This window comes from Hordeum vulgare, chromosome 1H (assembly GCF_904849725.1).
Source record: "Hordeum vulgare subsp. vulgare chromosome 1H, MorexV3_pseudomolecules_assembly, whole genome shotgun sequence".
NCBI lineage: Eukaryota > Viridiplantae > Streptophyta > Magnoliopsida > Poales > Poaceae > Hordeum > Hordeum vulgare.
The window spans coordinates 466,553,377-466,625,465 of record NC_058518.1 but is presented as its reverse complement, the minus strand read 5'-3'; the positions used below and the strand labels follow the sequence as shown (position 1 = coordinate 466,625,465).

The 72,089-nt window shown below is 42.4% G+C and overlaps 4 pseudogenes; all 4 read right to left on the bottom strand.

The window, feature by feature from the left end:
* Nucleotides 1-14,704: 14,704 nt before the first annotated feature.
* LOC123400928 lies at nt 14,705-16,710 on the bottom strand (annotated as a pseudogene).
* A 1,800-nt stretch (nt 16,711-18,510) lies between these two features.
* LOC123400912 lies at nt 18,511-35,624 on the bottom strand (annotated as a pseudogene).
* A 2,387-nt stretch (nt 35,625-38,011) lies between these two features.
* On the bottom strand, nt 38,012-39,493 carry LOC123400896 (annotated as a pseudogene).
* A 2,897-nt stretch (nt 39,494-42,390) lies between these two features.
* Nucleotides 42,391-43,866, bottom strand: LOC123400880 (annotated as a pseudogene).
* Between the last annotated feature and the right edge of the window lie 28,223 nt (nt 43,867-72,089).

Genomic DNA, 72,089 nt, shown 5'->3' with positions numbered 1-72,089 from the left:
GGCCGTCGACATGGCCGGCCATTAGGGCCTAATCGCCCTCCTCTGAGTCGCTGACAGAGGGCCCCACGCCTGGTCAAACCCCAATTAGGGGCTGGTCAGCGCGGGATTAGTCCCAGAGAGGCTGACCAGTGGGGCCCCCCTGTCAGGTTTGACCTGCACAGGTCGTCTGACCTGCTGACGTCAGCCTGATGCAATAAATGGAATTTCCAGTATAAAAATAATTCAGGAAATTGCTAAAAATTGCAAAAATCATAGAAATTAATCTGTAACTGCAATGAAAATAATTTATATATGAAAAAATATCAGAAAAATTCAAGGTTTCTGATTATGCTATTTTCAGCTATGTTTGAAAAAGTTACAGAACCCTAAATTGTGAAATAAGGACTAATTCAATTCTTTAATCACTTTATAAATGGAATTTGCAAAGATATCCAAATTTCATTATAAATGCAATGATCACACACTGCCCTAGATATAAACCAGTACCATAACATGACATTTCATGCATGTTAACATTAGGTTGATCTGAGCATCAGGTCGAATCAATTAAACCGTATCCGAAAATACCCGTTTGAATTGCTATTTGAATGTGATTCAAATCAACTCTAAACCTAAAACATCTTGATTATAATAACTTATCACTTTGCATTCTCATGCCATGCTCATGCATCATTTTGATTGCATATGATTGTTATTGAATGTTGCCGTTCATTTCGATAGGCTCCGCACCCCCGGATTCCACCGAATATCCGTCCGACGGATATCGTTCCTCCTCTGAGCAACAAGGCAAGCACCCCTTTTGATCATCCCGATAACACCTATGTTCTTGCTCCTGCACCTATTTAATGCATTAGGATCAAATGCTTCAACTGCTTTTGCCATGATAGTTGGACCCACTTCCTTTGCATGACTTAACCTTGTCACAGTAAATAGCCGAACCTTGCAACCTAGCATACCTGGTAGTTGCTTGAGCTATGATGTGCCTTATCCTGCTATGCATGCTATGCTTAGAGTTGTGTATGGTCTGTCATCTGGGAGATGAACAGAAATGTGGAATGTGTTTGGTAAGCAAAGGTCGTGTGTTGAACTTTATTTGGTAAAGGTACCGGTGAAAGGCTGTGTAGGAGTACATGGCGGGTTGTTTCATTGGAACCGTCTTTAGGAACTGAGTTCCGTGTATGTAATCCAAGACTAGATGCTACCACATGCTGGGCCCTGAAATATGACCCCGCTCGGCCTATTAATCGCGTAGTACTCGGTCCAGGAGTTGCAAGTAGTTTCTGGTGTTTATAGTAATGCTGGAGGCCGTGCATGGTGCTGACCTGAGAGGTGGGCCGTGATGCGGTAGGCAGTGGCACGGTGTACCAAGTGGCACCCGGATGGTGGGCTTGGGAACCCCGCGCACATCGTTTGAGGCCGTGGCGGAAATCTCGGCCGGACTTCCGTACGGGTTACTCTCAGATAGGCGATAAACCTGGACTAGGTACTAATGTGGTTAACGGTCGTGGCCAACTCCCTCGCTGGGCTTCCGCTTGAAGGTTGCCGAGGTGCATGCCGTGCACATGGCGATAAGTGGCGGGAGCGTGTGTGACGAAGTACACCCCTGCAGGGTTATGATCCATTCGAATAGCCGCGTCCGCGGATATGGACTACTTGGAGACATATGTTGTTCATAGATAACTTCAACGGCTACTCATAAAATTGTCAAGATAAGCGTGAGTGTCGTGGACGGCATTTCCGTATGGAGACGGAATGATTCCACGATAGGGTATTGTTGTGGTGTTAGTGGACTCGTGTGCGAGAAATCGAATTGTCAAAACTAATTTCAAAAAGCAAGTTGTCTAGCCACGAGTCAAATGCTGGCTTTCTGCATGAAACCCCACAATACCTTCTTGATACCTTGCATGAGTAGTTAGCCATCCTAAAGTCTTGCTGAGTACCTTCGTACTCATGTTTGCTTAATAATGTTGCAGAGGTTGCTAATGACCCTAATGGAGGGTTCTTCGTAGACATCGACGACGACGAGTAGCTGGTGTCCCAGCTACGATCTGGCCCTACGTCGGCTCTGTAGTATAGTCAGGCCATGTGTCTTATAGTTGCTCTGTCTGTACCCAGACAGTTTATAATTCTTCCGCTGGCTTGTATTGTATGACTGCTATTATGGGTCGCGAGACCCTTGATGTGTAATATTATGTGTGTGGCTCTTCCGAGCCTCCTAAATAAAGTTTGTATGTTTATGGTTATGTTGTGATGCCATCGATGTATCTATACATATCGGTATGCCATGCGTACGTGTGTCTTACTTGATATGTATGGGGTTCGAATCCCTAGTCGTGAACTTTAGTAGCACTCCCTACAAGGAAATGCCCCGTTGTGATCCAGCGAGCCTTGGTAGTTCGCTACTGCTCCGAACACATTGGTTGACCGGCATGTGTCCTTCTTAGCTGCTGTGTCTGTCCCCTTTGGGGAAATGTCACGCGACGTAATGGAGTCCTTGTAGCTTGCTACGACTCGTCTACGTTCGTTGATGACCGACACCTGCTTTGTTGGGTCATGTATGCCTGTCCTTGTGCGGAACCGCCACTTTGGCTTATGACTAGACATGTCGATCCGGGTTCTTTGACATTGGAATGCTAGCGACACTATCGCATACGTGAGTCAAAAGACGCAAACGGTCCCGGCTAAGGCAAGGCTGCAGCCGTGGAGTTAACCGTGCGTGAGACCACAAAGGGATGAGATGTGTTACAGGCTGGATTCCTATGGCTTAGGATCGGGGTCCCGACAGCGTTGGTATCAGAGCCTGACTGACTGTAGGATTACTAAGCCAAACTAGTCGAAGTTGAGTCTAGAATTGCTTTAGTTATATATAAGGGAATTGTTTGTGGAAGGGAACGTAACACTCTTGTTCTCTTCTCAAGGTATTCTATTCTGGTCATCCTCGTCTTTTCTGCGGGAATTAAGGACTAGGTTACTCATCTTCTCCTAGGCTCGGATTTTTGATCGGTAGATTATAGGACTACGGGTCGAGAGATATTGGTTTTCTTTTATTCCTAGGAAGCAGGAAGTAAGTTTGATGATCAGAGAGTTGAACTTGATAGTTGAGTGGTGACGCTATTTCATTTTTGGGTTGTCTCAAAATTTGTTTTTGAGCATTTACAGCCGTTATGCTGCCCAATTTTGCATTCAGAGCTCTAATGCTTTCTACATTACTCTCTATTTACAGATGCCTGGCCGTCCTTCTCGTCAGGTGTTACGTCTGACCAGGTGCATTGATGTACCGGGTCATACGGCCATGCTGGTCAGGATGATGTCGGTGTGCGGTTACCGCTGGTACCCCGAGTACACAGTGGAGGAACAGTACCGAGACTTCAACCACAGCCAGTACATCTGCACTGTTAGGGTATTTCCAGACTACCCTGGAGCGGAGAAGCCAATCCATTGGTCCTATGGGTTGGGAGTCACTGTTGACATGGCAGTACAAGATGCTGCCTATTCAATGCTGACTATTATGAGAGCGAGACATGCACTGCTGCAGAATTGAGAGTTGTGCTATGTTCCGGCCTCTCAGTCTGGCGAAGAGGGATACCTCAGTGGAGTCTACTTTGATTCATCTATGGAGGATCCACTTCTGCAGACCACTGTTGAGATGCTAGAGAACAGAGACAGGGATGCTCGTGCTCTCCGCATGGAGCTTTACGCTACCCGTGCCCGCCTGTGGACAGCTTTGACGCAGCTGGCACCGGTAGTCCAGACAGGGTATGGAGAGATGGAGATGCTGAACCCTGTTAGGACCCATCTTCCGGCCCATGTTGACTGGCCAGCTATAGGAGGAGTCACACCTCTTCGGGGACCCCTCTTACCACCAGTCAGGGGACCAAGGCCACATCCGTGTCCTTATGGATCCCAGGGATCTCAGGCTAGAGTGTTTCCTGATCCGCAGGTTGAGCTTCCAGGTCATGGAGGTAATCTCTATGAGATGTTCTATGCGGATGCCTGAGCTGTGAGCGGAAGGATAGTATGGTAGTAGCCGTACGTTCACAGTCCTGTGTGACTTGTGGAGTATGGTAGTAATGTGAAACGAATTCCGGAGGCCTAGATAAATAATGTATAGGAAGCTTGTAAGCCTCTGATGAGTAGTTCCACCATTTCAGTAGTTGGCTCTTCGAGTAAGTTTGTACTGAACTATGTAAGGGTGTGTATGAACCATGGTGTATATATAGCAGTTGCTTGTTACCATGTTGTTCGGATATTCATTTTGCATTCCGTGTGTTCAGTACATTCTTAATCCATAGCTAGTAATGATATGATATTGGTCTAAGCTATGAGTTTGTTTGTCAGGATGGTGTTCACCAGGTTGAACCGTGCCCCAGCTCATGAGCAAGGTGAGGGTAGTCAAGCGTCGCAGGAAGACCTGCCTCACCCACCTTCTCTGGTAGAAGTGATGCTTGAGGCAGAAAGAAACAAAAGGGAGTCCAACCGACTGTTAGAGCGTATTGAGCAGAATACGGCTCGACAGCCTAGGAATGCTGCAGTATCCCTCAATGACTTTGTGAAGCTGAATCCTCCAAAGTTTCATCATTCCGTCGATCCCCTCGACGCTGATGACTGGCTATGCAGCATCTCACGCAAGATTCGCTCGGCAAATGTATCTGAAGCCGACAAGGTGACCTTCGCGACGTATTTCCTGGAGGGACCCGCCAATCTGTGGTGGGAGAATTTTGAAGCTATGCGTCCCGCTGAACCAGTGGCCAGATGGGCAGACTTCAGTGCAGCTTTTCGTCTGCACCACATCCCAGGGGGTCTGATGGACAGAAAGAGAGAGGAGTTCTGTGCCTTCACTTAGGGCAAGTTGTCTGTGGATGCCTATAGCCGCGAGTTCGGTAACCTCGCCCGCTATGCAACAGAGGAGGTGTCTACTGACGCCAAGAAGCAAGCAAGATTCCGTAAGGGTCTGAGCCCTGAGCTCCGTTGAGATCTGCGCCTCCATGAGTGTGCAAGCTTTCAAGCCCTGGTCAACAAAGCGATCAGTGCGGAGACTGGTCATACTGACTTCGAAGCCACAAGGAAGCACTCCCGTGACTTTGGCTCGTCTTCTGGTTCCGCGTTTCCAAAACGGAGGCTGTGGGTTCCAAACAGTTCTCTGCCGCCAAGATACACTCCGAGGCCATCCTATGTGGCGCCTCAGACGAATCAGGCCAACCCTCCAGCAAAAGCTTATGGTGGTCCAGCTGGCAATGCTGCACCACGTGCCAACCAGGTGATATGCTACAAGTGTGGAGAACCAGGGCATTATTCCCGTGAGTGTCCTCAGAATGTGGGTGCCAAGCAACCCGGAAAGTCCGTCGGGCAGGCCAAGTCGGGCAAAGCGTTTTATGTGAAGCCAACTCCTGCACGTGGCCGTGTGAACTATGTGTCAGCAGAAGAAGCTGCAGAGGATCCCGACGTCATGCTGGGTACGCTTCTTGTTAATCATCACCCAGCGTCCGTTCTCTTTGACACTGGGTCTTCTCATTCCTTCATTTCAGAAAGTTATGCACAGTTGCATAACATGTCATTTTGTGATATGCCAATCCCATTGGTTGTCCAAACCCCTGGTAGTAAATGGCAAACCTCTAGGATAACCTATGACAATGAAATTCTAGTAGACAGGCTAGTTTTTCTAGCCTCATTGATAGCATTGAAATCTTCGGATATTAATATCATCTTGGGCATGGACTGGATGTCAGCTCACTATGCCAAGATTGATACTCACTCTAGAAATGTCCAGCTTACCCATCCCTCGGGTGAGATAGTAAATGTCTCTACTCGAGTTGCCAAATGCCACCTCTATTCCCTAAATGCCAACCCTCTTCCGGAACTTGAAGACATTCCGGTAGTCCGTGACTTCCCGGATGTTTTTCCAGAGGAACTGCCAGGAATTCCACCTGACAGAGATGTAGAGTTTGCGATAGATCTTGTTCCGGGAACTGTCCCAATAGCCAGAAGACCTTATAAGATGGCACCCCTGGAGCTAGCCGAACTTAAGAAGCAATTAGATGAGGCCTTGAGCAAAGGTTTCATTCGTCCTAGCTCTTCTCCTTGGGCTTGTCCCGTCCTCTTCGTCAAGAAGAAAGACGGAACGGATCGGATGGTTGTAGATTACCGACCAGCTAACCTGGTCACCATAAAGAACAAGTATCCGCTCCCCAGGATCAACGATCTGTACGATCAGCTCGCTGGATCCTCAGTCTTCTCCAAAATGGATTTGAGGTTGGGATACCATCAAATCAAGATTAATAACGGGGACATTCCAAAAACGGCCTTTGTTACTCGTTATGGCCAATATGAGTACACCGTTATGTCCTTCGGTTTAACCAATGCCCCAGCCACCTTCTCTCGACTGATGAATTCAATCTTTATGGAGTATTTGGATAAATTCGTCGTAGTATACCTCGATGATATTCTCATCTACTCCAAGAATGAACAAGAACATGTCGAGCATCTAAGGCTGGTATTGATGAAACTTCGAGAGCATCGCCTTTATGCCAAATTTTCAAAATGTGAATTCTGGTTACCAGAAGTGACCTATCTAGGCCACGTAATCTCTGGTAAGGGTATTGCTGTCAATCCCGAGAGAGTTCAAGCTGTCCTTGATTGGACTCAACCTGAATCGGTTAAGCAAGTTAGGAGTTTTCTTGGTCTAGCGAGCTATTGTCGCCGCTTCGTCAAGAATTTCTCCAAGGTTGCAAAGCCTCTGACTGAACTCCTCAAGAAGGATAAAAAGTTCGAGTGGACACCACAGTGTGAGCATAGATTTCAGGAACTGAAAAGACGCCTGACTTCCGCACCTGTGTTGCTACCACCAGATTTTTCGAAGGACTTTGTTATCTATTGCGACGCCTCGCGACAGGGATTAGGTTGCATTCTCATGCAAGATCGTCATGTGATCGCATACGCATCTCGACAGTTGCGTCCACATGAGGATAATTATCCCACACATGACCTTGAGCTTGCAGCTGTGGTCCATGCACTAAAAACCTGGCGACATTACCTTTTGGGTAATCGTTGCGAAATATTCACTGATCACCAAAGTCTGAAATATATCTTCACCCAGCCGGATTTGAATCTCAGGCAAAGACGGTGGGTTGAGTTGATCTCGGATTACGACTTAGGGATAACTTACACCCCGGGGAAGGCCAATGTTATGGCCGATGCACTAAGTCGTAAATCTTATTGTAACAATTTGATGCTACAACAAGGTCAACCACTTCTCCATGAGGACTTTCGGAAGTTGAATCTTCATATCGTTCCTCAAGGATTCCTTTCTACCCTGGTGGCGAAGCCTACTCTTAAGGATCAAATTATAGCTGGCCAAAAGCGTGACAAGGGTATATCACGGATCAAGGAGAATATTTTTAGCGGAAACGCTAAAGAATTTTCCATGAATGATCAAGGTGTGGTGTTCTTCCAGAATCGTTTAGTGGTTCCTAAGAACCCACATCTAGGGCAGTTAATCCTTAAGGAGGCTCATGATTCTCCTCTCACCATTCATCCCGATAGTACTAAGATGTATCAGGATCTACGCCAGAGGTTCTGGTGGACTAGGATGAAGAGAGAAATTGCTGAGTTCGTTGCTAACTGCGACGTTTGTCGTCGAGTTAAGGCAGAACATCAAAGGCCTGCTGGCACCCTTCAACCTTTAGCTATTCCTGAATGGAAATGGGATAAAGTTAGCATGGATTTCATTACCGGATTTCCCAAGACCAAGAAAGGAAACAATGCTATCTTTGTGGTCATTGACCGTCTTTCCAAAGTGGCTCATTTTCTTCCTGTTCGTGAGAGTATAACAGCTAGCCAGCTAGCGGAGTTATATATCTCTCGAATAGTGTCTCTTCATGGTGTTCCCCTGGAAATTAACTCGGACCGTGGAAGTATCTTTACTTCTCGCTTCTGGGAAAGTTTTCAGAATGCCATGGGGACTCACTTATCTTTTAGCACTGCTTTCCATTCCCAGTCAAGTGGTCAAGTAGAAAGAGTGAATCAAATCCTAGAAGATATGCTCCGAGCTTGTGTTATTTCGTTCGGTATGAATTGGGAGAAGTGCCTTCCATTCGCCGAATTCGCTTATAACAATAGTTATCAATCAAGCTTGGGCAAAGCCCCTTTTGAAGTTCTCTATGGACGAAGATGTCGAACACCTCTTAATTGGTCAGAAACCGGAGAGAGGCAACTCTTTGGCCCGGACATGATCCAGGATGCAGAAGAGAAGGTTCGCATTATTCGTGAAAAGTTGAAAACAGCCCAGTCTCGTCAAAAGAGCCAATATGATCGTCATCATAAGGCTGTGACCTTCGAAGTTGACGAGAAGGCTTATCTTCGGGTTACACCTTTGAAGGGTACCCATCGTTTCGGTATCAAGGGCAAGTTGGCTCCTCGTTACATTGGACCTTTTCGCATTCTTGCCAAACGAGGAGAAGTTGCCTACCAGTTGGAACTTCCTCCGCATCTTTCCAAAGTTCATGATGTTTTCCACGTCTCGCAACTCAGGCGTTGCTTTTCAGATCCTATCCGTGAAGTGGACCACGAAACGCTTGATCTCCAAGATAACCTTTCTTACCGAGAATACCCCGTGCGTATTCTTGATCAAGCTGAGCGTACCACTCGACGTCGAAATCTCAAGTTTCTTAAAGTTCAATGGTCAAATCATTCCGAAAAGGAGGCAACTTGGGAAAGAGAGGATTGTCTCCGACTTGAATATCCTGCGTTATTCCCGACGACTTCTAAATCTCGGGACGAGATTCTTTTGAGTGGGGGTGAGTTGTCACATCCCTAAACCTTAAGCTAGATAGCATTGTGCTCATGTCTTCTTTGCATTTGCATCCAAGAAGTTCCAACAAAAACAACAAAGTGGCAAAGGAAGAACTCTAAACCCTAGCCACCATTTCAATTAAAGGAAAATTCAACTAGTTCAAAATCAATGAACCCAAAATGGCCTCAAGAAATGTTCAAACTTTCTGATAAATCATGAAAGTAAATGAGCATTAGAGAAAACTATTTTCTTGACACTTTAAGCATTTTAAATAAATGCAAAAGCCACTGGTTTCAAATTTAAAAATTTGAAATCAGAAACTATAATTTTCCAAAAATGTTGAAAGTCTTGGAAATGAGTGGGGATATTATAACAAATATTTCAGGAGGTCAAAATTAGTTTTTACTTTTTGTTTTGGAGCTGAAATAATTAGCAAAGCAATAAATAGCAAAACAGAAAAAACAAAAGCAGAAGAAAAAGGAAAAGACTTACCTGACGCCCAAGCCAGGCCCAGCCCATCTCGCCGCTCGTCCCCTTCCCCGCGCCAGTAGGCAGCAGGAGGTGGCCGCTGCCTCCTCCGGCGCGGCCACGCACCTGCGTGCCTGCCTGGCTGCCGGTTCGCGCTGGCGACGACGGGGATAAGCTCCCCAGAGCCTCCCCTATCCATTCCCCGCCTCGGTTCTTCCCCTCCGCCCTGATCTCCTCCCCCTCCCTGCTGTCGCCATTAGAGCCGAGCTCGAGCTCGAGCTGGCCGTGCCCCTGGCCATAGGATCTCCTCCGCGAGCACGCCATTAGCTCCGCCTCGTCGCCCTGGTCGTCTCTGCAGAAGCCGAAGTCCCCTCGAGCCCTGCAACGCCCGCAACGCCGTCGTCTTCTTCCTCCGGCCGCCGGACCTCTCCCGTCGATTCGTCGCCCCCAGGCCTTCCCCGAGCCGTCTGAGCTCTTCTCTGCACTCCCTGTGAGCATGCGGTGGTTTTCCCTAAGCTTTCCCCGTCGATCCCCTCCTCTAGCCCTAGTTTCACCGGAGCCCGACGAGCACCGCCGCTGCCGCTCGTCGCCGGTAGCCCTCCGATGTCCAGCTCGTCCTCCCGTGAGCACCAGAAGCTCCAGGACGACGCGTAGATGCCGTAGCAGCTAAGATCTAAGCGTGGATCCCTCTGATTCAAAGCCCCCGACGACGCCCGAGCTTCGGCCGCCGCTCCGGCTCGTCGCCGATGCCTCTTCCGGCGACCCTAGCCTCCCCAGTTAGTCCTGCCAGATCGGCCACTTCGCGAGCTTGCTTTAGCTGCCAACCGCGTGCGTTTTCGTGCGGTGCAGCGCCGTCTAGGTCGCCTCCGGCGAGCCCTCCGCCGCGGGTTTGGTCGCCGGCGACCACCCTCCGGTGGCCGTCGACGTGGCCGGCCATTAGGGCCTAATCGCCCTCCTGTGAGTCGCTGACAGAGGGCCCCACGCCTGGTCAAACCCCAATTAGGGGCTGGTCAGCGCGGGATTAGTCCCAGAGAGGCTGACCAGTGGGGCCCCCCTGTCAGGTTTGACCTGCACAGGTCGGCTTACCTGCTGACGTCAGCCTGATGCAATGAATGGAATTTCGAGTATAAAAATAATTCAGGAAATTGCTAAAAATTGCAAAAATCATAGAAATTAATCTGTAACTGCAATGAAAATAATTTATATATGAAAAAATATCAGAAAAATTCAAGGTTTCTGATTATGCTATTTTCAGCTATGTTTGAAAAAGTTACAGAACCCTAAATTGTGAAATAAGGACTAATTCAATTCTTTAATCACTTTATAAATGGAATTTGCAAAGATATCCAAATTTCATTATAAATGCAATGATCACACACTGCCCTAGATATAAACCAGTACCATAACATGACATTTCATGCATGTTAACATTAGGTTGATCTGAGCATCAGGTCGAATCAATTAAACCGGTATCCGAAAATACCCGTTTGAATTGCTATTTGAATGTGATTCAAATCAACTCTAAACCTAAAACATCTTGATTATAATAACTTATCACTTTGCATTCTCATGCCATGCTCATGCATCATTTTGATTGCATATGATTGTTATTGAATGTTGCTGTTCATGTCGGTAGGCTCCGCACCCCCGGATTCCACCGAATATCCGTCCGACGGATATCGTTCCTCCTCTGAGCAACAAGGCAAGCACCCCTTTTGATCATCCCGATAACACCTATGTTCTTGCTCCTGCACCTATTTAATGCATTAGGATCAAATGCTTCAACTGCTTTTGCCACCATAGTTGGACCCACTTCCTTTGCATGACTTAACCTTGTCACAGTAAATAGCCGAACCTTGCAACCTAGCATACCTGGTAGTTGCTTGAGCTATGATGTGCCTTATCCTGCTATGCATGCTATGCTTAGAGTTGTGTATGGTCTGTCATCTGGGAGATGAACAGAAATGTGGAATGTGTTCGGTAAGCAAAGGTCGTGTGTTGAACTTGATTTGGTAAATGTACCGGTGAAAGGCTGTGTAGGAGTACATGGCGGGTTGTTTCATTGGAACCGTCCTTAGGAACTGAGTTCCGTGGATGTAATCCAAGACTAGATGCTACCACATGCTGGGCCCTGAAATATGACCCCGCTCGGCCTATTAATCGCGTAGTACTCGGTCCAGGAGTTGCAAGTAGTTTCTGGTGTTTATAGTAATGCTGGAGGCTGTGCATGGTGCTGACCTGAGAGGTGGACCGTGATGCGGTAGGCAGTGGCACGGTGTACCAAGTGGCACCCGGATGGTGGGCTTGGGAACCCTGCGCACATCGTTTGAGGCCGTGGCGGAAACCTCGGCCGGACTTCCGTACGGGTTACTCTCAGATAGGCGATAAACCTGGACTAGGTACTAATGTGGTTAACGGTCGTGGCCGACTCCCTCGCTGGGCTTCCGCTTGAAGGTTGCCGAGGTGCATGACGTGCACATGGCGATAAGTGGCGGGAGCGTGTGTGACGAAGTACACCCCTGCAGGGTTATGATCCATTCGAATAGCCGCGTCCGCGGATATGGACTACTTGGAGACATATGTTGTTCATAGATAACTTCAACGGCTACTCATAAAATTGTTAAGATAAGCGTGAGTGTCGTGGACGGCATTTCTGTATGGAGACGGAATGATTCCACGATAGGGTATTGTTGTGGTGTTAGTGGACTCGTGTGCGAGAAATCGAATTGTCAAAACTAATTTCAAAAAGCAAGTTGTCTAGCCACGAGTCAAATGCTGGCTTTCTGCATGAAACCCCACAATACCTTCTTGATACCTTGCATGAGTAGTTAGCCACCTAAAGTCTTGCTGAGTACCTTCGTACTCATGTTTGCTTAATAATGTTGCAGAGGTTGCTAATGACCCTAATGGAGGGTTCTTCGTAGACATCGACGACGACGAGTAGCTAGTGTCCCAGCTACGATCTGGCCCTACGTCGGCTCTGTAGTATAGTCAGGCCATGTGTCTTATAGTTGCTCTGTCTGTACCCAGACAGTTTATAATTCTTCCGCTGGCTTGTATTGTATGACTGCTATTATGGGTCGCGAGACCCTTGATGTGTAATATTATGTGTGTGGCTCTTCCGAGCCTCCTAAATAAAGTTTGTATGTTTATGGTTACGTTGTGATGCCATCGATGTATCTATACATATCGGTATGCCATGCGTACGTGTGTCTTACTTGATATGTATGGGGTTCGAATCCCTAGTCGTGAACTTTAGTAGCACTCCCTACAAGGAAATGCCCCGTTGTGATCCAGCGAGCCTTGGTAGTTCGCTACTGCTCCGGACACATTGGTTGACCGGCATGTGTCCTTCTTAGCTGCTGTGTCTGTCCCCTTTGGGGAAATGTCACGCGACGTAATGGAGTCCTTGTAGCTTGCTACGACTCGTCTACGTTCGTTGATGACCGACACCTGCTTTGTTGGGTCATGTATGCCTGTCCTTGTGCGGAACCGCCACTTTGGCTTATGACTAGACATGTCGATCCGGGTTCTTTGACATTGGAATGCTAGCGACACTATCGCATACGTGAGTCAAAAGACGCAAACGGTCCCGGCTAAGGTAAGGCTGCAGCCGTGGAGTTAACCGTGCGTGAGACCACAAAGGGATGCGATGTGTTACAGGCTGGATTCCTATGGCTTAGGATCGGGGTCCCGACATCAGATAAGCTTCAAATCTCGGTCACTCTAAGTAGAAACCACCAATTGAGATATGTAGGAGTGGAGATAAAAATAGGAGAGCTATCTTTCTTACTTACTGGGCTCTAGCGCATAATTGTAAACCAAACCATTGATAGTTCAGTCTAGTTTGCTGACTTTTGAACTTGCCAATTTTTTAGCTCAAGCAAGTATTGAGGTAGGAAGTACATCTAGAGCTTCTTGTTTCAAAGTTCAACCAAGATGTTCCCACATTTGGCATACTTGATATAGCATCTAGCTGTAATATTTGCCAATATATAAATAGTTAGGGCATCTCAAATGCTAGCCCCTAAACGGACACTACCAATGTCCCTTTTTGCATGTATGTGGTCACACATGATGCCGGAGGAAGCCATCCAATCCTTAATCACAATAAATCCCTATTTGTTGGATTGAGAGGAGAGAGGTGAGAGGGCATTGCATGTGGTGGATATGTGTGTGTGGTGTGTGGTTGGGAGGAGAGAGAGAAAATAGAGGACCACGTGGGGTTTTTTCCTTGGTCAAGTGGATGTCCAAACACCCAAAAGCTCCACAAGTAGGTTCCGATTTGCGGAAAAAGGATGTCCGGATCGCTCCGCGGACCTATAAATTAAGGACCCCATTGCATTACAAAAGTTAACAAAATTGGTCCATACATTACAAACCAGGCATATACCTGAGTTTTGAGGGTGTCCTTTGGAGATGCTCTTAACAAACTACTAGCACTTGCGCACATAATCTATTTTTGCACTAAATGCCCATGCCCCAAAAATTTGGCCACAACATGCATTGGAAATAAAAAGAAGGCACATCCAATCCATTAACCCAACATGACATAATCTTGTAAATAGTTGGTAACAAAAGAAAGTCTTATTCGTATGAGTCAAGATTCTGAAAACCCATTAACTAAATATAATTGTGTCTACAAATAAGTAATCGTTTATATAGTTAGGTTAACACTTAGTGAAAAAAGCTTTATGTGTTTAGGCTCTAAATAAGTAAATATACATAACAAAAAATAATCTTGTTTTACTAAAGTTTGCGAATAAACAAATGCAAATATATACCTTGGCCCCTTTCTTGGTTTAAACAAGAGGTTCAATTGTCGTGCTCTTTCCCTTGTGCAACTTATCAAGCTAAGTTTTCTTTCTCTTTGAATTTTTGGACTGAACTTCCATTTTCTTCAGTTGGGAAGCTCCAACAAGTCATCTCTTTGCTGCACATTTAGTTCAGCATTTTCTTGGTCATGACTTGGTCCATTAATAACACTTGTAGATGCCTTGACCACCATATGCTACCCAAAACAGCCAAGCCTCCTCTCAACTTTTGAATATCATGCCAACTTGGGGTATCCCTTATCAGATTTTGTGTGTGCACACTAGCGAATTTGTCTGCCATTGCCAAGATATATAATTAGTTGACCAGATTGCATGCCACCAACTAGTATTGTAGATGCAAAGTTGAAAGAATTACCACTAGTGAAAAAATCACTACAACTTGCACAACTATGTATTGTACTTCTGAATATCTGATGTGTGATCTGAACAGCACAAGCATGTATTTAATTTGTTGAGTGTTATGTGAACTAGTGAAAGAATTACTACAACTTGCACTTGAAAGAATTATATATGTGTGATGTGAACTTGTGAATACTATAATATGTATGACACAACTGTGTTCCCAACTCTGTACTATATTTTGTACTCAACTGACAAAGCGCCTCATCCCTAATTATAAACATTTAGGTGTAGTCGATCGAGCAGTCATGTTTTTTGCAATTGTGATCTACACTTGATGATACTTCAATTTGCACGTTTCGTCTAAACAACCAATAAGAAAATGACCTTTCGAAACATGAATCTTACATCTAGTTCTTATGTCAGACAGCCTATTATCTTGACGGGCCTTAAGAATCATCAACATGTAAGTCTCTAAAGTTGGTTCATAACCATGCAGTAACATTTTCTTATGTTGTCTTTGTTTCGGCACTACCAATTTTCCCGAGAATAGTTCGTCGGCATTCCATCTAATTCATGCATGTCATATTTTCACATCAACTCAAATATCTCATCTCTTATTCCCAAAGTCGAAAGGAAAGAGGTAATTCCACTATTCATATACCATGGCCGGGCTTTGCTCCAATTCGTACCATTAAACATTGAGCTCTTAAATTTGAATTTCTTCATTCTAGGCCATCGAGAAAAGATTATTAACGGAATCAATTTCGACAAGAATAACTCCTTTGTAGCCACCATACCTTATTTGAAAAGCTGAAGGAGTTTTAGTACGGTCTAATCCAATTCGGTGAGTTTGGCAAATCTCTCAAATATCTTTGAAATACCATCCGACAATTAAGTATTTAGTGCCATCAGTTGTGACTTCAATATCTTGAATCTCTTCCACTTCTAGTGGTAGAATTTCAATTGTTTTCTGGAGGAGCTCAACAGCTGGCCCATTCTAGCCGCACACTTAGATATTGAACGTATTTCTTCAAAATAGCCCATCCACTTTCTTATATCCTTGGCCTTTAGGGAATTATTAGAAGCAAACATACAAGCAGAACTTCCACCAAGTTGACTTGCTAAAAAGGCCAGGAATTCATATTTGTTTGGGCCAATGGATGGATAAAATGCGATATTGTAGGCCAATTTTCAAGGGTTTGGTAAAGAACCCTCGTCCAGTTCTAGCCGAGTTGGTATATGGAAAAAGCTTACTACAGTCTTCATCAACGCAAGTAACTCTAGCAAAGTTAGAAGCATACTTTATATGATTCTTAACCACATAATTTGAAACTTCTTCTTCAGGTCCCAAGGAGTATATTTTATATGAACTGGTATTTTTTCAAGGGCTTTAAACAGATTAGGATTAACATGTTTGGCAACTATCTTCCCCATATGAAGAAGAGAATTGATGCTAAAAGTAACTTTAAAAAGCAGTAAGCGGGCACTAGGGAAGTCAACAAGGGGAACTAATGATGGGACAACAGATTCCATAAATGACATGACCAGTTCCCCCAATTCTCCTGACAAAGGTAAGTTGTCGACAATAAATGACACTGGTGCACCTTCATCAAGTATGAGGGCGAGAATTAAACACTTCCCGAAAGACTAGAACTCTCAGCTGATCCTTGCATGTTCCTCACCAGGTCAAGGAATGTTGGGCCCAGGGGTGTACCCCAGAATTGTAAATAGGGGGCACAACCCGGAAATGGGCATAGTTGCCGAGCTTTTTTCTTGTGGAACCGCCAATTTATCTCCACTACATTTGAATGCCAACTTTGTTGTGACGAAATGCCCAAAACCCAACTACCCACCATTTTGTTTCCTTCACATGCCAAGGATACAATCAAGTGGTACGTACACATAAAACCCAACAATGTACTTAACCTTGTTCAATGCATTACTCATATATGACTTAGCAATGTTTCACGACATAAGGTTGCGACATGCAGATAGATTTGCATGATGATCTATTTACGTGTCCAATTTTACTTGCGAGCATTTATGGGTAACAACATTAAATATTAGAAAAACAATACAATATCAAAATTTAGACATATCAATATGTTGTGAGAAAATTTGACTTGTATTTCCATGAGGCCATAAGCCAATATAGATACACGAACAAGTGTGGTAAATATACATAAACCCCTTATAAATCTAGGATATTATATGGATGATATATCAAAAGAATATACAAACAACCCTCCCCTTGAAACCATGGCGGACCACCGACATTGAGTTTATAGAGGTAAAAAAAACCGTGTTGTCCTCTAGCCTAGGCCTTCATGAAGGAATACACTAACTGTAGCTGGGAAGGCACATACTGTAGAGCAATGACCCGATCTTGCACATGGGACTACTTGAAGGAAGCATCGTTAACAATATGCTTGGTGTGCTCTCGCTTCGCAAGGTGTCATGCATTACTGATAGGACATGTGGTGCCTGATAAAATAGGAGTCAGTAGTGACAAATAGGAAAATTGTCAAACAACCACCATAGCTAAGTCATCTATGCTGTCAAAAGTGCCATAGCTCACAACTCGACCTCCGCATTCGAACGACAAGTTGATGTTTGTTTCTAAATATTCTAGGTTGTGGGAACTTCCAAGAAAAACAGAATAAGTAGAAACCCAAGTAGCATGTGAATATGCCTGAAGCTATAACAAGTTAGACCATGGAAAGAAAAATGGCTTAGAGATATAGACATGAGTGTGAAACACACATGGGTAAGAATGTGAACTTTGTAGGAGGTATCAGAGTGTCCGCTAGATAGACAAGACTTGTAACATCATGACAACAGAGAATCAAATCATAGTGGCTCACCGTCACAAGCTCGGATGGGGACGTTGAGCTCCATCAGAGTATCAATAGTGTGTTGATGAGCAAGATAAGCACAAACAAGATGATTGTCGATGTATGTACTTCTTTGAGGATTTGTGTGTGTTTTAGAGTATGTGAAGCATATCTCAACAAAGAGAGTGGAGTTGAGTGATCCAACTCCGGACTCCTATTTCCTACAAATACCATCAAAAAACGACAATGTCAACTCCATAATTTTTTGAAAGCCCTAGGAAGAGGAAATTTACTAGAACACCGAAATCTCCATCGATGGTGATGTTGTGGGATCTCCAGCCCTTGTCTCGGAAATCTCGTGTGCCTACAGTGTTGACGCGTAGCATAACTTCCCACTCATGGTCGTTGGGGTCTGCAACAATCTATAGGAGGCCAGTCTCATTGAAGAAAGGACACATTGAAGTGTTAAGGGTGTGAAGACTACATAGTTGCCTCTCTCCTGCAGTTCATGATATAACATCCCCATGCTACCCTTATGGACCTCCATTCCTCCCACCCTTCTTCAACACAACTCCGGTGACTCCCTCCTGATCTCTCCTTGACTCGATTGTGTGAAAATACACACCATGACCATCGAGCCATTTTATAGTGTGGGAGCATGGAAAGAGCAGCTCGAGGAGATGTGCCAGGGTTAATCCGAGGTTGCAACATGAACGAGTATGATTATTGCGAGGCTGGAGGTTATAGTTTGGGTGGCGCTAGGTTGTGTTCTTTGTGGTGGAGGCGTGTGGTCGTTCCATGCTAGCCTTGGATAGAGACAAATAAGAAAATGGGAGTTCGGAGGGGATTCTAGTGGTTTGGGAGAAGTACACCTCGGATGTTGACACAATGTCATCAATAGACCTTGAAAGTTATGTTAGCAATTGAGCTTTACAAGATGAACACATGGCTGCAGGGCCGATTGTTCAACAAGGCTGACACAAACCCACCTCTCATGGTACAACATGCACTGCTATCCCTGTTCATTGAGTGAAATACATCTAAGTTACTCAAACTTGTACTATGACCACACTTTTATCAATTTATGGCCACCAAGGACGTTCAAAGAGTCAACCTATGCCCGTTGTCGCTCGTATCATTTGTATTTTGCTAACATGCAAATAGTTCACCATTTGACTGCCCATGTAGGTATCTAGCATGACATATGCCATCAAGTTTAGGGTTTCTTTTGCAATATAACCTCTCAAATGTAACTAGGATAGAGACAAGGATTTTTGGATACTACAACTTTTCTAACAACAATTGATGTTTTCTCTTTTCCATTATTTGTATAAAAATATGGTTGGCCATTACCCTTCTCTTTCATGTTTTTTGTAATTCTGATGTACACTTGACCATATTTTAATTCACCTATTTCGTCCAAGCAACCAATAAGAACACGACCTTTAGGAACATGAATCTTACATCTAGTTGTCACTTGATAACGGGATCACATCATTAGGAGAATGATGTGATGGACAAGACCCAAACTATGAATGTAGCATGTGATCATGTTATTTCATTGCTATAGTTTTCTACATGTCAAGTATACATTCCTATGACCATGAGATCATGTAACTCACTGACACCGGAGGAATTCCTTGTGTGTATCAAATGTCGCAATGTAATTGGCTTACTATAAAGGTGCTCTACATGTATTTCTGAAGGTGTCCGTTGAGTTAGCATGGATCGAGACTGAGATTCGTCACTCCGTATGACGGAGAGGTATCTCGAGGACCACTCGATAATACAACATCACAAACAAGCCTTGCAAGCAATGTGGCTAAAGATTTAGTCACAAGATTTTTTTATTACGGAACGAGTAAAGAGACTTGCCGGTAACGAGATTGAAATAGGTATAGAGATACCAACGATCGAATCTCGGGCAAGTAACATACCGAAGGACAAAGGGAATGATATACAAGATTAATTGAATCCTTGACATAGAGGTTCAACTGATAAATATCTTCGTAGAATATGTAGGAGCCAATATGGACATCCAGGTCCCGCTATTGGTTATTGACTGGAGAGCGTCCCACGTCATGTTTGCATAGTTCTCGAACCCGTAGGGTCTGCACACTTAAGGTTCGGTGACGTTTCGATATTATTGAGTTATGTATGTTGGTGATCGAAAGTTGTTTGGAGTCCCAGATGAGATCCTGGATGTCATGAGGAGCTCCGGAATGGTCCGGAGGTAAAGATTGATATATAGGAAAGTTGCATTTGGCTTTCGCATAGATTTCGGGCATTACCGGTAAAGTACCGGGAGTGACGAATGGGTTCCAGGGTTTTACCGGGAGGGGCCACCCACCCGGGAGAGAACCTAATAGGCTCTTAGTAGGCTGGTGCAACCAGTCCAAGAGGGTATATTTCGGCCAAGTGCAAAATGAAAAAGGAAAAGGAAAAAAAAAAGGAGGTGGCCAAGTAGGAAGGGAGTCCTCCACCAAACCGAATTGGAGGAGGACTCTCCTTCCTTGGCTCGGCCAAGCCTTCCTCCTTTGAGTAGGAGGCAAGGCAGCCCTCCCTCCTATTCCTCCTATATATAGTGGAGGTTTTGAGGGCAAAATACACCAGAAAAGCCACGTGCTACACTGTCCTCCATAGAACGTCTCCCACGTCTAGATTAGTCCAGCATAGCTTGGCGAAGCCCTACTCGATTAGTTCACCACCACCACCACGCCGTCGTGCTGTTGGAGAACTCATCTACCTCTCCGCCCCTCTTGCTGGATCAAGAAGGCGGAGATCGTCATCAAGTTATACGTGTGCTGAATGCGGAGGTGTCATCCGTTTGATGCTAGATCAAGACGGAGTTCGTGGGACGGCTTTGCGATTTGGATCGCGAAGACATTCGACTACATCAACCGTGTTTCTTAACACTTCCCTCTTAGCGATCTACAAGGTATGTGGATCCGATCTCCACTCTCGAAGATGATCATAACCATGGATAGGTCTTGCGTCTGCATAGGATTTTTTTGTTTCCCATTCAACGTTCCCCAACAAAGGCATCATGAGCCAGGTCTATGTGTAGATGATATCTCGAGTAGAACACAAAAGAGTTTGTGGGCGTTGATGTTCAATTTCTGCCCTCCTTAGTCTTTTCTTGATTCGGCGGTATTGTTGGATGAAGCGACCCGGACCAATATTACTCGTACGCTGACGAGAGACCGGTTTCATCGACTAACATGCAACTTGATGTATAAAGATGACTGGCGGGTGTCTTTTTCTCCAACTTTAGTTGAATCGGCTTTGACCAAGGCAGTCCTTGGAGAAGGTTAAATAGCAACATGCATATCACCATTGTGGCTTTGCGTAAGTAAGATGCGATCATACTAGATACCCATAGCAGCCACGTAAAATTTGCAACAACAAATTAGAGGACGTCTAACTTGTTTTTGCAGGGTATGATGTGATGTGATATGGCCAAAGACATGATACGATATATTGGATGTATGAGATGATCATGTTGTAATAGTTAAACATCGACTTGCACTTCGATGCTACGGCAACTGGCAGGAGCCATAGGGTTGTCTTAAATTATTTTGCGCTTGGTGATGCTTTGCTTTATCGTTAGTGAGTTGCTTTAGTAGTAACAGCATAGTTAGCGCGACAACCTCGATGGAAGCACAATGATGGAGATCATGGTGTGGCGCCGGTGATGATGGAGATCATGTCGGTGCTTTGGTGATGGATATCAAGAAGCACAAGTTCATGGCCATGTCATGTCACTTATGATTTGCATGTGATATTAATCCTTTTATGCACCTTATTTTTCTTAGTACGACGGTAGCATTATAAGGTGATCCCTCACTAAAAATTTCAAGATAAAATTGTGTTCTCCCCGAGTGTGCACCCTTGCGACAGTTCGTCGTTTCGAGACACCACATGATGCTCAGGTGTGATAGACTCTATGTTCACATACAATGGGTACAAAACAGTTGCACACGCAGAACACTCGGGTTGTACTTGACGAGCCTAGCATGTACACACTTGGCCTCGGAACACAAGAGATCGAAAGGTCGATCATGAGTCATATAGTGGATATGGTCAACATGGAGATGTTCACCATTGAAGCTAACTGAACTCACGTGATGATCGAACTTGAGTTGGTGAATTTGGATCATGTGACACTCGAATGACTTGAGGGATGTCAATTTGAGTGGGAATTTATTAGTAATATGATTAGCTAGACTCAATTATCTTGAACATAGTCTAAGTAATCTTTGCAAAATTTTATGTTGTAGATCAATGGCTCGCGCAGTAGCAACCCTGAATTTTAATGTGTTGCTAGAGAAAGCTAAGTTGAAAGATGATGGAAGCAACTTTGTTGACTAGGCTTGTAATCTGAGGCTTATCCTCATGACTGCCCAAAAGCAATATGTTCTTGATGCACCGCTAGGTGATGAACCGCCCCAAACGGCGTTGCCAGAAGTTATGAACGTCTGGCAGACGCGCAAGGATGACTACTCATTAGTTCAATATGTAGTTCTGTATGGCTTAAACCGAGACATCAAAGATGTTTTGAATGTCATGGGCCATATGAGATGTTCCAGGAGTTGATCTTTATCTTTGATAAGAATGCCCAGATCAAGAGGTATGAGACCTCCAATAAGTTTTATGCTTGCAAAATGGAGGAGAACGCGGTTGTCAGTGAACATGTGCTCAGAATGTCTCGGTACTCTAACCGTCTGGCTGAGCTAGGAATTGCTCTCCCGCAGAGGCTATGACTGACAGAGTTCTTCAATCATTGCCACCTAGCTACAAAGGCTTTGTGTTGAACTATAACATGCAAGGGATGAATAAGTCACTCGCCGAGATTTTTGCGATGCTGAAAGTCGCTGAGTCAGAAATCCAGAAATAACATCAAGTGTTGATGGTCAATAAGATCACCAGTTTCAAGAAAAATGGCAAGGGAAAGAAGGGTAACTCCAAGAAGAGTGGCAAAGCAGTTGCCCCTCTGACAAAGAAGCTCAAGTCTAGACCCAAGCCGGAAACTGAGTGTTATCATTGCAAGGGGACTCGTCACTAGTAGTGGAACTCCCCCAAGTATCTGGCCGATAAGAAGGCGGCCAATGCCAAACAAGGTATATTTGATATACTTGTCAGTGTGTACCTCACTGATACGTCTCCAACGTATCTATAATTTTTTATGGTTTCATGCTATTATCTTGTCAAACTTTGGATGTTTTGTATGCCTTTTGTATATTTTTTGGGACTAACTTATTAACTCAGTGCCAAGTGCCAGTTCCTGTTTTTTCGTGTTTTTGACCCTTTCCAGAGGAGGATTTTAAACGGAGCCCAAACGGAATAAAACTTCCGAAAAGATTTTTTCCAAAACAGAAGATACGCAAAAAACTTGGGAACCAAGGCAGGGAGTCCCGGGGGAGGCCACAAGACCCCATGGCGCGGCCAGGGGGCCCTTGCCTCCCAGGCTTGTGGGCTCCCCGGGCCTCCCCTGCCCTAGCTCCTTCGCCTATAAATTCCCTTAAATCCCTAAAAAATCAGGAGAGCCACGAAAATACTTTTCCGCTGCCGCAAGCTTCTGTCCCCGCAAGATACCATCTAGGGCACGTTCTGGTGCCCTGTCGGAGGGGGGATTCGGATACGGAGGGCTTCTTCATCAACACCATGACCTCTTCGATGATGCGTGAGTAGTTCACCATAGACCTTCGGGTCCATAGCTAGTAGCTAGATGGCTTCTTCTCTCTCTTGGATCTTCAATACAAAGTTCTCCATGATCTTCATGGAGATCTATCCGATGTAATCTTCTTTGCGGTGTGTTTGTCGAGATCTGATGAATTGTGGATTTATGATCAGATTATCTATGAATGTTATTTGAGTTTCTTCTGATCTCTCTTATGCATGATTTCATATCCTTGTAATTCTCTTCAAGTTGGGGGTTTTGTTTGGCCAACTTGATCTATGGTTTTTTCAATGGGAGAAGTGCTTGGTTTTGGGTTCATACTGTGCGGTGACCTCACCCAGTGATAGAAGGGGTAGCGAGGCACACATCGTGTTGTTGCCATCAAGGGTAAAAAGATGGGGTTTTCATCATTGGTTTGAGTTTATCCCTCTACATCATGTCATCTTGCTTAAGGCATTACTCTGTTCGTCATGAACTCAATACACTAGATGCATGCTCGATAGCGGTCGATGTGTGGAGTAATTGTAGTAGATGCAGAAAGTATCGGTCTACTGGACGTGATGCCTATATGTATGATCATTGCCTTAGATATCGTCATGACTTTGCACGGTTCTATCAATTGCTCGACAGTAATTTGTTCACCCACCGTAATATTTGTTATTTTGAGAGAAGACTCTAGTGAACACTATGGCCCCCGGGTCTACTTCACACCATATTTTCAACCTTACTCTTTTACTTCGTTGCACTTTCCGCCTTCAGATCTCACTTTGCAATCAATCTTGAAGGGATTGACAACCCCTTTATAGCGTTGGGTGCAAGCTCTTTTGTGTTTGCGCATGTACTTTGGACTTGAAGCGATTCTCCTACTGGATTGATACCTTGGTTCTCAAACTGAGGGAAATACTTACTGCTCGTGTGCTGCATCACCATTTCCTCTTCAAGGGAAAAACCAACGCAAGCCAAGTCTCTATCAACGTGGCAATTTCTAGCGCTGTTGTTTGAGAAGTAAGAGAAGGATTTCTAGCACCGTTGCCGTGGAGGATCAAGTCAAGAACTCATCCAAGTAAGTGTCGCAAACTCATCTCTTGCATTTACTTTCTTTTGCCTCTCGTTTTCCTCTCCCCCACTTTGCCTTTTTCGTTTTCCTTTCCTTTGCTTGTGTGCTATGTGCCTTCAATATGCTTGCATCTTCGCTTGCTGAAAATCTAGTGATATGGATCCTCACCCACTTGCTAATCTCTTTAAGAGATCCACTTATGTGGAACCAATTGCTAGTGGGTTGAGTGCACTTGACTTTCTCTATGGAGTTTTGCTTGAGATGCATGAATCTGGAAATCGTGATGAAGCAATTTATGAAGTGATTCACAAGGGCTCCTTGAATGAAAAGCATGATTGCAATGGTTTCACTATAAATTCTATTAGTGACAATCATGCTAAAAATATGCAAAACCCTAAGCTTGGGGATGCTAGTTTTGCTATGTCCACTACTTGTTGCAATGATCGTGATTGGGGTAATGATTTTTCTTATAATCTTGAAAATTTGTTTAAGCCTCATGATGATTATGATATTTGCAATAATATTGAAAGTGGGTTTGGAGAAGTCATGACTTTAGTTGATGATAATCCCACTATTTTTCAAGATCGTCAACTTTGCATGCATGTGGATCATGACAAGAATATCCTTTGTGATAGCTATATTGTTGAATTTAATTATGATCCCACATGTAATTGCTATGAGAGAGGAAAATATTGTGGTAGAAACTTTCATGTTACCAAATTACCTCTCGTTATGTTGAGATTGCTATTGTCTCTTTCTTGTTCCTTGCATATGGTAATTATTGGTTGTCTTGACAATCTGTTTTCCTATAAAATGCCTATGCATAGGAAGTATGTTAGACTTAGATGTGATTTTCACATGCTTTATGATGCTCTTGTTGTGCTTCAATTCTTGTCTTTTGTGTGAGCATCATTGAAATCGTCAATGCCTAGCTAAGGGCGTTAAACAATAGCGCTTGTTGGGAGGCAACCCAATGAATTTATCCTTTTCTTTCTGTTTTGTTGCGTCCACACCATCATAATTCTGTTATGATAGTGTCTTTTGTGTTTATTTTTGTGTTTGAGCCAAGCAAAACCTTTATGACTAGTCTTGGTAATGGTTGTTTGATCTTGCTGGAAAAAGACAGAAACTTTTCTCTCACGAGATTATTTTTCATTTTTATTCAGAAAGATCTTTTGAGTTGATTCTTTCTTATGCTAGTTGATATGCCTTTTTCCCAAGCAGTCGTAATTTTTCAGAATTTTTGAGGTACCATAAATATACGAAGTATACACATTGCTACAGACTTGTCTATTTTTGACAGATTCTGTTTTTGTTGAGTTGGTTGCTTGTTTTGATGAAATTATGGATAGTGTCGGGGGGTAATAGCCATGGAAAAGTGAGAATACAGTAATCTAACACCAATATAAATAGAAATCAAGATTTCTACAGTACCTAAAGAGGTGGTAGTGTGTTTTCTTGTGCTAATGATATCACGAGTTTGTGTTTAAGTTTTGTGTTGTGAAGTTCTTAAGTTTTGAGTGATGTTCTCATGGACAAAGGGATAAAGAGTGGAAAGATCTCAAGCTTGGGGATTCCCAAGGCGTCCCAAGCCAAATTCAAGGACACCAAAAAGCTTAAGCTTGGGGATGCCCCGGGAAGGCATCCCCTCTTTCGTCTTCAATCCATCGGTAACACTACTTGGAGCTATATTTTTATTCACCACATGATATGTGTTTTGCTTGGAGCGTCTTGTATCGTAGGAGTCTTTTCTTTTTGTTGTGTCACAATCATCCTTGCTGCACACCCTTTGAGAGAGACATGCACTCATCGTGAATTTGCTAGAATGCTCATCGTGCTTCACTTATATCTTTTGAGCTAGATGATTTTGCTCTATGTGCTTCACTTAGATCTTTTAGAGCACGGCGGTGCGTGACTTGGTAGTTGGTTTGTGCTATGAAAGTAGTCCCAAAGGTGATAGGTACCCAAAGAGGAAACAAAAACCTCCATCTTCATGTGCGTTGAGTAGAAAGAGAAGTTTGATTCCTCTCAATTAGTTTTGAGACGTAGATCTGGTAATATTAAGAGTTATGTTAGTAGGGTGTTGTGATTCTAGAAATACTTGTGTTGAAGTTGGTGATTCCCGTAACATGCACGTATGGTGAACCGCTATGTTAGGAAGTCGAAGCATAATTGATCTATTGATTGTCATCCTTTGTGTTGCGGTCGGGATCACGCGATGGTTAACACCTACCAACCCTTCCTCTAGGAGTATGAGTTTAGCACTTTGTTTTGATTACTAATAAAAACTTTCGCAACAAGTATGTGAGTTCTTCATGACTAATGTGAGTCCATGGTATGGATTCACTTTCACCTTCCACCATTGCTATCCTCTCTAGTGCCGCACAATTTTCGTCGGTACACAAACCCACCATATGCCTTCCTCAAAACAGCCACCATACCTACCTACTATGGCATCTTCATAGCCATTCCGAGATATATTGCCATGCAACTCCCACCGTTCCGTCTCATGACTTGTGCCGTCACTCTCATGTTTCCATTGCATGATCGTAAGATAGCTAGCGAGATGTTTCAACGTCATACGCCAAGCTAGATCGCTGCACATCCCGGTACACTGTCTGAGGCATTTCCTATAGAGTCATCATCATTCTAAGCTTTGAGCTGTGAGTAAATAAAGGTGTGATGATCATCATTATTAGAGCATTGTCCCATGTGAGTAAAAAAGTCCAAAGAGACCAAATAAAAAAAATAGAAGAAAAAAAATGAGGCCAAAGAGCCCAAATAAAAAAAGAGAGAGAAAAAGAGAGAAGGGACAATGCTACTATCTTTTTCCACACTTGTGCTTCATAATAGCACCATGTTCTTCATGATTGAGAGCTTCTTGCTTTGTCACCACCATATACTAGTGGGAATCTTTATTATATAACTTGGCTTGTATATTCCAATGATGGGCTTCCTCACCCAGTGACAGAAGGGGTAGCGAGGCACGCATCGTGTTGTTGCCATCAAGGGTAAAAAGATGGGGTTTTCATCATTGGTTTGAGTTTATCCCTCTACATCATGTCATCTTGCTTAAGGCGTTACTCGGTTCGTCATGAACTCAATACACTAGATGCATGCTGGATAGCGGTCGATGTGTGGAGTAATAGTAGTAGATGCACAAAGTATCGGTCTACTTGTCTCGGACGTGATGCCTATATGTATGATCATTGCCTTAGATATCGTCATGACTTTGTGCGGTTCTATCAATTGCTCGATAGTAATTTGTTCACCCACCGTAATATTTGCTATTTTGAGAGAAGCCTCTAGTGAACACTATGGCCCCCGGGTCTACTTCACACCATATTTTCAGCCTTGCTCTTTTACTTCGTTGCACTTTCTGCCTTTTGATCTCACTTTGCAATCAATCTTGAAGGGATTGACAACCCCTTTATAGCGTTGGGTGCAAGCTCTTTTGTGTTTGCGCAGGTACTCTGGACTTGACGCAATTCTCCTACTGGATTGATACCTTGGTTCTCAAACTGAGGGAAATACTTACTGCTCCTGTGCTGCATCACCCTTTCCTCCTCAGGGGAAAAACCAACGCAAGCCAAGTCTCCATCAACGTGCCAATTTATGGCGCTGTTGTTTGAGAAGTAGCACTCACCAGCTCGCTTAGTAGTGCCTGGGTATTTGATACCGGTTATGATGCTCACATTTGCTACTCAAAACAGGAACTATGGAATAAACGAAGGCTGGCGAAGGACGAAGTGACGATGCGCGCGGGAAATGGTTCCAAGGTTGATGCGATCACTGTTGGCACGCTCTCACTTCAATTACCATCGGAATTAGGGATGAACTTAAATAATTTTTATTTAGTGCTTGGGTTGAGCATGAACATTATATCTGGATCTTGTTTATTGCGAAACGGTTACTCATTTAAGTCAGGGATAAATGATTGTTTTATTTGTATAAGTAATATCTTTTATCGTTATGCACCCAATGTGAGGGGTTTGTTCATGTCGAATCTCAATAGTAATGACACTCATATCCATAACATTGAGACCAAAAGATGTAGAGTTGATAATGATAGCGCCACTTTCTTGTGGCACTTCCGCTTAGGTCATATTGGTATAAAACGCATGAAGAAACTCCATGATAATGGACTTTTGGACTCACTTGATTTTGAATCACTTGACACATGTGAACCATGCCTCATGGGAAACATGACTAAGACTCCGTTCTCCGGAACAATGGAGCGTGCAAGTGACTTGTTGGAGATCATACAAACTTATGTGTGCGGACCAATGAGCATAGAGGCGCATGGTGGATATCTTTATTTTCTCACCTTCACAGATGATTTGAGTAGATATGGTTATATTTACTTGATAAAGCACAAGTCTGAAATGTTTGAAAAGTTCAAGCAATTTAGAGTGAAGTTGAAAATCATCGTAACAAGAAGATGAAATTCCTACAATCTGATCGAGGAGGTGAGTATCTGAGTTACGAGTTTGGTGCTCACTTAAGACAATGTGGAATTGTTTCACAGTTGACAACGCATGGAACACCACAGCGTAATGATGTGTCCGAACATCATAATCGTACTTTATTAGATATGGTGCGTTTTATGATGTCTCTTACCGATTTGCCATTATCATTTTGGGGCTATGCATTGGAGACAGCTACATTTAGTTTAAATAGGGCACCATCAAAATCTGTTGAGACGACACCATATAAACTGTGGTATGGCAAGAAGCCAAAGTTGTTGTTTTTTAAAGTTTGGGGATGTGATGCTTATGTTAAAAAGCTTCAGCCTGAGAAGCTAGAACCCAAAGCGGAAAAGTGTGTCTTCATAGGATACCCAAAAGAGACAGTTGGGTACACCTTCTATCTCAGATCTGAAGCCAAAGTGTTTGTCTCTAAAAACGAAGCATTTCTTGAGAAAGAGTTTCTCTCAAAAGAATTGAGTGGGAGGAAGATATAACTTGATGAGGTTGTAGAAACTTTGCTTCAACGAGATGGTGGCAATGGACAGAAAGAAGTTTCTGTCGAAGATACACCAGTTGAAGAGGAAGCTAATTATGATGATCATGAAACTTCATATCAAGTTGCTATCGAACCTCGTAGGTCTACAAGGGCCCGTGCTGCTCCTTAGTGGTATGGGAATCCTGTCTTATCAATCATGTTGTTAGACAACAATGAACCTACGAGTTACGGAGAAGCAATGGTGGGCCCAGATTCCAACAAATGCTTAGAGGCCATAAAATCCGAGATAGGATCTATGAATGAAAACAAAGTATGGACTTTGGAAGTATTACCTGAAGGGCGAAAGGCCATTCAAAACAAATGGATCTTTAAGAAGAAGACGGATGCGAAAGGTAATGTGACCATCTAAAAAACTTGACTTGTGGCAAAGGGTTTTTCACAAGTTCAAGGAGTTGACTATGATGAGACTTTCTCACTCGTAGCGATGGTTATGTCCGTGAGAATCATGTTAGTAATAGATGCATTTTCGATTATGAAATTTGGCAGATGGATGTCAAAATAGCGTTCCTTAACGGGTTTCTTAAGGAAGAGTTGTATATGATGCAACCGGAAGGTTTTGCCGATCCATAGAATGCTGCCAAAGTATGCAAACTCCAGCGATCCATTTGTGGACTGGTGCAAGCATCTCGGAGTTGGAATCAACGCTTTGATGAGGTGCTCAAGGGGTTTGGGTTTATACAAGTTTTTGGAGAAGCTTGTGTTTAGAAGAAAGTGAGTGGGAGCTCTATAGTGTTTCTAATATTATATGTGGATGACATATTGCTAATTGAGAACAATATCGAACTTTTGGAAAGCATAAAGGATTACTTGAATTAAAAAAATCAATGAAGCACCTCAGAGAAGCTGCTTACATATTAGGCATCAAGATCTATAGAGATAAATCTAGACGCCTAATATGTAAGTTGCTTCTCCCAGGTTCTTCATTGAAAAACTTTTATTCAAGTAATCCTTTACGCTTCCCAAAAGTTCTATATTGTTTCCAATTAGAAATGTGTCATCCACATATAATATTAGAGATAGATCTAGACGCCTAATAGGACTTTCAGAGAGCACATACCTTGATAAGATTTTGAAGAAGTTCAAAATGGAACAATCCAAGATAGGGTTCTTGCCTGTGCTACAAGGTATAAAGTTGAGTAAGACCCAATGCACAGTGACTGCAGAAGATAGATAAAAGATGAATGTCGTCCCCTATGCTTCATCCACACGGTCTATCATGTATACAATGTTGTGCACAATACCTGATGTCAGCCTTGCCATAAGTATGGCAGGAAGGTTTCAAAGTAATCCAGGAATGCAGCACTTGAGAGCGGTCAACAATATTCTGAAGTACCTGAAAAGGACTAAGGAAATGTTTCTCGTTTATGGAGGTGGCGAAGAGCTCGTCGTAAAGGGTTACATCGATGCAAGCTTCGACATTGATCCGGATGACTTTAAGTCACAAACCGGATACATATTTCTTCTCGATGGGTGTGCGGTAAGCTGGTGCAATTCCAAGAAGAGCATTGTAGCTGATTCTACATGTGAAGCAGAGTACATAGCTGCCTTAGAGGCGGCTAAAGATGGTGCCTGGATGAAGCATTTCATGACAAATCTTGGAGTTGTGCCAAGTGCACTGGATCCAATAAATTTGTTTTGTGACAACAGTGGTGCCATTACTCTAGCCAAGGAACCAAGGTTTCACAAGAGGACCAGACACATAAAGCGACACTTCAATGCCATCCGTGATTACATCAAGGAGGAGGACATAAATATTTGCAAAGTGCACCCGGATCTGAATGTTGCAAACCCGATGACTAAGCCTCTTCCACAAGCAAAACATGATGAACACCAGAACTGTATGGGTGTTAGATTCGTTACATTATAAATCACATAGTGATGTGAAGCTAGATTATTGACTCTAGTGCAAGTGGGAGATAGTTGGGAATATGCCCTAGAGGCAATAATAAAATAGTTATTCTTATATTTTCTATTTCAAGATAATCATTTATTATCCATGCTAGAATTGTATTGAATGGAAACACAAATACATGTGTGAATACATAGACAAAACACTATCCCTAGTAAGCCTCTAGTTGACTAGCTCGTTGATCAAAGATGGTTGAGGTTTCCTAGCCATAGACAAGTGTTTTTACTCGATAATAGGATCACATCATTAGGAGAATGATGTGATGGACAAGGCATGTGATCATGTTACTTTATTGCTACTGTTTTTTGCATGTCAAGTATACATTCCTATGACCATGAGATCATGTAACTCCCTGACACAGGAGGAATGCCTTGTGTGTATCAAACGTCGCAACGTAACTAGGTGACTATAAAGGTGATCTAAAGGTAGCTCCGAAGGTGTCCGTTGAGTTAGCATGGATCGAGATTGGGATTTGTCACTCCGTATGACTGGGAGGTATCTCGGGGCCCACTCGGTAATACAGCATCGCAAACAAGCCTTGCAAGCAATGTGACTAAAGTGTTAATCACGGGATTTTGTATTATGGAACGAGTAAAGAGACTTGCCGGTAAGGAGATTGAAATAGGTATAGAGAAACCGACAATCGAATCTCAGGCAAGTAACATACAGATGGACAAAGGGAATGATATACGGGATTAACTGAATCCTTGACATAGAGGTTCAGCCTATAAAGATCTTTGTATAATATGTAGGAGCCAATATGGCCCTCGAGGTCCCGCTATTAGTTATTGACCGGAGAGTGTCTGAGGTCATGTCTGCATAGTTCTCGAACCTGTAGGGTGTGCACACTTAAGGTTCGGTGACGTTTTGGTATTTTTGAGTTATGTATGTTCGTGACCAAAAGTTTTTCGGAGTCCCGGATGACATACTGAACGTCACGAGGAGCTCCGGAATGGTCTGGGGGTAAAGATTGATATATAGGAAAGTTGCATTTGGCTTCTGCAAAGATTTCGGGCATTACTCGTAAAGTATCGCGAGTGACGAATGGGTTCCGGAATTTTACCGGGAGGGGCTACCCACCCGGGAGAGAACCTAATAGGCCTAAAGGTGGTGCACCAGCTCTTAGTGGGCTGGTGAGGCCAGCCCAAGAGGGCCTATTTCGGCCAACTGCAAAAGGAAAAAAGGAAAAGGAAAAAAAGGAAGGAGGTGGCCAAGTAGGAAGGGAGTCCTCCACCAAACCGAATTGGAGGAGGACTCTCCTCCCTTAGCTCGGCTAAGCCTTCCTCCTTGGAGTAGGAGGCAAGGTAGCCCCCCTCCTATTCCTCCTATATATAGTGGAGGTTTTGAGGGAAACTACACCAGAAAAGCCACGTGTTGCCCTCTCCTCCAAAGATCGTGTCCCTCATCTAGATTAGTCCGACATAGCTTGGCGAAGCCCTGCTGGATTAGTTCACCACCACCACCACGCCGTTGTGCTTCCGGAGAACTCATCTACCTCTCCGCCCCTCTTGCTGGATCAAGAAGGCGGAGATCGTCATCAAGTTGTACGTGTGCTGAACACGAAGGTGCCATTCTTTTGGCGCTAGATCGGGACAGAGTTCGTGGGACGGCTTGCGATTTGGATCGTGAATACTTTCGACTAGATCAACCACAATTCTTAATGCTTCCCGCTTAGCGATCTACAAGGGTATGTGGATCCGATATCCCCACTCATAGATGATCATCACCATGGATAGGTCTTGCGTGTGCGTAGGAATTTTTTTGTTTCCCGTGCAACGTTCCCCAACAGTGGCATCATGAGCTAGCTCTATGCATAGATGATATCTCGAGTAGAACACAAAAGAGTTTGTGGGTGTTGATGTTCAATTTGTTGCCCTTCTTAGTTTTTTCTTGATTCGGCGGTATTGTTGGATGAAGCGGCCCGAACCAACATTACTGTTACGCTGACGAGAGACCGGTTTCATCGACTAACATGCAACTTGTTGCATAAAGATGACTCGCGGGTGTTTGTTTCTCCAACTTTAGTTGAATAGGATTTGACCAAGGCGGTCCTTGGAGAAGTTTAAATAGCAAGTTGCATATCACCGTTGTGTCTTTGCGTAAGTAAGATGCGATCATACTAGATACCCATAGCAGCCACGTAAAATTTGGAATAACAAATTAAAGGACGTCTAACTTATTTTTGCAGGGTATGATGTGATGTGATATGGCCAAAGACATGATATGATATATTGAATGTATGAGATGGTCATGTTGTAATAGTTAAACATCGACTTGCACGTCGATGCTACGGCAACCGGCAGGAGCCATAGGGTTGTCTTTAATTATTTTGTGCTTGGTGATGCTTTGCGGAGATCGTCATCAAGCTTTACGTGTGCTGACCGTGGAGGTGTCGTCCGTTCGGCGCTAGATCGGGACGGAGTTCGTGGGACGACTTCCGATTTGGATCGCGAAGACGTTCGACTACATCAACCGCGTTTATTAACGCTTCCCGATTAGCGATCTACAAGGGTATGTGGATCTGATCTCCCATCTCATGGATGATCATCACCGTGGATAGGTCTTGCGTGTGCGTAGGGAAATTTTTGTTTCCCATGCAATGTTCCCCAACACACGTAACACTCTAAACTTGGTTCATAACCTTGCAGTAACATTTTAATGTTGTCTTCATTTTGGCACTATCAATTTCCCCATGAACAGAGAGATTGGCTTCTGTGTTCTTAGGAATTTTAGCTAATTCATGCATGTCATCTTGTTGCGTCAACTCAAATATCCGATCTCTTATTCCCGAAGTTGAAAGGAGAGATATAATTTCATGATTGATATAGCATGACTGGGCTTTGGTCCAACTTGTAATGTTAAATATTGTGCTTTTAGATTCAAATTTGTTCATGCCAGGCCACATAGAGAAATATTAACAAACGAACTAGGGTCGACAACAACAACTCCTTTGTAGCCACCATATCTTATTTGAAAAGCTGAAGGAGGGCTAGTAATGACTAATCCAATTTGGTTAGCCATTTTTTGGCACATATATAAACATATTCCAATACCATTAGAAAATATGTATTTAGTGCCATGACATGTGACTTCAATATCTCGAACCTCTTCCACACCCTGTGGTAGGATTTCAACTGTTACATCTAGTTCTTATGTCAGCCAACCTATTATCTTGACGTGCCTTAAGAATCATAAACATGTAGGGCTCTAAACTTGGTTCATAACCTGGAGTAACATTTTTTATGTTGTTTCCGTTTCAGTGCTATCAATTTTTCGAGAACAGAGAGAGCAACTTCTATGTTCGTCGGCATTTTAGGTATTATTGCATGTCATCTTTTTACATCAACTCAAATGTCTCACCTCTTATTCCCAAAGTCGAAAGGAAAGAGATAATTCCACGATTCATATAGCATGGTTGGGCTTTGCTCCAATTTGTAATGTTAAACATTGTTCCCTTAGATTCAAATTTCTTAATGTTGGCCACTAAGAAAGAGTAAGGAAGGAACAGGTCGACAACAACGACTCCTTTGTAGCCACCATATCTTATTTGAAAATCTAAAAGAGGATTAGTACGGTCTAATCCAATTTGGTGAGCCATTTCTTTGGCAAATCTCCAAATACCATCAGAAAATATCTATAATCTCTTGCAAATCCTGTGGTAGGATTTCAATTGTTTGTTTGGAGAAACTCAATAGGTGGCCCATTCTAGCCACACACTTGGATAATGAACAAATTATTCAAAGTGGCCCATCCACTTTCTTATATCCTCGGCCTATAGGGAATCATTAGAAGCAAACATCCAAATAGAACTTCCACTAAGTTGACTTGCTGAGAAGGCCATTATTCATACTTCTTTGGACCAATGGAAAATCCTTCTTTTGGGTTGGATAAATTGCGATAATATAGGCCAATTTTCAAGGGTTGAGAAATAATCCTCATCCAGTTCTTGCAGAGATGGCATCTGGAAAAAGCTTACTCCAGTCTTCGTCAACAAAAGTGATTCTACCAAAGTCAGAAGCATACTTTTGGTGATGGTTAACCACATAATTTCAAAGTTCTTCCTTAGGTCCCAAGAAGTATATTTTGGATGGAGTAATGTGATTTTCTAACACGTCATTAATTTTCCTTCAACTTTAGTCCTACTGGAGAACAAAGTCTTGTGGCTCCTTTTTCCTGTTATAAGCCTCCTGCTAGATGAAGTGCAAAGGTCCATAACACATAAACTCTTTCTTGCTCATTTTCTCAAAAAGCCTACTTGAAATATGAAGTGGAATTTCTTCAAGAGCTTTAAGCAAACTAGGATTAACATGTTCGGCAGCTATCTTCCCCGTGTGAGAAAAACAATTCAGATGAAAAATAACTTCAAATGGCACTGAGCAGCCTCTCTGGCAGTCAACGAGGGGAACTGACGATGGGCCAATAGATTCAATTAATGATATGACAAATTCTTGCAATTCACAATTCTCGTGAGAAAGGTAAATTTTCGAAATTAAATGTCACTGGTGCACCTTCATCAAGTATGATGGTGAGAGTTGAACAGTTCCTCAAAAAGTGGTTATGTGTAAAATCTAGTGCTCATACTCACGTAAACTTTGCATCCTTCGTCCATGCATGAAAGCAGTCATACGAGAACCTTGAATAAATTGCATGCCCGGAAATTGTAGTGCAAATTCTTGGAGCATACATGAGCAAAAACAAACATTAAATTTGGATAAAGGTTTCCTATCACCCGGTGGTAGTTACCACCACTTGAGTTTTGTTTGTTGTATGTAGTATCTATCAAATCAAAGAGTATATACGCGTAGTATGTACTCCATCCATTACTAAATATAAGTCTTTTAAGACATTTCACTACGAACTACATACGGATGTATGTAGACATATTTTAGAGTGTAGATTCACTCATTTTGCTTTGTATGTAGTCTGTAGTGAAATCTCTTAAAAGACTTATATTTAGAAATGGAGCGAGTAGTATATAAGAGTGTTTACAGAGTATATATAGTACTTTTTTGGTAGTATGTCTCGTATTTTGAGTATGCTCCATTTTACATACAAATATATACGTATTTCACAAATATAATAAAAATTATGGGCCAATTTGCAATTTTTTCATGTAACTCACATTGAAGTATCTTATATATAGTATATCAACATATTTCCAATGAGAAAGTAGTATATTACCACCACATGATAGTATATGAGACATGTGGGGTAGCTACCCCTAGGTGGTAGGATGTATTTTTTTACCATCCTTAGAATTATTGGATGATTTATAAGAGTGTTGCACCTACCAACCAATAGTCTAAGAAGTATGAGAGTCGGTATATTTAGAAAAGTATCGGTGATGTTTATTCATGATATAAGCTTCAAATCCTGATCACTCTAATTAGAAACCACCAACTGAGATATGTATAGGTGCGGACATAAAAATAGGAGAGCTATCCTTCTTACTTTATGGGCTCTAGTGCATAATTGCAAACCAAACTAGTGATAGTTCCGTCCAGTTTGCTGACTTCAGAATTTGCCAATTTTTAGCTCATGCAAGTATTAAGATAGGAAGGTCATCCAGAGTTTCCTCTTTTAGAGTTCAATCAAGATGTTCCCACATTTTTCATACTGGATATAGCATCTAGCTGTAACATTTGCCAGTATATAAATATTTAGGTCTCTCAAATGCCAGCCCCTAAACGAAGACTGTAAATGTCCCTTTTTGCATGTACGTGGTGGGACATGATGCCAGAGCGAGCCATCCAATCCTTAATAAAAAAATCCCTAATTATTCGGTTGAGAGGAGAGATGTTTGAGGGGCATGCATGTGGTGGATATGTGTATGTGGTGTGTGGTTCGGAGGAGAGAGAGAAAATAGAGGACCACGTGGGGTTTTTTCCTTGGTCAAGTGGATGTTTCGACACCCCAAAGCTCCCGAAGTAGGTTTCGGTTTGCGGAAAAAAGGATGTCCGGATCGCTCCGCAGACCTATAAATTAAGGAACACGTTGCATTACAAAAGTTAACAAAAGTGGTCCAGACATTATAAACCATACATATACCAGTTTTGAGGGTCTCCTTTGGAGATGCCCTTAACAAACTACTACCACTTGCGCACATCATCTGTTTTTACACTAAATGCCCCTGCCCCAAAAATTAGTCCAACATCTGCATGGAAAGAAAAGGAAGGCACATCCAATCCATTAACCCAACACGACATAATTTTGTAAATTGTTGGTAACAAAAGCAAGTCTTAGTCGTATGAGTAAAGATTCTGAAAACCCATTAACTAAATCTAATTATGTCAAAAAATAAGCGACCACTATATAGTTAGGATATCACTTAGTGAAAAAATCTTTATGTGTTAGGCTCTCAATAAGTGAATATACCCTAACAAAAAATAGTTTTGTTTTACTAAAGTTTGAGAACAAACAAATGCAAATATATACCTTGCCCCTTTCTTGGTTGAAACAATAGGTTGAGTTGTCGAGCTCTTTCCCTTGTGCAACTTACCAAGCTAAGTTTTTTTTCTCTTCGAATTTTTGGATTGAACTTCCTTTTTCTTCAGTTGTGCAGCTCCAACAATTCATCTCTTTTCTGCACATTTGGTTCAACATTTTCTTGGTCATGACTTGGTCCATTCATAACACTTGCAGATGCCTTGACCACCATATGCTACCCCAAACAACCAAGCCTCCTCTCAACTTTTTAATATCATGCCAACTTGAGGCATCCCCTTATGATATTGTGTGTGTGCACACTAGCCAATTTATCTGCAATTGCAAAGATATATAATTAGTTGACCAGATTGCACGCCACCAACTAGTATTGTAGATGCAAATTTGAAAGAATTACCACTAGTGACAAAATTACGACAACTTGCACAACCATGTATTTTACTTCTGAATATCTGATGTGTGAACAGAACATGCACAACCATGTATTTAATATGGTGTGTGTGATGTGAACTAGTGAGAGAATTACTACAACTTGCACTTGAAAGAATTATATATGTGTGATCTGAACTTGTGAATACTATATAATGTATGGCACAACTCTGTTCCCAACTCTATACTATATTTTGTACTTAACTTACAAAGTGCCTCATACCTAATTCTAAACTTTTAGGTGAAGTCGATCGCGCACGCATGTTTTTTGCAATTCTGATGTACACTTGACGATACTTCAGTTCGCCTGTTTTTTCTAAACAACCAATAAGAACACGACCTTTCGAAACATGAATCTTACATCTAGCTCTTATGTGAGTGAGCCTATTATCTTGATATGCCTTATGAATCATCAATATTTATATCTCTAAACTTGGTTCATAACCTTGCATTAACATTTTTTATGTTATCTTTGTTTTGGCACTACTAATTTTCCCTAGAATAGTTCGTCACCATTTCCGCTAACTCATGCATGTCATCTTGTCGCATCGACTCAAATATCTCATCTCTTATTCCCAAAGTCGAAAGGAGAGAGATAATTCCACTATTCATATAGCATGGCCGAGATTTGCTCCAATTTGTATCATTAAACATTGTGCTCTTAAATTTGAATTTCGTCATTATAGGCCATGGAGAAAAGATTACGAAAGGAATCAGGTTCGAGAAGAACAACTCCTTTGTAGCCACCATACCTTATTTGAAAAGTTGAAGGAGTGTTAGTATGGTCTAATACAATTCGGTGAGTTTGGAAAACCTCTTAGACATCATCCAAATACCATCTGACAAGTATGTATTTAGTGCCATCAGTTGCGACTTCAATATCTTGAATCTCTTCCACTTCTAGTGGTAGGATTTCAAAAAAAATTTCTGTAGGAGCTCAACAGCTGGCCCATTCTAGACGCACACTTAGATATTGAACGGATTTCTTCAAAGTGGCCCATCCACTTTCTTATATCATCGGCCTTTAGGGAAAATTAGAAGCAAACATCCAAACAGAACTTCCACCAAGTTGACTTGCTGAAAAGGCTAGTAATTCATATTTGTTTTGACCAATGGAAAATCCATCATTCGGGATGGATAAAATGCGATAATGCAGGCAAGTTTTCAACAATTTGGTAAAGAACCCTCGTTCAGTTCTAGCTGAGTTGGCATATGTAAAAAGCTTACTACAGTCTTCGGCAACGAAAGTAATTCTAGCAAAGTTTGAAGCATACTTTATATGATGCTTAACCACATAATTTGAAACTTGTTCTTGAGGTCCCAATCAGTATATTTTATATAAACTGGTATTTCTTCAAGAGCTTTAAACAGATCACGATTAACATGTTTGGCAACTATATTCCCCATTTGAACAAGAGAATTGAGACTAAAAATAACTTTAAAAGGCAATAAGCAACCACTCGGGAAGTCAACAAATTCCATTAATGATATGACCAATTCCCCCGATTATCCTGACAAAGGTAAGTTATCAAAAATAAATGACACTGGTGCACCTTCATCAAGTATGAGGGAGAGAGTTAAACACTTCCCGAAAGAGTGGTTAGGTATGAAATCTAGTGCTAGCGGTCGTCTAAGAACCTTGAATAAACTTGAGTCCCAAAAATTGTAGTTTAAATTCTTGGTGCATACTTAAGCTAAAACAAAAAAATAAATTGACATTACTAGCTTCAGAGTTATAGAAAGAATTATAAAAGTGTTGCACCTAACCAACTAATAGTCCAATTAGTATGACAATCAGTAAATTTAGAGAAGTATGAGATGTGTATTTATGATATGCTTCAAATCTGTATCACTCTACGTAGAAACCACCAACTGACATATGTATAGGAGTGGAAATAAAAGTAGCAGAGCTATCCATCTTACTTTCTAGGGTCTAGTGCATAGTTGCAAGCCAAACCATTCATACTTCACTCCAGTTTCTTGACTTGAGAATTTGCCAAAAAAAATGCTCACGCAAGTAGTGAGGAAGTACATCTAGAACTTCTTGTTTCAAAGTCCAACCAAGATGTTCCCACATGTGACATACTGGATACCACCAGATGGATATCACATATTGTTGTAACATTTGGCAATATATAAATATTAGGGATCTCAAATGCCAGCCCCTAAACGGGCACTACAAATGTCCTTTTTTTCACCTGGACGTGGTTCGTGGACATGATGTGGTAGGGGGCCATCCGATCGTTAGTCACAGAAAATCCTTATTTTTCTTGTTGAGAGGAGAGATAGGACAGGGGATCCATGCATGTGGTGAATATGTGTGTGTCATGTGCTGTTGGAAGGAGAGATGAGAGAAAGAAAAGATAGGGGGACCATGTGGGGGATTTTCCTTGGTCAAGTGGATGTTCGTACACCCAAAAGCTTCCCAAGTAGGCTCGGGTTTGTGGTAAAAAGGATGTCCCGACCGGTCCGCGGACCGATAAGGGTCCCCATTTGATTACGAAAGTTAATAAAAGTGGTTTGGGCACTACAATCCGTACATATACCAGAGTTTTGAGCATCTCCTTTGGAGATGTCGTCAACAAACTACTTGCACTCGTGCACATCATCTTTTTTTGCACTAAATTCCCCTGCCTAAAAAATGTCCACCACATGCACATCCAATCCATTAACCCAACATGCCATAGTTTCATAAATAATTGTTTAACAAAAGCAAGACTCATATTTGTATGAGTCAAGATTCTGAAAACCCATTAAGTAAATCTAATTATGTCTAAAAACAAGTGACCATTGTGATATAGTGAAACAAGGTTTATGTGTTTAGGCTCTAAATATATCATAACAAAAAATAATCAAATTTTACTAAAGCTGGATAACAAAAAATGGAAATTCAGTTATCCCTCTACTCACATTTCACGAATTCGAGTAGCTAACCATACCACCGAGTTAAATCAAGGTATGCACACAATGCATATCAAACCTAATGTGTGCCTCACTTTGCTTCCAATATTATCATATGTGACATGTAAATACAGTTAATATTTGGGCCTTTCTACCTATCCAGGTAACCCCAACGTCTGATTAATATTATGCAAAAATGTAGAAATAGAAGAATTAGAGCAACACGGTAAGCACTCCAGCAATATGTTGTTGGCCCCATCAAAGTTGCAATTGTAGCACTTCCTTATGTCTTGAAATAACACCTCAATCTTGTGCCTTTGGGAATAAAGATTCAGGTACATATATATGTGTCGCTTCCTCAGGAAGACCTCTACCCAGGCTGTCCCAAAAATTAGTTGCCTCGAATTTGCGCTCGGTGATGCGGTTGCCTACAAGAAGGCATGCATCGGCTGCGTGGAGAGAAATGTTGGACATGCGGGGAAGAGCTCTGGCGGGGCAGGGGAGATGGAGAGGAGGGGTGGAGGAAGAGGGGTAGGCAATCGGAGTAGGCGAGTTTGGCAGCGAGGGTTGCAGTGGAAGTGGAATCAAACTGAAGAGTGCCATTATCTCTACTTAGCTAGCTGCGTCGGGCCGCGGGTCTGGCAGACGTACGCTTCTCCAATAATGGCAACGATGGAATTGAACAAGGCTACAAGCTCCCTACTCATGGTGGAGGACGTGATATTAGAGACTCTTAAAGTGGCCAAGGAGGCGGGCGCCAACACCGTCGTTTCCATCACTAAGGAACTATGAGGAGCCGAGTAAATCTCTCAATGGCAATGTATCTTTCATACACCACTTTTGGGATTCTCTTGCTACCATCATTCTCCAGTTCAATTTGGGGTTGTGGATGATGATTTTTCTTTTTTTACTGGCAATGAAAGTTCAACTAATTATTTTATTAATGAGTGACAACATTTTTTTGTTATCTCCATATTAGAATATATATATACCTTTGCCCCTTTCTTGGTTGAAACAAGAGGTTCACTTGCCTTGCTCTTTACCTAGTGCAACTTATCAAGCTAAATTTTCTTTCTCTTAGAATTTTTGGATTGAACTTCATTTTTTTTGAGTTGTGCAGCTTCAGCAAGTCATATCTATGCTGCATGTTTGGGTCAGGGTTTTCTGGGTCATGACTTGGTCAATTCTTAGCACCTGTAGATGCATTGACCAACATATGCTACCCAAAATGGCCAAGCCTCCCCTCGACTTTGGGATATCATGCCAACTTGAGTCATCCCTTGTCATATTGTGTGTGCATGTGCGTGCACCAACCAATTTATGTGGCATTGCCAAGGCATATAATCAGTTCAACAGAATACACAACACCAACTAATATTGTAGATGCAAATTTGAAAGAATTGCCACTAGTGAAAAATTACTACAAGTTGCACAACCATATACTATACTTCTAAATGTCTGGTGTGTGATCCGAACTTGCACAACCATGTGTTTAATCTGTTGTGTGTGATATGAACTAGTGAAAGAATTACTACATGTTGCACATGAAAGAAATCAAAGAATTATATTTCTGTGATCTGAACTTGCGAATATCTAGTTGCATACTAATAATGTATGGCACAACTGTGTTCCAAACTATGTATTGTATATTGTACTTAAATTACAAACTGCCTCATCCCTAACTCTGAGAATTTAGGTGCAACTCCTTGCGCACGCGTGTTTTTTTTGTAATTGTTATGGACGATTGATGATACTTTAATTCGCCAATTTCATCCAGACAAGCAATAAGAACACAACCTTTCACAACATGAATCTTACATCTAATTCTTATGTGAGTTAGCTATTATTTTGACGGGCCTTAAGAGTCATCAATAGGTAAGCCTCTAAACTTGGTTCATAACCTTGGAATAATATTTTTGATGATGTCACTGTTTTGGCAGTACCAATTTTCCCCAGAATAGAGAGAGCAGCTTCTCTGTTTGTCAGTATTTCAGTTAATTGATACTCTCTCCGTCCGGTATTACTTGTCTCACAAATGTATAAAAATAGATGTATCTAGAACTAAAATACATCTAGATACATCCATCCCTATGACTAGTATTTTTGGATGGAGGGAGTACATGTCATCTTCTTGCATCAACTCGAATACCTCATCTCTTATTCCCAAAGTCAAAAGGAGAGAGATAATTTCACGATTCATATAGCATGGCTGGGCTTTGTTCCAATTTGTAATGGTATAAATTGTGAACTTAAATTCAAATTTCTTCATGCTCGGCCACAAAGAAAAAATACGAAATGAGTTAGGGTCGACAACAAATAACTCCTTTGTAGCCATCATACCTTATCTAAAAAGTAAAGGAGGGTTCATACGGTCTACTCCAATTCGGTGAGCCATTTTTTTTTGGCAAATCTCTGAGACATCTTCCCAATACCATCAGAACATATGTATTTAGTGCCATGAGTTGTGACTTCAATATCTAGAATCTCTTGCATAGCGTATGGTAGGATTTCAATTGTTTGTCCGGAGGAGCTCAAAAGCAGGCCCATTCTAGCCACACACTTAGATATTGAACGAATCTATTCAAAGTGTCTCATACACTTTCTTGTATCCTTGGACTTTAGGGAATCATTACAAGCAAACGTCCAAATAGAAGTTCCACGAAGTTGACTTGCTGAAAAGGCCAGGAATTCAGACTTCTTTGGACCAATGTAAAATGCTTCTTTCAGGATGGCCAGTTTTCAAGGGTTGAGAAAAGAACCCTTGTCCAGTTCTAGGAGAGATAGCATTTAAAAAAAGCTTACTCTAGTCTTTATCAAAAAAGTAACTCTAGTAAAGTGAGAAGAATACCTTTTATGATGTTTAACCACATAATTTCAAAATTCGTCCTCAAGTCCCAAGCAGTATATTTTGGATGGAATAATGTGAATTTTGGAACACATCATTAAATTTCCTTCAACTTTAGTCCTACTAGACAAGAAGTCTTGCGGCTCCTTTTCCTCCTATGATCCTCCTGCTAGATGAAGTGCAAAGGTTGATAGCATGTAAACTCTAACTTGATCATTTTCTTGAAAATCCCCATTAAAATATGAGTTGGTATTTCTTCAAGAGCTTTAAGACATCAGGATTAACATGTTTGGCAACTATGTTCCCCATGTGAACAAGGGAATTGAGACAAAAAACAACTTCAATAGGTACTGAGCACACACTCAAGCCGGCAACAAGGGGAACCAACGACGGGCCAACAGATTCCAATAATGATATGAAATTCCCCCATTTCTCCTAACAAAGGTAAGTTGTCGAAATTAAATGACGCTCGTGTACCGTCATCAAGTATGAAGGTGCATACATGAGCTAAAACAAACATTAAATTGACATTACTCAACATGATATTTATATATTTACCACCTTCAGAATTATAGAATGAATTATGAGAGTGTTGCACGTGACCAACTAATAGTATAAGAAGTATGACAATCAGTAAATTTAGAAAAGTATCATTGATGTACATTCATCAGCTAAGCTTCTAATCCATATCACTCTAATTAGAAACCACTCAAGAGAGCTATCAATCTTACTTTATGGGCTCTAGCGCATAATTACATACTAGATCACTCATAGTTCACGCTAGTTTCGAGACTAGTGTAATAAAATGTTCGCTCAACTTCAAAAATTGAATGTATCAATAAATAAATGTATATGGCACACGTTTCAAAATATGTACTTTACATTTTTGAAATGTGATATTTTTTAAAAACAAATACGTGTGAAATTCAAAACATGTACCTTGCATTTTTCAAAATTGTTCATAAGTTCCAAATAAAATGTTTGTGATTTTTGTAAATGCTTAGGGATTGTATACAAATGTTCTAGTAGTTTAAAAATAATGTTTCGTATCATACAAAATATACTTTTCTATATGTATAAAAGTTGTGAAAATAATCGGTTTCTCTCTCTGGATCGTGTCGAAACATGAGGTATATCACACATGTTGTATTTGACAAACCGTGTGCGGTGTAATGACCTGCAAAGCATATTTCCGCTATTTTAATTGCCACAATTTAAAATTTTGCAGGATTTGAATTTGAAATTAGGCTATAACAATTTTCATATCCATCTTATATAGACATAGGTTCAACAACCAATGCATTATTCCATTCATAGGTACATATGTTCAACAATTACATCAAGAAATAATATTTACATGAGGATCTGATAAAGAATGTTGAACCACAGTTGCATACTTGTATTAAATACAACAAAGAAAGAGGTGAAAGACATTCTATTAGATGTACAAGGTGAAGCGGAATTCCCATATTGTGTCCTCCTCCATGCAGAATGCATGCACGACTCTAGGCCAACCCCTTGTGATGGCGGACCGCCCATCCTTCTGTGTCTTGATGAGGACATGTAGGTAGTCATCGTTGCCTGGTAGATATACTTTAACCTCTGCACCTCCACCAATCATGTAGTTTGAGAGGTAATCTTGAGTAAACTGCTTTGGGAACCACTACAAACAAAAAAGATTCTCACACTGTAAATTTGTAAGCTAACAACTCATTATGGACAGTAAAAAGAACAATATAGAGTTCGTAGTTACCATCCTATAGTTCACTGTTGTCTTGGATAACATGTAAGGAAATAGTTTAATTGCCACATTCTATCACTTCTATTAACAATCCTTATTACTTTCCTCACTTGATGTTGGTTCATGAGTATCTCATTGCCCCATACGCAAAAAGGGTCGATGCGCGGATCTTTACGAGTGACATATTCCATGTCCCATTATATAAGATCATATTACATCCAAAAACTCACATATTTGATATATTGACATCTTATACTATGGGGTGGATGGAGTATATATAAGCCATATGATGAAACTAACCTCGATGGAAAACAACAACCGTTCCCAATATTGTCCTTGGTAAGTGCATTAAAAGGCATGTTAAGTACTATCAAGTTAAACATCAACCAAACATATGTATGGTAAACAACATGATCCCAAAATGGTAGCTTCAGTGTGCAGGTTTAAGCACCCTGGATAAGCAAATAAGAAGTGGAGAGGTGTGTTATCTTCAATAGGCCTAACATTTAACAACAACAAAATATAGTCATTCAAACTAGTATGCTGCACATTTAAGCACACTAGTTATTGCTACATAAAAATGGGAAGGCATGTGCTAACTACAACAGGCTTAACATCAACCAAATATAGTCATTCATAGTGGTACTGTTGAAATTGCATGGAATGTAGTTGGTGCTTGAACATCAAATTGTTTAACTCAACATCACATTGTCAAGAACTAAAATAAACAGTGGGCGTGTTAACTGCACCAGGATTAACAAGAACCACATATGGCCGTCGAAACTGGTATTTTGAAATTGAACTAGAAAGTACAAACTTGCACATATAGAACTTCACAATGTGAATAACTGAAATAAAAAAATGCATACTATATAGCACTTGAATACGGACATATGGCCACTACAAACAACCGAGCAAGGAAAAATAGTTAAACATGGCATATGCTCACCAAAACGGGCTTAATAGCAACCAAAAATAGTCATTCATAGTGTAATGTTGAAATTTCATAGAACGTAGTTGGTGCTTAAGCATCGAATTGTGTAACTAAACATCACATGTGAAAGAACTGAAATAAACAATGCACGTGTTAACTACACCAGGTTTAACAGGAACCATATATGTTGTTGAAATATGTATTGATTAAATTCAACTACAAAGTCCATACATTTAGCATGAGTGAAATAATTAACACATGACATGGCTTTCCTCACCTATCATGGATGGGCTCCCTCCAATTAGAAGAGCACGAATTATGGTTGTCCTATTGGAAATATACCCTAGAGGCAATAGTAAAATAGTTATTATTATATTTCCTGTTTCAAGATAATCGTTTATTATCCATGCTATAATTGTATTAAATGGAAACATAAATGCATGCGTGGATATATAGACAAAACAATGTCCCTAGTGAGCCTCTAGTTGACTAGCTCATTGATCAAGGATCATTAAGGCTTCCTAGCCATAGACAAGTGTTGTCACTTGATGAAGGGATCACATCATTAGGAGAATGATGTGATGGACAAGACCCAAACTATAAATGTAGCATATGATCGTGTCATTTTGTTGCTATTGTTTTCTGCATGTCAAGTATACATTCCTATGACCATGACATCATGTAACTCACTAACACCGGAGGAATGCCTTGTGTGTATCAAACGTCGCAACGTTACTGGGTGACTATAAAGGTGCTCTACAGGTATCTTTGAAGGTGTCCATTGAGTTAGCATAGATCAAGACTGGGATTTGTCACTCCGTGTGACGGAGAGGTATCTCGGGGCCCACTTGGTAATATAACATCACAAACAAGCCTTGCAAGTAATGTGACAAAAGAGTTACCCATGAGATCTTGTATTACAGAACGAGTAAAGAGACTTACGGGTAACGAGATTGAAATAGGTATGTTGATACCGACGATCGAATCTCGGGCAAGTAACATACCGAAGGAGAAAGGGAATGATATACGGGATTGTGTGAATCCTTGACATAGAGGTTCAACCGATAAGATCTTCGTAGAATATGTAGGATCCAATATGGACGTCCACGTCCCACTATTGGATATTGACTGGAGAGTGTCTCGGTCTTGTCTACATAGTTCTCGAACCTGCAGGGTGTGTACACTTAAGGTTCGATGACGATTTTGGTATAGTAGAATTATTGATGTTGGTAACCGAATGTTGTTCGGATTTCCTGATGAGATCCTGGACATCACGAGGGTCCTTGGAATGGTCCGGAAACGAAGATTGATATATAGGATTTTTGCATTTTGCTTCCGGAAAGATTTCAGGCATTACCGGTAAAGTACTCGGAGTGACTAATGGTCCGGGGCTTTACCGGGAGGGGCCACCAACCCGGGAGAGGACCTAATAGGCCCATGGGTGGCACACCAGCCCTTAGTGGGATGGTGAGGCCAGCCCAATAAGCCTATTTCGGACAAAGCAAAAATAAGAAGGAAAAAGAAAAAGAAAGAAGGAACGAGGTGGACAAGATGGGAAGGAGTCCTTGATCCGTGCAATCTCTGGCGTTAACTAGACGAATGCTTATAACAACAAAACTTCTCCTGCAACGGCACTAGAAGAATGCTGATAGCACTCCCCGGTAAAGAAAGTGGAAGAATGTTGTTGATGGCCCACCAGCGCGTGGGTTCGCAGCAGTTTTTGAGGGTAGAGTATTCGACCCAATTTGTTGGTTTGCCAATCAGGAGGTGAGAGTATACTCTCAAGTATTAGCAGCTGATATTATCGGATTCAACCACACCTGAAAGATTAGTATCTCCAAGCACAGTAGTATCAGCAAAGTAATATGAGAACAATGGTGTCACAAACGATCTGTTGACAGCAGACTATTCCTAACGATTGTATCAATGGCGTTTCCGTTGCCGCGTTGACGGAAGTTGTCAATTCCCGTCAACGGTCTGGCGAATCAACAGTGTAGCAGTTAGTAGCAGTGTAACGAGCAATAGTAGCGGCAAGGAACAGTTGTAGTGACAGCAGTAGCAAGTAGCAACAGTAGCAAGCGACAGTAATAGCAACAGTAGTAGCAGCAGAGCAAGACAAGTAACAGCAGTAGCAACAGTAGTACAAACTCGTAGGCAATAGGTCGGTGATTTGTTTGGATGATATTCATCATGCAACAGCTATAACACGGAGAGATATGTGGCTAGCTCCCGTTCGTCAATGTGATGTAGGCATGCATTATGTGTGTCGTCATACGTGCTTAGGGAAAAGAACTTGCATGACATCTATTGTCCATCCCTCCCGTGGCAGCGGGGTCCAAAAGGAAACTACGGGATTTTAAGGTTCTCCTTTTAATAAAGAACCGGACCAACGCATTAGCACTTGGTGAACACATGAACTCCTCAAACTATGGTCATCATCGGGAGTGGTTCCGGTTATTGTCACTCCGGGGTTGCCGGATCATAACACATAGTAGGTAACTACAACTTGCAAGATCGGATCTAAAACACACATATATTGGTGACAACATAATAATTTCAGATCTGAAATCATGGCACTCGGGCCCTAGTGACAAGCATTAAGCATGGCAAAGTAGTAACAACATCAAATCTCAGAACATAGTGGATACTAGGGATCAATCCCGTCAAAACTAACTCGATTACATGATAGATCTAATCCTACTCATCACCGCCCAGCGAGCCTACAAATAGATTACTCACGAACGACGAAGAGCTTCATGGAATTGGAGAGGGAAGAAGGTTGATGATGACGATGGCGACGATTTCCCCTCTCCGGAGCCCAAGACGGACTCCAGATCTGCCCTCCAGATGAAGAACAGGTGGTGGCGGCACCTCCGTATCGAAAACGCGATGAAAACTTCTCTTTTTATTTTTTCTGGGACGAAAGACAACTTATATAGCTGGGGTTGGGGGTGGTAGGTGCCTGTGGGCCCCACAAGCCTGCCCACCGCCACGAGGGGGTGGTGGCGGAGTAGGGGCTTGTGGCCCACTGGCCCACCCCCTGAGGTGGAACTTGGCGCAGATATTTTTGATATTTTCCAAAACTGCTCCCCGAAAATTTTCAGGACGTTTGGAGAACTTTGATTTCTGCACAAAAATAACACCAAGGCAATTCTGCTGAAAACAGCGTCAGTCCAGGTTAGTTCCATTCAAATCATGCAAATTATAGTCCAAAACATGAAAGATACCAATAGCCCTCTGTCACCACATGAGCGGTTCGGGCATGCAAAACAGATTATTTCTTGAAGGTTTAGAGAATGGCACATGCAAATTTACTTGGAACGGCAGGTAGATACCGCAAATAGGTAGGTATGGTGGACTCTCATGGAAAAACTTTTGGGTTTATGAAAGTGGATGCACAAGCAGTAATCCCGCTTAGTACAAGTGAAGGCTAGCAAAAGACTGGGAAGCGACCAACTAGAGAGCGACAACAGTCATCAATATGCAATGAGTTTGACTAACATTAAATGCAAGCATGAACATGATCTAAATCACCACGAACACGAACATCATAGAGGCTATGTTGATTTAGTTTCAACTACATGCATGAACATGCGCCAAGTCAAGCCACTTGAAACATTCAAAGGAGAATACCATACTATCATACTACATCACAGTCATCTCAAGATCTATCTTGGCAATCAAGACAAACCATTATAAGCTCTCAGCTAAATAAGCATGGCATCAGAAACTATGATCTCTAAGTTGTCATTGCAAACATGGTTCTCTCACAACAAAGCTAAATCTGGGTCGACAAGCTAGTCATATTTACAAAAACAAAATAGATAGAGTTCATACCAGCTTTTCAGTCTCAGTCACTTCATCATATACCATCATTGTTGCCTTTCATTTGCACGATCGAACGATGAAAACGATAATAAGCGCATTGGACTAAGCTGAATCTGCAGGCAAACACAAAGGAGAAGAGAAAATAATATGGCTCTTTGAAATCTAAACAGGTAAGCATGCAAGAACCACTAAACATTGTAACCAATATCTTCTACCTTGACACAAAGAAAAAGAAAACTATTTACACGGGAAAGCTCCCAACAAGCAAAAGAAGAAAGAAAAATCTTTTTGGGTTTTCTCAAAAGGACACAAAACAAGAAAACAAGAAAAGAAAATAAACTAGCATGGATAATACAGTGGCAAAGTGTAAACACTGGCTAACAAAGTGAAAGCATAAGCATGAATGTAAAGTCGGTGAGAACACGTACTCCCCCAAGCCTAGGATTTTGGCCTAGCTTGGTCTACTCCCAAGGTGGGAAATAACCAGCTCCAGGATACTCCGGAGCAGACTGTGGATGCCACTGCTGTGCGAGCTCCTCTGGCTCCCACTGATAAACTAGCGACTGGTACTCGACTGGCGGCTCGGGCACGGGCGCCTGTGGTTGGGCCAAGCCCCAATATGCGTAGATGTCCGCGGGCATAATAGTGTACCTGACTGCATGAAGATCAAACAAAGAAGGAGCAGGCAAAGTAATAGTCTCTCGAGTACCCTAACTAAACACCAGGTTATAAATCATCCGTCGACTAGCATCTCTATCCAGAAAATTATGGCGAACCATGCTGTCATAATCCAGATATCTCTCAGGGAGAAGCATCTCTCCTTCCTCTCCCAGTCTAATGGGTATCTCAAAGTGTCTGGCAAGACGGGTAGCATAGATACCTCCATAGACAACACCTTTAGAACGGTTCAGGTTCAACCGTTGAGCTACTATAGCGCCCAGGCTATAGGTCTTATCGTTATAAAGGCCTTCGCGCAAAACCGCAAGGTCTGGAGAACTGAGTGATCCAGCCTCCCCACGGCCAATCAAACATTTTCCCACAAATAGTGAGAAGTACCGAAGCACAGGAAAATGTATGCTAGCAATTCTAGCGCGAGACACTCCTCTCTCCTCTGCAACAGCAATAGAACCAATGAAATCCTCCAAGTCCCGTGGACGAGGGTCTGGGATATCCCCAACATAAGGTAATTTGCATACATTGCAAAAATCCTGCAGCGCCATGCACTGGGGGACATCGTATATCATGAACTCAACCATGGGAGGATTCTTCCTCGGATAAAAGTTGAAGCTTTGAACGAAAATATTGGTGAGGAGGAGATATTGTGGGCACTTATCTTCAACAAACGCAGTAAGACCTGCGTTCTCCACCAAGTAATAAAAGTCTTCATAAAGTCCGGCGGCGCGCAAAAAATCATCACTTGGCCACTCGCACGCTCGAACTTCTGTGACTCGAGGGACTGCGTACTTGGGGTGGTTCTTCTCATCCTCCTTGTGGTTACGGCTTGAAGAGCCTCTCAAGAACCTCCTCATCTCTTCCTTTTTCTAGCTCTGAAAAATTCTGAAATTTTTAGAGACTTCGAAAGAAAAGTGAATAAGGACTAATCCAACTTGTAGCAACTACACCTACTAGTGCCTAGAGATTGTATCACGCGCTAAAACTACTTGGGACCAACTAAAATCAACTTTTCAAGCTCAGAACAGGGTCACCAAGGTAGCAAGAATACGTGAAGGATAAAGCACTAGAGCAAAAACTAATTGGACCAATGGAGGAGTCACTTACCAAGGAGTAATTTCCCCAAAACAGTTCGGAGAATGGTGCTTTGAGCAACGAGATCGAAAATCACAGCCAAATGAGCAAGAACACGGGTTTGAGCTGCGAAACAATTTTTTCTAGAGGTGGAAGAAGATGATGGGAGCTGGAATGAGTGGAGGGGTGCCTCTGGGCTCCACAAGCTTGCACCCTGCCACCAGGGGGTAGGTGGCGGGGGGGGGGGGGCTTGTGGCCCACTGGTCAGGCCCCTTGGCCAGCTCTCAGGCCCAGAAATTTTCAAAAATTCGAGAAAAAATCATACTAAATTTTCACGACCATCGGAGAACTTATATTTTCGAGGTATTTTTCTCCGGGACGCTAAAACAGAAAACAAGAAGATCTAAACTAATTCTATCATTTTTCTTCTAAGCAAAAGAAAAGGAAAACTCAAAACAGAGGTATGTGACTCTCTGATTCATCCGCCTCATGGCCATCGAAAGAAATCGGTCAATGGGATTGATCAAGTCCTTATGACAAAACTTTCTCGAATCGCAAGAGAGAACGGAGAATTTTAGAATAGCCACTAAGTCACCTCAATGGGGATATGAATCTCCCCAACAAGAAAATCATACTTGATCTTGACACGAGGAATAGGGCATTCAAAGCTCCCAATGAGAATCGATGAAGTCTTTTCGATAGCATTGATGCAATGTACTGGATATCGTTTCTTCGGAAAGTGCATTGTGTGCTCATTACCGTTGACATGGAAAGTGGCATTGCCTTTGTTGCAATCTATAACAGCCCCTGCGGTGTTTCAAAAGGGTCTTCCGAGGATGATAGCCATGGCATCGTCCTCGGGAATATCCAAGATAACAAAGTCTGTTAAGATAGTGGTGTTAGCAACCACAACAGGCACATCCTCGCAAATGCCGATAGGGAAAGCAGTTGATTTGTCGGCCATTTGCAGAGAAATTTCAGTAGGTGTCAACTTATCCAATTCAAGTCTACGATAAAGAGAGAGCGGCATAACACTAACACCGGCTCCAAGGTCACATAAGGCAGTTCTTATGTAGTTTCCTTTAATGGACCAAGGTATAGTAGGCACTCCGGGATCACCAAGTTTCTTAGGAGTTCCACCTTTAAAAGTGTAATTGGCAAGCATGGTGGAGATCTCAAGATCTGGTATCTTCCGTTTATTAGTCACGACATATTTCATGTACTTGGCATACGGAGACATCTTGAGCATATCAGTTAACCGTATCTGTAGAAAGACGGGTCTTATCATCTCAACGAAGCGCTCAAAATCCTCATCATCCTTTTTCTTGGATGGCTTAGGAGGGAAAGGCATAGGTCTCTGAACCCATGGCTCCCTTTCTTTACCATGCTTCCTAGCAGTGAAGTCATTCTTGTCGTATCTCTTAGGTTGTGGATTATCAGGATTGACCGTAGGTTCAATCTCCACATCCTCATCATGGCTAGGTTGAGCATTATTATGAACATCACTGTCCATATTTTCACCAGGTTCATGTTCATCACCTGATTGTGTTTCTGCATCAGACACAGAAATATCATTAGGTTCTTCAGGTGTGACAGTATTTGGTGAACCGGCGTGCAGGTTTCTATCATCCTTCTTCTTCTCCTTAGGATGACTAGGTGTATCAGCATTGATTCCTTGATAATCTTGATCAATTCTCTTAGGATGACCTTCAGGATACAAAGGTTCCTGAGTCATTTTGCCTCCTCTAGTAATGACTCTAACAGAGTTGTCATTTAATTCATTGAGCAGGTCATTCTAAGCTTTAAGTACTTGTTCTACCTGAGTAGTAATCATAGAGGCATGTTTGCTCAGAAGCTTCAGAGCATTGACATTTCTGTCTGCACAAGCACTTAAATGGCTAAGCATACGAGTACTTTGTTCCAAATGTCTGCTAACATAATCATTGAAACTCTGTTGTTTGGCAACAAAGTTGTCAAATTCATCAAAGCATAGGCTAGCAGGTTTATCAAAAGGAATATCACTCTCATCAAACCTACGCAGAGAATTCACTTCCACTACCTGTATCGGGTTATCGAGACCATGGATCTCTTCGATAGGTGGTAGATTTTTGACATCTTCAGATCTAATGCCTTTCTCTTGCATAGATTTCTTGGCTTCTTGCATATCTTCGGGACTGAGGAATAGAATACCTCTTTTCTTAGGAGTTGGCTTAGGAGGTGGTTCGGGAATAGTCCAAGCATTATCGTTGATCAAGAGGTTATTCAGTAGAGTCTCAGCTTGTTCTACAGTTCGTTCCCTAAAAACACAACCGACACAACTATCTAGGTAGTCTCTAGAGGCATCGGTAAGTCCGTTATAGAGGATATCAAGTATCTCGTTCTTCTTAAGAGGGTGATCAGGCAAAGCATTTTGTAGCTAGACGAGCCTCCCCAAGCTTGTGGAAGACTCTCTTCTTGGAGTTGAGCAAAGTTGTATATTTCCTGCAAGGCAGCTTGCTTCTTATGGGTAGTGAAATATTTCTCACAGAAGTAATAGACCATCTCCTGGGGACTACGCACACATCCAGGAGCAAGAGAGGTGAACAAGGCTTTAGCGTCATCCTTTAGAGAGAAGGGAAACAACTTAAGGATATAGTAGTGACGGATCTTCTCCTCATTAGTGAAGAGGTTGGCTATTTCGGATAGTTTGGCAAGATGGGCTATGACCGTCTCAGACTCATAACCGTGAAAAGGATCAGATTCGACTAGAGAGATTATCTCAGGGTCGACAGAGAATTCATAATCCTTATCGGTGACAAAGATAGGTGAAGTGGCAAACTTCGGGTCATTTTTCATCCTAGCTTCCCGAGATTTTTTCCTTCCACTTAAGAATTAATTTCTCAGCGTCATAGGCATCCTTACATGCAAGAAAATCCTCAGCTATCTCTCCCTCCATAATGTAACCCTCAGGTATATCAGGCAATTCATATCTAGGAGAGCTAGATCTAACAGGAGCAAAAGCAGGTTCTATCTCAATAGCATCGGCAGTTTCAGAAGCATCACGAGCATTGGCAATAACTCTAGCAATATGAGCATCAAGGAACACTCCGAGTGGAACATCAGGAAAAGGAGTATCTCTAGCAGTATCAAGCATAGCATCATCGGGCAAAATAGCATCTCTAGCATCATCAGGCAAAGCAGTATCAAGCATAGCATCTCTAGCAGTATCAAGCATAGCATCATCAGGCATAGTATCAAGCATAGCATCTCTAGCAGTATCATAAGCATCATCAAGCACACGCGACATATCAAGATTTCTAGCAGGAGGTGATGTCGCAAACTTACTCATAACTGAAGGTGAATCAAGTGCAGAGCTAGATGACAATTCCTTACCTCCCCTCGTAGTTGAGGGAAAGACTTTGGTCTTCGGATCCTTTAGATTCTTCATAGTGATCAGCAGATATAAATCCCAAGTGACTCGGAGAATATAGCAATACCTCCCCAGAAACGGCGCCAGAAAAATGTTGATCCGTGCAATCTCTGGCGTTAACTAGACCTATGCTTATAACAACAAACCTTCTCCTGCAACGACACCAGAAGAATGCTGATAGCACTCCCCGGTAATGAAACTGGAAGAATGTTGTTGATGGCCCACCAGCGCGTGGGTTCGCAGCAGTTTTCGAGGGTAGAGTATTCAACCCAATTTGTTGGTTTGCCAATCAGGAGGTGAGAGTATACTCTCAAGTATTAGCAGCTGAATTTGTCAGATTCAACCACACCCGAAAGATTAGTATCTGCAAGCACAGTAGTAACAGCAAAGTAATATGATAACAACGGTGTCAGAAACGATATATTGACAGCACACTATTCCCAACGATTGTATCAATGGCATTTCTGTTGCCGCGTTGATGGAAGTTGTCAATTCCTGTCAACGGTCTGGCGAATCAACAGTGTAGCAGGTAGTAGCAGTGTAACAAGCAATAGCAGCGGCAAGGAACAGTAGTAGTTACAGCAGTAGCAAGTAGCAACAGTAGCAAGCGATAGTAATAGCAATAGTAGTAGCAGCAGAGCAAGACAAGTAACAGAGTAGCAACAGTAGTACAAACTCGTAGGCAATGGGTCGGTGATTTGTTTGGATGATATTCATCATGCAACATCTATAACACGGAGAGATATGTGGCTAGATCCCGTTCGTCAATGTGATGTAGGCATGCATTCCGTGTATCGTCATACGTGCTTAGGGAAAAGAACTTGCATGACATCTATTGTCCATCCCTCCCGTGGCAGCGAGGTCCAAAAGGAAACTACGGGATATTAAGGTTCTCCTTTTAATAAAGAACCGGACCAACGCATTAGCACTTGGTGAACACATGAACTCCTCAAACTATGGTCATCACCGGGAGTGGTTCCGGTTATTGTCACTCCATGGTTGCCGGATCATAACACATAGTAAGTAACTACAACTTGCAAGATCGGATCTAAAACATACATATATTGGTGACAACATAATAATTTCAGATCTGAAATCATGGCACTCGGGCCCTAGTGACAAGCATTAAGCATGGCAAAGTAGTAGCAACATCAAATCTCATAACATAGTGGATACTAGGGATCAATCCCCATCAAAACTAACTCGATTACATGATAGATCTCATCCTACTCATCACCGCCCAGCGAGCCTCCGAATAGATTACTCACGAACGAAGAAGAGCTTCATGGAATTGGAGAGGGAAGAAGGTTGATGATGACGATGGCGACGATTTCCCCTCTCCGGAGCCCAAGACGGACTCCAGATCTGCCCTCGAGATGAAGAACAGGTGGTGGCGGCCCTCCGTATCGAAAACGCGACGAAAACTTCTCTTTTTATTTTTTCTAGGACGAAAGACAACTTATAGAGCTGGAGTTGGTGGCGGCAGGTGCCTGTGGGCCCCACAAGCCTGCCCACCGCCACCAGGGGGGTGGTGGCGGAGCAGGGGCTTGTGGCCCACTAGCCCACCCCCTGAGGTGGAACTTGGCACAGATATTTTTGATATTTTCCAAAACTGCTCAGGGCGTTTGGAGAACTTTGATTTCTGCACAAAAATAACACCAAGGCAACTCTACTCAAAATAGCGTCAGTCCAGGTTAGCTCCATTCAAATCATGCAAATTATAGTCCAAAACAAGGGCAAAAGAGTTTGTAAAAGTAGATACGTTGGAGACGTATCAGTCCTCCACCAAACCGAATTGGAGGAGGACTCCCTCTTGGCTCGGCCGACTCCTCCTACTTAGAGTAGGAGGCAAGCCACCCTCCCTCTTATTCCTCCTATATATAGTGGAGGTTTGAGAGGCTTTTTGCACCCCAAGACTTTGTGCAGCCCTCTCTCCCTCCACTACTTTGTGACACCCCGTAGTTAGTTCGGTTCGGCACAGCGAAGCCCGGCCGGAGTACCTCCACAATCATCATCGCCATGCCGTCATGCTGCTGGAAACATCAGCTACCTCTTCGTCTCCCTTGCTGGATGAAAAAGGCGGAGATCATCATCGAGTTGTACGTGTGTGGAATGCGGAGGTGCTGTCTGTTCGGCGCTAGATCGAGACGGGTCGTGGGACGGCGGTGATTTTGATCGCAAAGACGTTCCACTACATCAACCGCGTTTCTTAACGCTTCCCGCTTAGTGATTTACAAGGGTATGTGGATTCGATCTCCCTCTCGTAGATGATCATCATCATGATAGGTCTTCGTGTGCGTAGGAAATTTTTTGTTTCCCATGCAACGTTCCCCAACTAAGGCATCATGAGCTAGGTTCATGCATAGATGATATCTCGAGTAGAACACAAAAGAGTTTGTGGGTGTTGATGTACAATTTGCTGCCCTCCTTTAGTCTTTTCTTGATTCAGCACCATTGTAGGATTGAAGTGGCCCGGACCAACTTTACTCGTACGCTAATGAGAGACCGGTTTCGTCGACTGACATGCAACTTGTTGCATAAAGATGACTGGTGGGTGTGTGTTTCTTCAACTTTAGTTGAATCGGATTTGATCGAGGCGGTCCTTGGAGAAGGTTAAATAGCAATTTGCATATCACCGTTGTGGCTTTGCGTATGTAAGATGCAATCATACTAGATACCCATAGCGGCCACGTAAAACATGCAACAACAAATTAGAGGATGTCTAACTTGTTTTTGCAGGGTATGCTTGTGATGTGATATGGCCAATGACATGATATGATATATTGGATGTATGAGATGATAATGTTGTAATAGTTAAATATCGACTTGCACGTCAATGCTACGGCAACCGACACGAGCCATAGGGTTGTCTTTAAATTTATTTTGCGCTTGCAGATGATCTTGCTATATCGCTAGCTAGTAGCTTCAGTAGTAACAACATAGATAGTGCGACAACCTCGATGGTAGCACAATGATGGAGATCATGGTGTGGCGCCGGTGACGATGGAGATTATGTCGGTGCTTTGGTGATGGAGATCAAGAAGCACAAGTTCATGGCCATATCATGTCACTTTTTGATTTGCATGTGATGTTAATCCTTTATGCACCTTATTTTTCTTAGGATGATGGTAGCATTATAAGGTGATCCCTCACTAAAATTTCAAGATAAAATTGTGTTCTCCCCGACTGTGCACCGTTGCCACAGTTCGTCGTTTCGAGACACCACGTGATGATCAGGTGTGATAGACTCAACGTTCACATACAACGGGTGCAAAACAGTTACACACACGGAACACTTGGGTTAAACTTGACGAGCCTAGCATGTACAGACATGGCCTCAAAACGCAAGAGACCGAAAGGTCAAGCATGAATCATATAGTTGATATGATCAACATGCATATGGTCACCATTGAAACTAATATCAACTCACGTGATGATCGGACCTGAGTTAGTGGATTTGGATCATGCGACACTCGAATGACGAGAGGGATGTATATTTCAGTGGGAGTTTATTAGTAATATGATTAGCTAAACTCAATTGTCTTGAACATAGTCTAAGTAATCTTTGCAAAATTTTATCTTGTAGATCAATGGCTTGCGTTGTAGCTCTACTGTTTTTAATATGTCCCTAGAGAAAATTTCATTGAAAGATGATAGTGGCAATCATGCGGACTAGGTCCATGAACTCAGGATTGTCCTCATTATTTCACATAAGGCTTATGTCCTTAATGCACCGCTCGGTGTGCTAAACCTCGAGCATCGTCTGTGGATGTTGCGAACATCCACATACACGTTTTTATGACTAAATGATAGTTTAGTGCATAATGCTTAAACAACTTAGAATCGAGGCACTGAAGACGTTTCAAACGTCACAGGACATACGAGATGTTCCAAGGGAAGAAATTCGGATTTCAGGCTCGTGTCCTTGTTGAGAGGTATGAGACCTCCGACAAGATTCTTTGTCTACAAAGTAAGGGAGAAAATCTCAATCGTTGAGCATGTGCTCAGATTGTGTGAGTGCTACAATCGCTGGAATCGAGTCGGAGTTAATCTTCCAGATGAGATAGTGAAGGTTCTCCAAAGTAACTGTTACCAAGCTACTGGAGCTTAGTGATGAACTATAACATATCAGGGATAGATATGATGATCCTTGAGCTATTCCCAATGTTTGACACCATGAAAGTAGAAATCAAGTAGGAGCATCAATTGTTAATGGTTAGTAAACCACTAGTTTCAAGAAGGGCAAGGGCAAGAAGGGATACTTCATGAAACGGCAAACCAGTTGTTGCTCTAGTGAAGAAACCCAAGTTTGAACCCAAACCCAAGAGTAAGTGCTTCTCTAATGAGGGGAACAGTCACTGAACCGAAACTACCCTAGATACTTGGTAGATGAGAAGGCTGGCAAAGTAATATACGTTATATTGATGTGTACTTTACTAGTACTCCTAGTAGCACCAGGGTATTAGATACCGGTTCGGTTGCTAAGTGTTAGTAACTTGAAGTAAAAGCTATGGAATAAACGGATACTAGCAAGGGTGAGGTGATGATGTGTGTTGTAAGAAATTTCAAGGTTGATGTGATCAAAATATCACAGGCCCCCTCTACCATCGGGACTAGTGTTGAACCTAAATAAATGTTATTTGGTGTTTGCGTTGAACATGAACATGATTAGATCGTGTTTATCGCAATACGATTATTCATTTAAAGAGAATAAGGTTTATTCTGTTTGCTTGAATAAATACCTTCAATGGTTTATTGAATCTCGATTGTAGTGATACACATGTTCATAATATTGTTGCCAAAAGATACAAAGTAGCAATGATAGTACCACTTACTTGTGGCACTGCCGCTTGAGTCATATTGGTGTAAAACGCATGAAGAAGCTCCATACTGATGGATCTTTGGACTCACTCGTTTTTTGAATAGTTTGAGACATGCGAATCATGCCTATTGGTGTAAACGCATGAATAAACTCCATGCAGATGGATCGTTTGGACTCACTTGATTTTGAATAACTTGATACATGCAAATCATGGGCAAGATGACTGAAGGCCTCGTTTTAAATGAGATGGAACGAGCAAGTGACTTGTTGGAAATAATACATTATGATGTATGCAGTTCAACGAGTGTTGAGGCACACAGTGGATATCGTTATGTTCTTACTTCACGAATGATTTGAGTAGATACTAGTGTATTTGCTTGATGAAACACACGTCTGAATTATTGAAAGGTTCAAGTAATTTCAGAGATAAGTTGAAGATTGTCGTGACAAGAGGATAAAATGTCTATGATATGATCGTAGAGATGAATATCTGAGTTGCGAGTTTGGTACATAATTAAGACAGTGTGGAAAATGTTTCACAACTAATGCCACCTAGAACACCATAGTGTGATGGTGTGTCCGAACGTCATAGTCGTGCCCTATTGGATATGGTGCATACTATGATGTCTCTTATCGAATTACCACTATTGTTTTTGGGTAAGGCATTAGAGACCACCGCATTCACTTTAAATATGGTACTACATAATTCCGTTGGGATGACACCGTATGAACTATGGTTTGGAGAAACCTGAGCTGTCATTTCTTAAAAGTTTGGGGCTGCGATGCTTATGTGAAAAAGTTTTAGCCAGATAAGCTTGAATCCAAAGTGGATAAAAGCATCTTCATGGAATACCCAAAATAGTTGGGTACATCTCCTATCTCAGATCTAGAAGCAAAGTGTTTTTTCTAGAAACGGGTCCTTTCTCGAGGAAAAGTTTCTCTCGAAAGAATTGAGTGGGAGGATGGTGGAAACTTGATGAGGTTATTGAATCGTCACTTCAACTAGTGTGTAGCAGGCCGCAGAAAGTTGTTCCTGTGGCTCCTACACCAATTGAAGTGGAAGTTGATGATAGTGATCATGAAGCTTCAGATCAAGTTACTACAAACCTAGTAGGTCGACAACGTCACATACTTTTCCAGAGTGGTATGGTAAGCCTGTCTTGGAGGTCACATTGTTGGACAACAATGAACCTACGAACTATGGAGAAGCAATGGTGGGCCCGAATTCCGACAAATGGCTAGAGGCCATGAAATCACCGAGAGAGGATCCATGTATGAAAACAAAGTGTAGACTTTGGAAGAACTACTTGATGGCCGTAAGGCTGTTGGGTACAGATTGATTTTTAAAAGGAAGACAGACGATGATGGTAAGTGTCACCATTAAGAAAGCTCGACTTATCGCAAAGATGTTTTCGACAAGTTCAGGGAGTTGACTATGATGAGACTTTGTCACTCATAGCGATGCTAAAAGTCTGTTGGAATTGTGTTAGCAGTTGCTGCATTATTTATGAAATCTTGCAGATAGGATGTCAAAACATTGTTTCCTCGACGGTTTCCTTAAGGAAAGGTTGTATGTGATACAACCAGAAGGTTTTGATGATCCTAAGGATGCTAACAAGTATGCAAGCTCCAGCGATCCTTGTATGGACTGGAGCAAGCATCTCGGAGTTGGAATACATGCTTTGATGAGATGATCAAAGTTTCTGGATTTATACAAAGTTTGTGAGAAACTTGTATTTCCAAAGAAGTGAGTGGGAGCATGTCGGGACCCCGATCCTAAGCCATAGGAATCCAGCCTGTAACACATCGCATCTCTTTGCGGTCTCACGCACGGTTATCCCCACGGCTGTAGCCTTACCTCAGCCAGGACCGTTTGCGCCTTTTGACTCGCATATGCAATTGTGTCGCTAGCAATCCAATGACAAAGAACCCAGATCGACATGTCTAGTCATAAACCAAAGCGGCAGTTCTGCACAGGGACAGGCATACATGATCCAGCAAAGCAGGTGTCGGTCACCAGCGAATGTAGACGAGTTGTAGCAAGCTACAAGGACTCCATTACATCGCGTGACATTTCCCCAAAGGGACAGACACATCAGCTAAGAAGGACACATGCCGGTCAACCAATGCGTCCGAAGCAGTAGCGAACTACCATGGCTCGTTGGATCACAAAGGGGCATTTCCCTGTAAGGAGTGCTACTAAAGCCTACGGCTAGGTAATCGAACCCCATACATATCAAGTACAACACACGTAAGCATGGCATACTGATATGTATAGATACATCGATGGCATCACAACATAACCATAAACATACAAACTTTATTTAGAAGGCTCGGAAGAGCCACACATATAATATTACAAGGTAGGGGTCTCACGACCCATCATGACAAGTCATACACACAATTCTTACAAGCCAGCGGAAGAGTAAAGTTGTCTGAGTAAAGACAGATGGAAAGATAAAGGCACATGGCCTGACTATCTACAGACCCATCCTAGGGCCAGATCGTAGCTGGGATACCAGCTACTCGTCGTCGTCGATGTCTAGGTAGAACCCTCCATTAGGGTCATTAACAACCTATGCAACAATTTATTAAGCAAACATGAGTACAAAAGTACTCAGCAAGACTTTAGGATAAGCTATCTACTCATGCAATGTATCAATAAGGAATTGTGGGGTTTCATGCGGAAAGCCAGCATTTGACTCGTGGCTAGACAACTTGCATTTTTAAATAATTTTGACAACTTTGATTTCTCGCACACGAGTCCACTAACACCACAACAATACTCCATCGTGGAATCATTCCTTCTCCATACGGAAATGCTGTCCACGACACTCACGCTTATCTTGACAATTTTATGAGTAGCCATTAAAGTTATCTATGAACAACATATGTTTCCAAGTAGTCCATATCCACGGACGCGGCTATTCAAATAGATCATAACCCTGCAGGGGTGTACTTCTTCACACACGCTCTCGCCACTTATCGCCATGTGCACGTCATGCACCTCGGCAACCTTCAAGCGGAAGCCCAGCGAGGGAGTCGGCCACGACCGTTAACCACGCTAATACTTAGTCCAGGTCTATCGCCTATCTGAGGGTAACCCGCACGGAAGTCCAGCCGAGGTTTCCGCCACGGCCCCAAACGATGTGCGCAGGGTTCCCAAGCCCACCATCCGGGTGCCACTTGGTACACCGTGCCACTGCCTACCGCATCATAGCCCACCTCTAAGGTCAGCGCTACGCACGGCCTCCAGCATGACTATAAACACCAGAAACTACTTGCAACTCCTGGACCGAGTACTAAGCAATTAATAAGTCGAGAGGGTCAATTAAGTATCCCAACGTGTGGTAGTATCTAGTCTTGGATTACATACACGGAACTCAGTTCCTAAGGACGGTTCCAATGAAACAACCCGCCATGTACTCCTACATAGCCTTTCACCGGTACCTTTACCAAATCAGGTTCAACACACAACCTTTACTTACTGAACACATTCTCACAATTCTGTTCATCACCCATATGACAGACCATACACAACTCTAAGCATAGCATGCATAGCAGGATAAGACACATCATGGCTCAAGCATCTACCAAGTATGCTAGGTTGCAATGTTCAGCTATTTACTGTGACAAAGACAGGTCATGCAAAGGAAGTGGGTTCAACTAACATAGTAAAAGCAGTGAAAGCATCCCTAATGCAAGAAATAAGAGCAGGAGCGAGAACATGGGATTTATCGGGATGATCAAAATGGTTGCTTGCCTTGTTGCTCAGCAGAGGGACAATATCTGTCAGTCGGGTATTCGATGGAATCCGAAGGAGCGGGGCCTACCAGTAAAAACAGTATCAATCAATAACAATCATATGCAACAAGATGATGCATGAGCATGGCATGAAAATGAAAGGTGGTAGGCTAATGTGACTACCATTTCTTAAGTTGAAGTTGATTTGAATCAAGATTCAAATATAACTTCAAACAAGGTATTTTCAAATACCCTTTTAATTGATTCGACCTGATGCTCAGGTAATCTTGTTTTAGCATGCATGATGATGGTATGTTGGGTTGCTGGTTGTGCTTGATCATGGTTTGGTCATAATATTTGAAGTGGAATTCAAATGGATTTCAAATTCCAACTCCAAATTGTTTAATAAGGTTATCCTAATCATCATTTAATCTGTTTGGTGATGTTAACATTTTCAAAAATGTTTGAGAATATCAAAATCAGATTCCTTGGATTTTTCTGATACTTTTTCATATATAAATTATTTTCATTAGAGTTACAGATTATTTTCTATGATTTTTAGAAGTTTTGGGCATTTTTTGGAATTCTTTTAAATCAGAAAATCTCTTTATTGCGTCATAACCACGTCAGCACTGCGTCAGCAGGTCAACCGACCTGGTCAGGTGGGGGCCACTGGTCAGCGTCTCAGGAGTTAATCCTGCGCTGACCAGCCCCTAAGTGGGTTTGACCCACTGCTAGGGCCCACTGTGAGTGGCTAATTAGCGTTAAACCACCGGGATTAGGCCGACCACGTCGTCGCCCGCCGGAGACTGACCGGCGGCGACCAGATCCGCAGCGGATCTTCGCCGGAGATGCACGAGATCTTGCTATGGTGCTCGGAATCGAGTGTCGAGAGCACTGGGATGATCCCCAGGCTCGGCCTCATCCACTCCGGGCATCAAGAGGGGCTATAGGTGGCCGGAGTATGCCGGCGACGAGCCGAGGCGGCTGCCGGAGCTTGGGTTCATGGGTCTCGGGGCTACAGTGCCGGGGAGAGAGGGGAAACAGAGGGGAAATGCTCGCAAGCTCACGGTGGAGACGAAGTTGGGCTCAGACTGCTCGGGGAGGGGCTGTAGCTGGCGATCCACCGTCGATTTGCCGGTGGCCGGAGGTTGAAGACGACAGCACTGGGGGAGTTGCAGGGCTCGGGGAGGACGGTTCCGTTGACGTGCGTGTCGAGCTCGACGTTGCGGAGAGGATGGAGCACTCGGGGGGGCTTCCCTGTGGCCAGAGAGCTCGGGCTCCTCGAGCTCAAGCTCCTATCAATGGCGGCAGGAGGAGAGGGAAAAAACTAAGAGGAGAGGGAGGAATGGAGAGCGAGGATGGATAGGGACGCGCTCGGGGAAGTCATCCCCGTTGTCGTGCTGTCTTGGGGGCACCGGAGGACGCCACGGAAAAGCAGGAGGTGGAGGAGGCCGCCGTGGTCGATCTCTCCTGTGCCAGAAGGTAGAGGAAGAAGACGACCCTGCCCCTGGTGAGTTGGGCCTTGCAGGTGAGTGTAGCTTAGGTTTTTTTAATTTTTCTTCTATTTCTGTTTTCTATTTTATTTGCTATTTATTTTGGCTTCAAAAAGGAATTCAAAAATTAGTTCGAATAGCCCTAAGTGTTAGTTGGAATATTCCCAACTACTCTTGAGGTTTGCAATATTTTTGAAACTTGAAAATATTTGAATTCAAATTTAAGTTTGAATTCAGGGGCTTTCTGAATTAAAAATATATGCCAAGAGTTTTTTGAAAATAGTTTTCTCCCCTCATAAATTGTTTTCAATATTTATCAGAAATATTGAACTTTTAAGAAGGCCATTTTGGGTTCATTGATTTTGACAAGATTTGAATTTCCTTTGAATAAGAAGTGGCTAGGGTTTTTGGTTTGAGTTTCACCACTTCTTTGGAGTTAGTTTCAATTTCTTGAATGCAATGGTAGAAACCATGATCACAGATACTAAACCCTAGTTAGGGATCCAGGGATGTGACAGAGCACTATAGAATTCCTGATGAGTATATGTGGTTGACATATTATTGATCAGAAATAACATAGAATTTATGGAAGGCATAACGGGTTGTTTGAAAGGAGTTTTTCAAAGGAAAACCTGTATTAATCTACTTGAACATTGAGCATCAAGATCTATGGAGATAGATCAAAGCGCTTAATAGAACTTTAAACGGAATGCATGCCTTGACAAGTTTTTGAAGGAGTTCAAAATAGATCGGTAAAGAAGGAGTTCTTGGTTGTGTTGTAAGGTGTCAATTTGAGTAGGACTCAAAGACCAACCACGGCAGAAGAAAGAGAAAGGACGAAGGTCGTCCCCTATGCCTTAGCCGTAGGCTCTAAAGTATGCCATGTTGTGTACCGCACCTGATGTATGCCTTGCCATGAGTGTGTCAAGGGGTACAAAGAGTGATACAGGATTGAATCACTGAACAACAGTCAAAGTTATCCTTACTAACTAGTGGACTAAGGAATTTTTCTTGATTATGGAGATGATTAAAGAGTTCGTCATAAAGGGTTACGTCGATGCAAGCTTTGACACTAATCCGAATAACTGTGAGTAGTAAGCCGGATTCGTATAGTGGAGCAGTCATTTGGAATAGTTCCAAATGGCGCATGGTAGCATCATCTATAGGATCACATAGAGATTTGTAAAGCACCCACTGATCTCAAAGGTTCAGACCCGTTGACTAAAAACCTCTCTCACAAGCAAGACATGATCGAACCCCAGAAGTGTATGGGTGTTAGATTCATTGCAATCACATAGAAATGTGAAGCTACAATATTGACTCTGGTGCAAGTGGGAAACTCTTGGAAATATGCCCTATAGGAAAAATAAACAATAATTATTATATTTCCTGTTTCAAGATAATCATTTATTATCCATGCTATAATTGTATTGAATGGAAACATAAATGCATGTGTGGATATATATAGACAAAACAATCCCTAGTGATCCTTTAGTTGACTAGCTCATTGATCAAGGATGGTTAATATTTCCTAGCCATAGACAATTGTTGTCACTTGATGATGGGATCACATCATTAGGAGAATGATGTGATGGACAAGACCCAAACTATAAACGTAGCATATGATCGTGTCATTTTGTTGCTATTGTTTTCTGCATGTCAAGTAGACATTCCTATGACCATGAGATCATGTAACTCACTAACACCGGAGGAATGCCTTGTGTGTATCAAACGTCGCAACATTACTGGGTGACTATAAAGGTGCTCTATAGGTATCTCTGAAGGTGTCCGTTGAGTTAGCATGGATCAAGACTGGGATTTGTCACTCCGTGTGACAGAGAGGTATCTCGGGGCCCACTCAGTAATACAACATCACAAACAAGCCTTGCAAGCAATGTGACTAAAGAGTTAGCCATGGGATCTTTTATTACGGAACGAGTAAAGAGACTTATCGGTAACGAGATTGAAATAGGTATGTTGATACCGACGATCGAATCTCGGGCAAGTAACATACTGAAGGACAAAGGGAATGATATACGGGATTGTGTGAATCCTTGACATAGAGTTTCAACCAATAAGATCTTCGTAGAATATGTAGGATCCAATATGGACGTCCAGGTCCCGCTATTGGATATTGACCGGAGAGTGTCTCGATCATGTCTACATAGTTCTCCAACCCGCGGGGTCTGCACACTTAAGGTTCAGTGACGTTTTCTGTATAATTGAATTATTGATGTTGGTGACCAAATGTTGTTCGGAGTCCCGAATGAGATCCCGGACATCACAAGGGTCTCCGGAATGGTCCCGAAAAGAAGATTGATATATAGGATTGTTGCATTTGGCTTCCGAAAAGATTTTGGGCATTACCCGTAAAGTACCGGGAGTGACGAATGGGTTCCGAGGTTTTACTGGGAGGGGCCACCCACTCGGGAGAGGACCTAATAGGCCCATGGGTGGCGCACCAGCCCTTAGTGGGCTGGTGAGGCCAGCCCAATAAGCCTATTTCGGCCAAAGGAATAATAAGAAGTAAAATAAAAAAAGAAGAAGGAAGGAGGTGGACAAGATGGGAAGGAGTCCTCCACCAAACTGAATTGGAGGAGGACTCCTCCCTCTTGGCTCGACCGACTCCTCCTACTTGGAGTAGGAGGCAAGCCACCCTCCCTCTTGTTCCTCCTATATATAGTGGAGGTTTGACCCCATGAAGATCGAACATCCCATTGGCCTCTCGTGTTTGTGATAGTCCACAATTCTTGATTATGATGAAGCCCAAAGAACTGTTGGCAGATCGTCGACAGCTAGAGCCAACCGATCATCTGGACTTTGTATAAAGCTACATCCTACCACCAATGCAACTAAGCCTACATTTGAGAGAAGCAAACAAGATCATCAATCCCTCACATTCACATGTGATCTAGACCAAAATCTACATCTACTCATAGAGTCGCTCGGATACCATTGTTGGGAAATATAGTAGAAAACAAAATATTTCGCCCACACATCCACAAACACTATGAATATGCATTAAAGGTTTAGATCAGATCGTTACCAACTTCGAGTTGCAGCGGAAGTAGAATTGGTGTAGCTCGTTCTTGAAGTCCCTCGTACCATTCACGAACAATCCCTTGAACTTGATTAAGATTGTCGATGAAGTCCCCCGAAGCATTCGTGAATGATCCCTTGAACTTGATAAAGACCTTCTATGAATTCCCTTAAACCATTTGATGTATACTACGCAACTTTATTCTTGTAGACTATGTTGGGCCTCCAAGCGAAGAGTTTTGTAGGACAGTAGCAATTTTCCCTCAAGTGGATGACCTGAGGTTTATCAATCTGTGGGAGGTGTAGGATGAAGATGGTCTCTCTCAAACAACCCTGCAATCACATACAAAAAATCTCTTGTGTCCCCAACACACCCAATATAATGGAAAATTGTATAGGTGCACTAGTTCGGCGAAGAGATGGTGACACAAGTATAGTATGGACAGTAGATATAGGTTTTTGTAATCTGAAAATATAGAAACAACAAGGTAGAAAATGTAAAACAGAGAGCAAAATGTTGTATAAATGCTTGGTAATAAGGCCTAGGGTTCATACTTTCACTAGTACAATCTCTCAACAATGCTAACATGATACAATCATATGATCACCCCGCAACGTGCAACAAACAATCACTCCAAAGTTCCTATCTAGCGGAGAACAATAAAATGAAATTGGTGTAGGTAGTAGAACCACCTCAAAGTTATTCTTTCCAGTCAATCTTCTAAACTATTCTGATAAGTGTCACAAACAGCCCTAGAGTTCGTACTAGAATAACACCCATGATACATCTCAATCAACCCTAATGTCACCTACATACTCCAATGTCACCTCAAATATCCATGGGCTAATTATACGACATGCATCAAACAATTTCATATTCTTCATATTCAATCCAACACAAAGAACGTAGAGGAGCACTGTTGCTGGCTACACCTATAGGGATTTCCTTGGCAAATATGCAAAGGATTCCCCCGCGGCCTTGGAGCCTTGCGTTGGTGTTCCCTTGAAGAGGAAAGGGTGATGTAGCACAGCGGCGGTAAGTATTTCCCTCAATTTGAGAACCAAGGTATCAATCCAGTAGGAGGATCACGTCAAGTCACAAGTACCTGCACAAACACAAAGAGCTTGCACCCAACGCTATGAAGGGGTTGTCAATCCCTTATAGATTGTTTGCAAAGTGAGAACTGAAAGCAAAAAGTAAACAAAGCAAAGTAAAAGTAAAAGCTGAGATGATAATTGTGAGTAGACCCGGGGGCCGTAGTGTTCACTAGTGGCTTCTCTCATGAAAGCAAGTAGGCGGTGGGTGAACGAATTACTGTCGAGCAATTACACGTCGACCGCTATCCAGCATGCATTTAGTGTATTGAGTTCATAAGAACAGAATAATGCCTTAAGCAAGATGACATGATGTAGATGGTCAATCTCAAATCTATGATGAAAGCCCATCTTGTTACCCTTGATGGCAACAACACGATGTGTGCCTTGCTGCCCCTTCTGTCACTGGGAAAGATCACCGCACGGTATGAACCCAAAACCAAGCACTTCTCCCATTGCAAGAATCATAGATCTAGTTGGCCGAACAAAACCCAAGGCTCGGAGAGACTTACAAGGATATCAAATCATGCATATAAGAAATCAGCAAAGACTCAAATATAATTCATAGATAATCTGATCACAAATCCACAATTCATCGGATCTCGACAAACACACCGCCAAAGAGGATTACATCGGATAGATCTCCGTGAAGATCATGGAGAACTTTGTATTGAAGAACCAAGAGAGAGAAGAAGCCATCTAGCTACTAACTACGGACCCGTAGGTCTGAAGTAGACTACTCACGAGTCATTGGAGAGGCAATGATGTTGATGTAGAAGCCCTCCAGCTCCAAAGTCCCCTCCGGCAGGGCACCAGGAAGGGGTCTCCAGATGAGATCTCGCGGAAACGAAAGCTTGCGGCGGCGGAAAAGTGGTTTCATGGACGCCCTGATTTTTTCTGGGATTTTAGGGAATATATTGACCAAAGAGCTAGGGCAGGGGAGCTCCAGGGAGGACACAAGCCTGGTAGCCGCGGCTACAGGGCTTGTGGGCTCCCTGTGGGCCTCCTGCCTTGGCCCTCAAGTCCCCCGATCTTCTTCTGTTCTGGAAAAATTCATTTCGGGGATTTTATTCCGTTTGGACTCCGTTCCAAAATAAGATCTGAAAAGAGTCAAAAACACAGAAAAAACAGGAACTCGCACTTGGCACTGAATTAATAAGTTAGTCCCAAAAAAGATATAAAAGGTATATAAAACATCCAAAGTTGACAAGATAACAGCATGAAACCATCAAAAATTATAGATACGTTTGAGACGTATCAAGCATCACCAAGCTTAACTCCTGCTCGTCCTCGAGTAGGGAAGTGATAAATAATGAATTTTTGATGCTTTCATGCTACCTAGCATAGATGTCCTTTGTAACTCCTCTTATGTGACATGAATGTTCAGAACCGTTAGATTCAAAACAATAGTTTGCCATTGATGTGGAGACAATAATACTTCAAGCAAACTAGCAAGGTAATCATGAACTTTCAAAATAACAAGGCCAAAAGAAAGTTATCCCTACAAAATCATATAGTCTGGCTATGCTCTATCATCCTTGCACAACGAATTTAAATCATGCACAACCTCGGTATTGGCCAAGTAATTGTTTTCACACCTTTACTTTCTCAAACTTTTTCAACTCTCACGCAATACATGAGCGTGAGCCATGGTTTTAGCACTATAAGTGGAATGGAGTGTGGTGGAGGTTGCAAGGCAAACAAGGAGAAGATGGTCACATTGACTAGGCATATCAATGAGCTATGGAGATGCTCATCAATAGATATCAATGTGAATGAGTAGGGATTGCCATACAAATGATGCACTAGAGCTAAGAGTATGTGAAAGCTCTTAAAGAAAACTAGTGGGTGTGCATCCAACTTGCTTGCTCACGAAGACCTAAGGCAATTTTGAGGAAGCCCATCATTGGAATATACAAGCCAAGTTATATAACGAAAAATTCCCACTAGCTATATGGTGGTGACAAAACGAGAGACTCTCAATCATGAAGATCATGGTGCTTAATAAGCACAAGTGTGGAAATATAGTAGCACTGTCCCTTCTCTCTTTTTCTCTCATTTTTTTGGTGGGCTCTTTGGCCTATTTTTTATTATTATTTTTGTGGGCATCTTTGGCCTCTTTTATTTACTCACATGGGACAATGCTCCATCAATGATGATCATCACACTTACAACTCAAAACATAGAGCAATGATGACTCTATATGGAATGCCCTCGGTAGTGTACCGTGGCAATGATCTAGCATGGCATGGGCATCAATGCAAACATCATGCTAGCTATCTTATGATCATGCAATGGCAATGTAGAAGCCGTGGCACATGTCATGGTGGTAGTTGCATGGCAATATATCTCGGAATGGCTTTGAAAAAGCCATAGTAGGTAGGTATGGAGGCTGTTTTGAGGGAGGCTAATGGTGGTTTTATGCACCGACGAAAGTTGCACGACACTAAAGAAGATAGTGATGGTGGAAGGTGAAAGTGCATATAACCATGGACTCAACATTAGTCATGAAGAACTCATATACTTGTTGCAAAAGTTTTAGTAGAAACCGAAACAAAGCATTCAATGCATACTCCTAGGGGAAGGGTTGGTTGTAACATCCCAAAATTATAAATTTTTAAATGTTAATATAATTATTTGATTGATTGTTTGTTTGTTTGAGTGATTGAAACTTGAGT